The sequence below is a fragment of the Ceratotherium simum genome, chromosome 4 (assembly GCF_057802395.1).
Source record: "Ceratotherium simum simum isolate JZ-2026a chromosome 4, ASM5780239v1, whole genome shotgun sequence".
Taxonomy (NCBI): Eukaryota; Metazoa; Chordata; class Mammalia; order Perissodactyla; family Rhinocerotidae; genus Ceratotherium; species Ceratotherium simum.
Window position 1 is genome coordinate 27,658,189 of NC_141903.1, and position 72,089 is coordinate 27,730,277.

Genomic DNA, 72,089 nt, shown 5'->3' on the forward strand with positions numbered 1-72,089 from the left:
TGCCAATCTTCCTCTACTTTGTATGCGGGTCACCGCCACAACATGGCCACTGACAAATGGTGTAGGTCTGGCCCCAGGCACCGAACCCAGGCCACCGAGGGGAGCATGCTGAACTTAACCACTGGGCCATCTGGGCTGGCTCAATCTTTAGAATCTTGAAGCCATATGGCTCAAAATCACAAATAAGTTGAAAGGAAGAAATTGAAATAAATTTACGTAAGAAATGTTTGCAGGATGTTTCAAGTGTGTTTAAAGTTGCTCTCATAGATGCAGCAATCCACTTTCACAAAACTTCCTGAACAGTGCAGGGGGAGAGAACAGGAATTGAGACAAGAAAGGGACATAGAAATTGCTGTCACTGTCAAGGATGGGAAAACAGACTGAATGGATTATCACTCTGACCCAACAGGACATTTCTGTGTTCTCAAGTTTTCAATCACTCCGCTAATTCATGCACAAGGCTGTGTGACAGTTAAACAACACCTGAGACGGTGTTTGACATATTCTAAGGCACTCCATTTTCCTGCTTATTTGTACCAAACAACTCTAGAGATGGGCGGGCCACTCTTGTGTTTTTATTTTCCTCTTGACAGCATCCATCTATAATTCCTGTGCTTGTCCTTATCATTTTACTCAAAACACACTCTGGTTACCAGTGACATTTCCTTGGGTACACACTGTGGCTTTAAAGAAATGTTTTCAATTCATCTTGACCTCTCTATGAACACAGAAGTAATCACTGAGGCATGATTGTCCCAATTTGCCTTCTACTCTTTCCTTTTTCTCTTTCTTTTAGTTAGAGGTTGGGGTTCTAGTTCCTTCTTTGCCACTAAGATCTGTATGATCTTGGGCAAGCCACTTTGTCCTAGTAGGGTACAAGTGACATGTGTGAAAGCACTCTGTAAATTGCAAAGCATTAAAAAATATAATTATTGAACTAGATGATCTCTAATTGTCCCTCAAGATCTAAATTACTTATTCTAACCTTTTGGTTATATTTTTAGTGAATTCATCTGATTTACGAGTCAGGAATTGCATTCTGGCACATTTTAGAAGACTCCTTCCATTACACCAAAAGCTGCTACTGATTCAAAAGTACAGAATCATTTATAACTAAAATAGCAGCACCCAAAACAGGTAATCCTTCAATTGCTGAGGCTGAAAGTTACCACAGATGATACATGATTTTAAGGAGACAGCTGAGTCATAGCCAACACCTAAAAACTTCATTTTCTATGGTAAAAAAAAAAAACTTTTGCTCTTCTTAAATCTGACAAATTTAAATCTTAAGACGGAATCAATTGAAATCACACTTGAAAAGGCTATGACCACTCACATGGCATTTTACTGCATTTTGCTGGATATTATCAGTGCTGGAATAGTGACTACAGCAGGCATGAAACAAATGAGGAAACACACCAAAGATATACACAAAATCATAGACTCTCAGAGTTGGAAAGTCTTCTAAAAGTCACTTAGACTAGTGGGTCCCAGGATGTAGGATTTCAAAACCTTATAAAAGTTAAAAAAAAAAAAAAAAAGGAGAGCAGACATAAATCGTCAACTTTTAATTTTGCCAACTAAGGATATTTACAAAACAACAAAACAACTGTCTACCATCAGCACCATTTTATAAAAGGGCACATTAATGACACATAGGTAGGAAGATAAAACCTCAGAGTAAAGTGCAATTTGAAATTAGATAAATGAAAGAAAAAATGCATTCTACTGCTCTCATTTTCTAATATCTCTATGGAAAACATTGTTAGCCTTGTCCCTGCCCATACACCTTTGGGAATCCTTAATCTAGTCCACTTCCTTTAAATGTACACCCCACCCCTTATGGGGAACTCCCCAAGCTGGGGAATTCATTAAATTTTGGAGGGCTGTGATAGAAAATCAGCAGAATAGTAGCTCTCTCTGGAAACTTCAAGATGCTTAAACCAGGCTTTTTTTTTTAAGACCGGAATCTAACAATCTAACAGCAGAGAATTTTAAGTAGGCCAAACATGCTTTAGAGTCACCAAAGGAGACTGTCGAACCCTGCTGATTTGGAAGACAGGCAGCCTGGATTTTGGTAACACCTCGAAACTTCGTGCTAAACCTTAGGGGAAATCTCTTCCTCTCTATTTTCAAATTCAAGACATTTAGACTAGAACTTTATGAATACAAATATTTAAGTCAGAATTAGAGTAACATGGAGGAATTTTAGTTAACATATCTTCCAGGATGAACCCCATTACCAATTACTTGATCAGCTTTTAAAGTTGCAGTTAAGTCTACATTTTTTTCCATTTCCAATTTAACAAAATTACTTTGTTTGGGATAGGTTTTTCTGCTTAAATTTTTTTACAACTCAGGTTTGACTCATGCATTCATCAGTTGATTCATATTACAGACGATACCATCAACCAAGCAGCTTTCTATTGTGATCATCATTATTACCAAGCACAATTTTCCCAGATCAAATTTTGTAAACCAAAATGTGGTCAAGATTTGATTCTTTTATTAATTTTTAGTAAAAAAATCTTGCTGTGTGAAGTTTTAAACGCCGTGAATTTTATTTTGTATAGTTATTTCTACCCTGTGTATTTTGGGTCAACGCCACCAAGATATGATTTTTCTGGGGTTTTGGGGTGGGGGGGCGGATAACAACTTTCATTATGTGCAGTTTTTTCAAGGTTGTAAATTTTATGTTGACCATATCTGCCACTAAAATTATGACTCAGTTATTGCGTTTTTTCCTCGGGGATCAAATGTATCAGTGGAGAAACAACACAAAGATATAGGGCAGCAGGGTAATTCCTCCTTTCTCTCTTTTCCCCTCCCGTAAAAAAAGGGTCTCCAACAGTCCGTAAAGCGCAGGATTATAAATTATTAAGACTAATCAGCTAGACTCTGCTAAAACAAGGAGCCTTGAACAAACTCAGCCCGCCCAGGGCTGCTTTTCTCTTCCTCTCCACCAGAGGCGACAGCCTCCTTCAAAACAGAAACTCGGCTGGAATAGGCCGGTCCGGGGGAGTGGCCCTAGGAAAGATCACAGGTTAAAAACAGCCTCAAACAAAGAGCAAAGGTCAACAGTCAACTCCCAAAGAGACCTGAAGCTTCCATCTTCCACGAAAAAGGAAGGTGATTCCTCCCTAACATGCTCTTGAGGCCTGGGGCCCCGCGGCCTGCCAGACACCGGGCGGCTCCGAGGTGACTAACCAACAGGTAACAAGATTGGACCAGCCAACGACCGGAAGTAGAAGTAAGCCCCGGGGCGGGGGTGAGGAGAAGCCATGACACGCCTGCGCAGTCAGCAGGGTTGCAGTACGCATGAGCAGTTGGGCGGGACGACGGGACGCTCGGAGCGTGGGCCGAGACTCTCACGGATCCGGTTCCGCCCTCCCTCTCGCGGCCGTCCCTCCGGGGCGAGCGCCCGAGATCCCTTTCCCAGAGTGCTCTGCGCCGTGAAGAAGCGGCTCCCGGGGACTGGGGGCATTTTGTGTTGGCTGGAGCCGGAGTAACAAGATGGCGTCGTCGGCGGAGTGACAAGGGTCCCCCCGGGCGGGAGCCGGTGGCAGTGGGATCGTCGCCCTAACACACCGCGCTCCTCTTCCAGCCCGCGACGGCGCCGCGGAAGCGAGGCAGCGTCGGCCGGCCAGAAACAAGTGGCGCGGCCTGGTAACCGCGAGAACCTCCTCAGAAACTGCGGCCTGGTCAAAGAAACCTGACTGAGGGCGGTGATCGGGCTCCCCTTGGCCGACTCTGGGCCCTGTAAAGCCGAGAGAGCCGACGTTTTCCGTTTCCTGCCGCCCTCCTCCGCAGCCTTGCTCGGTGGACGAGCCCCAGAGGCCTCCGTCCTCCCCTCAGAGGTGTCGGGGCTTGGCCCCAGCCTCCGTCTTCGTCTTTCAGGATGGCGAGCAGCACCGGCTCCAAGGCCGAATTCATTGTTGGAGGGAAATATAAACTGGTCCGGAAGATCGGGTCCGGCTCCTTCGGGGACATTTATCTGGCGATCAACATCACCAACGGCGAGGTAATCACCTGGGGTGGGGTTCACGACAGCGCTGCGCCCGTCCTCACCCCCTTCCCAACCCCCAAGCCGCTGGGGCCTTTTCCCCCCCGCACGCACGCACTGGGGAGTCCATTGGGAGCCAGGTTTCCTGGCTTTGGAACCTCCCCCGCTCTCTTTCCCTAAAAGGGAAAGAACCCGATGGAAGGGTTGGGTGAGCTAGGAAGTTTCCCAGCTTGTTAAAAATGTACCTTAGTCGAACTTTTTTACATCTCCGTTTAAGGTGAGAACGGCAAAATCTGTGATTCCCATGCCGTTCTCTCTCTCTATTTAATCCTGCTGGGGTTCTCGTTCCAATTAGGACAATTTCCGATCTCTTGGTTCCTTCATAACCTCTCATTACGTTTTCTGGGGGAATCGTTTTCCTGCACTTTAGAGGACGAGCGGATTTCGTCACTACCCCCTGAAGAGGCGTTTGAGGCTAGTTGCCTCGTTTTATAATTACAAAGAGAGCTTCTCTTCCCAGCCTCTCACTTCCACCTTCTGGTCGCGAGTCGGAGCTTTGCTAATGTCTCCCCTCCTTTTCCCAAGTGACATTGAATCCATAGGGATGTTGATGCCATCACCCTCTCTTTCCCCTGCAGGAAGTGGCAGTGAAGCTAGAATCTCAGAAGGCCAGGCATCCCCAGTTGCTGTACGAGAGCAAACTCTATAAGATTCTTCAAGGTGGGGTTGGCATCCCGCACATACGGTAAGAACCCATAAGCACAGGCGATTCTCCGAGGGAAAGTACGGAATGGGGGAAGTGGGCAGAGGCAGGTAATAGGCCCAGCTGAATCCGGGTCTTGGTATTGGTGTTATCTGCGTTTCCTATAGCCGGTTGGTTTCCGTGATCTGTAAGTCACCAAAATCACTGAGTAAATTTTAGTTTGCCACCTTAAGTGTAGAATTTCAGTGTGTTAACACTGTGCTCCACTTGGCTTCCGACATTCTTCCCGAGGCTTTCATTTGCAGTTAAGTGTGCGGGTCTTCTCTGATCCCCAGCGGAAGGGTTGCTGCTGCTTTCTTTACGTCGGCACCTCTGGTGTTTTTAGGTCTGTCCAGTGAAATGGATTTGAAGGTGCCGAAGTGACCGGGCTCGGCCAGTTCGGGTTGCTATTGGAGCTGGCTTGGGAAATGGCTGCTCTTTTGTTGTGTTTTTGTTCCAACATGTCTTCCTCCTCCGCTTAGAAAATGGCGGAACGACGTGACTCAACCGCATATTCCTGCCCTTTCCTCTGCCTGGGTTCACAAGTTATGCTTCCTTGATTCCTCCTTTAGCAGTCCTGAGTGGATTAACCTTTGAAAAGCCAAGAATAAAGCTGCAGGCGGCGGTGGGGTTCAAGAAGGGAGATGGCATTATGACAGACTGTTTGTGATCTCCGAAGCGGATGCGACGTGAAATTGTTAAATTATACTATGTAAAATCCTTCATAGTCCTTTTAAGGGTGTTAATTACTCTTTCACGAATGGTGATGTTTGCTGCATTTAAGTCTGCGTACTAAATTTTTAAGGATAATGACAGAGGCACTTAGCACTGTGTTGAAATTTACTCAAATCAGTTGTATTCCGAGAAAGCTTAATCAGGTAACCACAGTTTGATAAGTAACTTTAACCTGTTGAGTTGCTTGGTCAGTAACTCATCACATCAGGGAAATTGTGGCCTTTTCTTCAGGTAGGATATTATTGAAGGCAAATAGTAAGAATGATCAGGGTAAAAGATGACCAGATAAAGACATTGGATTCTTTTAAGTGGTTGACTTGAAAGGGTTTTAGAGTATTTTGACTTGTAGATTAAAGAGCCTCTTCCTAGACTAGAGACTAAAATAGAGTTTAAAACCCAGCCATTTGCCAAAAATTACTCAATTGTAAAAAGATCCAGAAATAGTTGAGAATTAAGTGGAATGGTATTGGCTGTAGCCTCTTTTTCTATTATAGTTTCTATTTTCACGTCTTGATTTAAGGATTGCATTACCTACATTAATTCTGATGTGGAAACAAACCAAGTAACATTATCCTTTAAAAAATCTCCAATGCTGATAGACATTTTTAATGGATAAATTGAATGATAAAATGTTCTATTGGTTGGAAATGATAAAGTAAATTATTTGAAAGAAAATTCCAAGTTTATCTTATGAGCTAAAGATTAGTGTGAAATCTGAGGTGATCCAGATTTGAGATTTTAAATGATACCGTCCCTAAAAAAAAACCCTGATGTGTGGGAAAATGTTATTGTGGAAGAATGAAAATCTTGATTAAAATATCTAGTTTTTTCCTATTCAAAATAAAAAATATCAGTTGGACTAGCCTAAAAATTTAAAACTCCTTCCCTTTTGCGTTTAATCCTGTCTCTCCACCCCAGGCCCCCACTGATTTGCTTTGCATCACTGTAGTTTTTCCTAGAATTTTATGTAAATACAGTCATACAGTATGAGGTCATTTGTGTCTGGCTTCTCTCACTTAGCATAATGCTTTTGAGATTCATCTATGTTGGGAGGTTTTACAAATTTCACAAATGAGGTTGAATTTAATGTATTTGAAATCGTTTTCAAAAAAGGTTAGGCATCTGGCATTTTCAGTGGTAAACTCAAATATATGTCCTTTTATCTCGTTGCTTTTATCAGTGTACAGCACTGATACAGACCAACAAGGGCAATAGTTAATATACTGAGTAAGCACATGAATAAATGAAATTAACCTGTGAGCAAAATAATAGGCATCTATTATAAGATGTTGAATGCAGAGAGAGTTGTGGTAGTGATACACACTCTGTGGGTAGAGCTAAAGTGAGATTTACCTGGCTTTAAAGTTAAGGCTTCCTGGGAGAGGAGATGGGATTTCAGGATCTGACTCTAAGGAAGAAAGCTTGGTGAACTGGTGGGGGAGGGTATCCAAGAATAGAGTGGCTTCTGGGAGTAGTCTTTAAGGCAAAATGTAGTAATTGGATGAGAGTGGGGAAAGAGTAAATTTGTTTTAGGAGTGGTAGAGTCTGGTACTTAGAAACAAAAGTAGTTCATTGAAGTTCATTGGTTTTAAGGTAAAGTGTGAGAGAACGGTTTTTCCACTGAAGCAGAAAGGATAAGAAAGATTTATATAAGCATTCTTTATTTGGGCGGCAATATCTTCCCATCCCCTCAGATTGTTCCCCACTATTTCCACATCACCTATATATATAGTATACATTCAATAAATATTTACTTGGTAAATATTGAATTAAATTGACTGTTTAGTTAGGTTAAATAAGGCAGTCTTTGTGTTATCCATTGTTTTAGAAGTGTTGGCACTAATTTTAAAAATTTAGATTTTGTCGCATTTACACTTCACTTGTCTCTCTCCCTCCTCCCCCCACACAACCCCATTTTCTTAAAGTTACTTTGGGATATCCTAAAACAAGGTCTGAAGATTACCTGGCCTACTTAGCAGACCTTCCTAATCAGGTCCTTGCTATGTAAATATGTAAGGACCTTACTAAGGGATCTGTTGTTGCGCAGAAGGATAGCATCCACTGTAAAGACCAAGAATGAGAGGATGACATTCAGTCTTTTGATGTTTTTAAGAGACTAAAATCCTTGGACCTTGTGAATTGACCTCTGGGAGTTCATTTAAAATTACTGTATTTCTGTTACCACCTTCCCTTTCTTTGTGCCACTTGGAATTAACGTGTTCTCTAAAGAAGCAATTATGATATAATGAAGCTCTAGATCAGCCGTGTGGCACCTAACGAGTGGTCTGGGGTCAGTCCTTTAACCTCTTTGGGCCTATCAGTTTTCTCATCTATGAAATAAAAAGGATTTTACCAAGTTAGTAATTTTCTAATTTTGTTGGAGTAGGGAAGGAGAGTGCTGGACAGAAAGGTTTAGGGTTTCCTACTCTTCTGGAAAAACAGTTCTGCCTACTGAGCTTTTCGGTAGGGTTTTGTTTGAACAAGGTTCCCTACTTTTGTCACTGGCCTAGTTATCTCAGAACTTTCAGCTCTGAAATTTTAAGACTTGTTTTCAGATGATAGTAGCTAGAAAGCGTTTCATCACAGTTTGATGTTATGTCTAGATCTTAACCTTTGAATGTTACTGTAGTAATGAGACATCATTCAAGACTCTTAAAAATGCTATCTGCATCAGGTAAACCATAGGTTACCATTTAGAAGGAAGTAAATTAATGGAATATACTTTTATAGGGAAATAATAAAGAAGATGGGAGGAGTATGGGAGAATTGTTGCCTTGTTTTTTTAACCACTTTTTTTTGTTGCCCTCTCTGAATATTGAGTATTCTAGAAGATATTTATAAAGTACTAGTTAATCCTTACTCTTCAGTGTTCAAAGCAGCTTAAATTTTAATCTTAGCTTTTTGGCACGGAGCATATATCCTGTAAATAAGTTCAGATGCTGTTATCAGAGAACAAAGATGACATCTGCAGTGGGTCTGTCTTTATTAGAGAGATACACATCACTGGATGCATGAGAAATGTGATTTTAACTCAGAGTAACTGAGTCTATAAAGCACTAAAGGTGCTTTATATTGACTTATAATGGATTTCTTATTATGGAATAATGTAATGATGCGTAGGTAGGATTTTTGAGCTGGATGAAACCTGAGAGATACCTGCCCAAACATCTCATAATACAGATTAGACTGTTGAATCTCAGAGGAGTTACTAGAGTCTCCTAACTCCCAATTTTCCTGTGAGCATTGTTCACCTTTATGTCAAGGTCAAATCATGCCTGCTCACGTACCCCACACCTTTTCATTTGATGCTGCAGAGCAGTACTTTGCCTCCTTCACTTTAGGGCATTTGGCCTCATACAGAGAAACTGAAAAGTCCTTCTATAAATGTAAGTAACCTATTTGTATTATTATTTAACTAGATGCTTATAATCCTTATTCTCCCTTTTGAATCCATGGGTTGCAGGATGAGAACTTTTGTTGGACATTATTAATTAGTATCTTAAATTGGACTTTGGCTTTAGTGGTTTTTAGAACTAGATCATTTTGTTTCAAAGTATATTTAATCTGTACCTAAAGTATCATTCAGTAAGGTTTTCTTATGATCTGTCAATGTTTAGTAAGTAACTTTAATGTCAAGAAGTCTATAAAGAGAGAAAACTAGAGTTTGAAACAAATGTTATAAACTTAATCTTTTCATTTAATCTTTCTGTTACAGTCTTAAAATCAGTCCTTGAGTTTAACAGAAGTTTTTCTGAGGTTAAATGGGTACCTTAATAGCTTTCATAATATAAATGAATACCTAGTTTAAATGATGCTTTATGTTACTGTTTTTGTTTCCAATACAGTCTCAGGTGGCTCTGGAAATATTGAATGACCAGTAATCACATAACATGTACTAATACTTGTCTTAAGGAGATTTTAAAAAAATGAGTTCTGATTTACATACAGTGAAATGCACAGATCTTAATGCGCCATTGAATCAGTTTTGACAAATAAATACACTGGTGTAACCCACAACTCCTGTTGAGATAAAGAATATTTGATTTTTTGTGTGTGTGTGTGTGAGCAAGATCAGCCCTGAGCTAACATCCGATGCCAGTCCTCCTCTTTTTTTGCTGAAGAAGACTGGCCCTGGGCTAACACCCGTGCGTATCTTCCTCTACTTTATATGGGACACCGCCACAGCATGGCTAGACAAGTGGTGGTGGTGTGTGCCCCAGATCTGAACCTGCAAACCCCAGGGCCGCTGAAGCAGAGCGCATAGTTAACTGCTGCGCCACTGGGCCGGCCCCTTGCTTTTTTTTTAATAACTACTAATCCTTGGTAAGATAGATTCTGTGACAACATAGGTTTTATTTATTATTTATGTGGTCTTTTGTATCTGAGTTACGTATTTTTTCTGGACTTTATGTTGATTTGTCCATATGCAAGGCTACAGGTTAGCAATGTGTTTATCACCATGAAGTACACTTAATAGACTTACCTCATAAAATAATCAGGTGGGGGTTGTGACTACTCACTGGTAATTGAGGTCTTTACCTTATTCTCTTCCTTTGAAGAACTAGAATACTGTAAGTCATCAGTGGGGTGTGTTGTTTTAATAGGGACTTTGGAAGTGCTGTACAAAAAGGTTTAATTGGAGAGTACATTCTGACCCTCAATATAGAGACAAATGGAAAGAGTGTTATGTTGCGAGTTGAGACTTAGGGTTCTGTGATGTCATTTAGATTTGAACCTAGAATGAATTCTGTAATTTGTAATGTCAGCTTTCATTTATAAAAGGGATTTTTGTAAGACTGACTAGGTCTTAAGAGTTTTTTTAACGCATTATATGAATTATTGGGATCAGTAGGCTAAATGATGCCTCTTTTATTCTCTGATGCAATAATGATTTGTTCCAACTTTAATGTGTAGTTGCCTTTTATTCATAACATTGATATGTACTATTGACATAAGTGGGTGGTTGGTTGAATTCAGTGTGGCTAAACATTCTTTTTTCCATCTATGTGCAAGAAAAAATATAAGAGTAGACTTATCCAGGTATTGCGCATGGTCTCGTTTAATTATTACAACAATCCTGTATTGGGGTTTCTTATAAAGTGTGTGAGTCAGAGTGATTAATTTGCTTAAAGTCACACAGCTAATGTGTTATTTGAATAGATGTTATTGCATCTTTTAACCAATGGTTCCCAAACTTTGCTGCACGTTGGAATCGTGTGGAAAACTAAAAAATATTGACACGGCTCCTAACCTCAGGTATTTTGATTTAATTGGTTTGGGGTATGACTTAGGCATCGCTAGTTATAAAAGCTCTTCAGGTGATTCTGATGTGCCACAAAGGTCAGGAACCACTGTACTGTACCATATTTCAGAGGTTAATAATAGTGTTTCCTGCCCACACCCACCAACCCCCATCTTTTCCTAGAACTACAACTTGAGACGGCTGGGTTCTTATTCACCATCTCCTATGATTTAGGAGGTTAATTCGGGAAATCTTATACCAGGAAACGTAGTACTGGAAAGTGCACTGTAATCCCATACAATCAAATGCTTTGATTTCTGAAAAGTATCTAAAACCAATATGTAAAATCATTTTCCTGTTCACATGTCTCAGATGCATTCCTACAGGAAAGCATTCTAGAAACTCCATTCTAGAAACTCCTTGAGGGAAAGAACCAGGTGTTGGCTGATGGAAATATCTTTTATGTTTCTTAGCATAGTGCTGGGTAAAAAGAAGGCACCAATGATTCATAATAAGGAAATCTGCTTTTATTTTATCTATGTTCATTTACTTTTTTAATGGAACCCTGTAGAAAGTTGTGGCTCCTACACATTTATAGAATTGCGTGCATGCATAGTTCCTCAGTTCCTAATGGGAATATTCGTCATCTCTGTAGTGCTTAGTATTTCTTAACTATTCAGCTGAACTCACCAGCTCGCAGCCACTTTACAAATGGAAATATGGCTGTACTAGTTCATTTAGCTTTTAAATGCTGGTGTAAAGATACTACCATGTCATTAAATGCTAATGTCCATTAATTTCACAGTAAAGGCTTGCTATTGTGGATGTTCCTCAGCTTAAGTATCTATTAGCATCTCTTAGTGGTGTTGCCTTTTGAATGTCTTGGTTCTAGTTCAGCAGCATCAGGAAGTTGCAACTTTTGTACTGGAGGATTTTTTTTTTTTTTACGAGAACAGATGGTGACAGTGGCTAAGCATACATAGTATACATCATCCGTATGTTTCATTTGTGCCGTCATTAAGCATGCAGTGGAGAAGTTTGCAAATTAACCTTCTGAAATTGAGGTTGTTTTGTATTTCAGCTTATCTGGAAGCTGCTCTAAGTACTTATCTGTTTCATTTCCCTAGACTACCAGACAGGTCTGTCCCTAAAGTGGCTTTATTGAAAGGGGAGTGTGAGATCTGGTTTAGAGCTGCTTTGTTTGTTGGAAAGTAGTAGCATGAAATTTTTGTAAGCTTTGTTTTAAGTTCCAGATTCTCCAACTCTTTTAGTTATATTAGAAGTGTCTAATACATTGTCCTTGGTAACAGTTGAGATAATGAAATTCTTCTAATCAGACTGGAGTTTATACCTGTACATAAACACCATTCTTTCCCTTTTCCATTCCTTTACTATGCTATTCACTATATATTCGGGTTACGTTGTTTTGTTTTTGGCTGTTCTAGCTTGATTGAAATTATTCTTACCACCAGGATCCACTTACTGAAATACTAGTGTTCTCTTTTTTGAACCTCCATAATATTAATACTTTGGATCCCTCTTAAAGGAGGGAGCACTGTTAGCTTCTGCTCTTCACGTGAAAGCTCTGATGTTCAAGAGTGTCTTGGTCAACTTAATGTACTTTACAACACCTTGTACAGTACCTTCTAGAGAATAAGCAAGCGTTTCTTTCATTCAGTCAACAAATATGTATAGGAGTGCCCACTGTGTGTCAGGTACAGTTTAAGATACTGGGCACATTTCATTGAACAGACAAAAATTTTGTGAGGCTTACATTCTTTTTGAGCATATACCATGTACTTGGCAAATAGTTGTGAATTTGTCTCTTGCTGAAAATTAGGAGGAAAGATGTCTAAATCTCAAACTGTGTGAGGACATGAATGTTTCTTTAACATCAGAGGGATAGTGTACTGAGTATGAGCCCCAAACAGTACCCTGAACCATCCAGAGGTTGCCTTGATTGGTCAGGTCAGCGAGAGACCGTTAAGGCTCCCTGGGGATCCTGCTTAGTCAGCATTTCTCAAACATTTAACCATGCATAGTAATTACCTGCAGAGCTTGTTAAAAATTCAAGTTTTACTCCCTTACCCGAAGATTTCTGTTTGACAAGTTCTGGAGTGGGGCCCAAGAGTCTGTATTTTTTTATTTTTTATTTTTTTTGTGAGGAAGATCAGCTCTGAGCTAACATCCGTACTAATCCTCCTCTCTTTTTTGCTGAGGAAGACTGGCTCTGAGCTAACATCTATTGCCAGTCCTCCTCCTTTCTTTTCCCCAAAGCCCCAGTAGATAGTTGTTATGTCATAGTTGCACATCCTTCTAGTTCCTGTATGTGGGACGCGGCCTCAGCATGGCCGGAGAAGCGGTGCGTCCGTGCACGCCCGGGATCTGAACCCAGGCCGCCAGTAGCAGAGTGCGAGCACTTAACCGCTAAGCCACGGGGCCAGCCCAAGTGTCTGTATTTGTAACACGTACCCCCAAATAATTTCTGCTAAAGACCAGAGGACCACACTTCAAGAAGTACTGTGCTGAGGTTTTGACACTCCATTGTATTGAGCTGTTGGGGCATAGTAACTATTTTGCTGAGAGAGCTGTGACTTGTAGGAAATGCTATTGTCTTGGTTGTTGCCATTTCATAATTGTTGGGCAACTGCTTTTTGTAGTAAAGGTAATCTTTATATTTGTGTAATGCTTTTCAATTTACAAATTTTACAGTCTCATTATTACAACACTTCTTGATAGGTAGATAAGCTATATTAAGAATGTTTGACCGGTGAGGGAAAATGGTTTATATGGATTCAGAGAGCAAGAAAATGGCAAAGCCAGGACTAAAACCTGTGTTTCAGCTGCTGGTCCAATATTCTTTGCACTATATTACATATATTGTGAACTTAGCTAGCTTCCCATTCTTAAATACACCTGCTGGTTTACTGGATTACTTTTTTTTTTTTGTGGCGGGGGCGGGGGGGGTGAGGAAGATTGGCCCTGAGCCAGTCGGTGCCCATCTTCCTCCATTTTGTGTATGGAATGCTGCCACAGCATGTCTTGATGAGCAGTGCATAGGTCCGTGTCCAGGATCCGAACCTGCGAACCCTGGGCTGCCAAAACAGAGCACATGAACTTCACCACTACGCCATTGGGCCAGCCCCTGGATCTCTTTTTAATTGTGTAGTTACTGAAGGGCATATTTTTATGAGTTATTACATAGTTCTGTATTATTAGGTCAGGTTTGCACAGAATTTAAATTTATGAATAGCTATTCATGTGTTTATTCATTGTTTTTTTTTCTTTCAGGTTGTATCTTTGCTTTCTAGTAGCTTGTGTTGCTGCTTCCATTTTCCCCTTTCCTGTATTTTATGTAACATTTCAAGCCCAGACCTCGTGTTCTTTCTTCTATTCTACTAAAAAAAATTATATCAGACTTTAGAGTCGTTCATTGTTTTTTTTTTTTGTTTGTGTGTTCATTTTCTTTGCTAATAGAATTTGAGTTAATTTTGTCGTTCTGTAACCTTTTCAGGTAGTTTTTTTTTAACTTAGAATACTTTGCTAAGCAGATTAACTACTGCAGAGTGTGGGAAAAAATGTTCCATACATCCAAAATTATTTGTTCTTTTAGGTCTTTATACATAAAACTATAACATAAGTGATCTTATATAGTCGTGCACTGCATAACGATGTTTTGGCTAATGATGGACTACATATATGACAGTGGTCCCAGAAGATTATAATGGAGCTGAAAAATTCCTATTGCCTAGTGACATTGTAGCCATCTTGACATTGTAAGTGCAACACATTACTTATGTGGTTTTGGTGTTGCTGATGTAAACAAACCTGTCATGCCAGTTGTGTAAAAGTATAGCACATACAATTATGTACAGTATGTAATACTTGATAATGTTAATAGATGACTGTTACTGATTTATGTATTTGCTATACTATTTATCATTTTAGAGTGTACTCTTTCCACTTATTAAAAAAACTTTACTGTAAAACAGTTATGCTATGTTACCACTGGCAGCAGCCTCATACATCTATCTCATGCTTACTGCATCTCTTGATTGCGTGTGTCATTTTCTCTTGTGCTTGTTTTGTTCATTGTGGCCCCTGAGCATATAAAATCCACTGCTAATGTTGCTGGGAAGAGGCCATGTTGAGTAATTGACCTGGAAATCAAATTAAAAGTGATTAAGGACTACGAAGGTGGAAAATCAGTGATGGTTATTGCTTGCCAGTCAGGCATGTCCCATTCCATCATAGCTACGATCTTGAAGAACAAGAAGGCAGTGATAGAAGCTGCTTGATTGAAGGCAACGAGACTAACAAAAATTTGAGAAGGGTCTATATCAGACATGGAGAAACTTCTAGTGACCTGGATTGAAGACCGGTCACAGAAGTGTATCCCTCTCAGTGCCATGACGATCACGGCCAAAGCAAAAAGTTTGTTTGCAATGTTGAAAGAAAAGGCTGGACCTGACTACGATGTTGAATTTACTGCCAGGTCTGGGTGGCTTAAATGATTCAAGAATTGTTTTTCATTATATAATGTGAAAGTGAGTGGTGAATCTGTGAGTCCTAATGTGAAGGCAGCTGAAGAATTTTTGGAAACTCTAGATAAGCTGATTGTTGAGGAAAATTACTTGCCAGAGCAAATATTCGATATAGGTGAAACCTTCCTATTCTGGAAACGGATGCCTGAAAAGACTTTCATCTGTAAGGAGGCCAAGTCAATGCCAGGTTTGAAGGCTTTTAAGGACAGGATAACAGTTGCTTGGGGGCAGTGTCACAGGCTACAAATTGAAATCCTTTGTGATCTGGCACAGTAAGAACCCCAGGACCTTTAAGCATATCAGTAAGCACACACTGCCAGTGTACTACAAGGAGCAGTAGAAAGTCATGGATGAACAGTTCCTTTTCCAAGATACCCTCCTGAATTGCTATGTACCAAATGGAGACATACTGTTGGGAGAAGAACATACCATACCTGTCAAGATTTTGCTTATTGTTGATAATGTTCCAGGTGATTTCTTTTGGTGATTTTCATCACAGTGTCAAAGAGGTGTTTCTCCCTCCAAACACTATCTCTTTGATTTGATCAACTAGTTACAGGCTGTTGCAACTGAGGGAGACACTGATGCCGTTCTGGAAGCATTACATCTATGACTGTATCAAGAACCTTGCCTGGAGGGCTGGCCCGGTGGTGCAGCGGTTAAGTGCGCGCACTCCTCTTTGGCGGCCAGGGGTTTGCAGGTTTGGATCCCGGGCATACACCGATGCACGGCTTGTCAAGCTGTGCTGTGGCAGCATCCCATATAAAGTAGAGGAAGATGGGCACAGATGTTAGCCCAGGGCCAATCTTCCTCGGAAAAAAGAGGAGGATTGGCATCAGATGTTAGCTCAGGGCTAATCTTGCTCACAAAAAAAAAAAAAAAAATAAGAACCTTGCTAGGGCTTGGGGTGATGTCACCAAGGAGTGTATGAATGGTGTCTGGAAGAAGAGTCTCAGGAGGTTCGTCCATGACTTCAAAGGATTTGCCAAGGATGGAGAGGTTGCAAAAATCAACAAGGCTGTGATTGAGATGGCAAACAACTTAAAACTGGATGTGGATGAGGATGACGTTGAAGAGCCCCCGAAGGTGGTTCCTGAAGAATTGACAGTGAGGAGTTGTTGGATCTGGAACAGGAATGCATAGCTGAAGAAGAGGCAAGAGAAAAGGAAACTGCAGAAGAAAAAGAAGAACCCAGAAGAAAATTCACTGAAGGGTTTAGCAGAAGTTTTTGCAGACCTCAACAAGCTTAAAAAGAAAACATGGACCCCAACACCTAAAGGTTTTCATAATTAGAGAGGAATGTTCATGGTGTATTATCTGGTTATAAACAAATCTATGATGAAAAAAGAAACCAAGCTAACCACCATGGACATATTTCTGAAAAGAGTGACACCTCCTCAAGATGAGCCTCTGGCAGGTCCTTCAGGTGTTCCAGAAGAAGGCATTATTGTAGGAGATGACAGCTCCAAGCATGTTATTGCTTGGAGACCATCCAGTGGTATGAGATGTGGAAGTGGAAGACAATGATGTTGATGATCCTGACGCTGTGTAGGCCTAGGCTAATGTGTGTGTGTTCGTGTCTTAGTTTTTAATAAAAAGTTAAAAAAAAAAAACCAATTTCAAAAACAGAAAAAAGCTTATGGAATAAGGGTATCAAGAAAGAAAATATCTTTCTACAGCTGTACAGTGTGTTTGTGTTTTAAGCTGTTATTATAGGAGAGTCAAAAAGTTAAAAAAAATTAAGGTTATAAAGTAAAAAAGTTACAATAAGCTGAAGTTAATTTATTATTGAAGAAAAAAATATTTTTTAATAAATTTAGTGTAGCCTAAGTGTGTAGTGTTATTAGTTTATGGTAGTGTACAATGATGTCCTAGGCCTTCACATTCACTCACCACTCACTCACTGACTCACCCAGAGCAACTTTCAGTCCTGCAAATTCTGTTCATGGTAAGTACCCTATACAGGTATACCATTTTTTATCTTTTATATGTATTTTTCATGGTACTTTTTCTGTGTTTAGATACACAAAAACTTACCATTGTGTTATAGTTACATACAGTATTCAGTACAGTCATGTGCTGCGCAGGTTTGTAGCCTAGGAGCAAGCAGTAGACTATTCTAGGTGTGTAGTAGGCTATACCATCTAGGTTTGGGTAAGTACACTCTATGAAGTTCACACAATGACAAAATCGCCTAGTGACACATTTTTCAGAATCTATTCCTGTCGTTAAGTGATGCATGCCTATAGTGCAAAAATTACCCTAAAGGAAACCATTTGATCTCTGAATGGTGTAGTAAGGGATATTTTGTAAGAAGTGTGTTTGATTTCCGTTATTTTCTTGTTCTAACGTTTTAATGTATGTGCCATATTTTCTTTTTAAGGAGTGAAGGTAAGCCACTTGAGAATTTGAAATTTAAGTCAGGAAGTCAGAAAGGGGGGCCTAATTTTGACGTTTTGGAAGTAGAGTAGGTGGCTGTAGCTTTGGACATGTTGAATTTAAGGTGAGAGGGTATCCCCAGCTTAGCTCTTGTATAGTTAAGTTAATGGAAAATAACAGAACTAAACCTAGGCCGGGGAATTAGGGCTGAGGTTAGAAGTGAGCAAGATCAGCATAGAAGTGATAGTGGAGAAAGTAAATTGAGAAGTGAGGACTAAACCGCTTGGTGGAAATTCATAGTTAGCAAGAGGACAGTTGGGATAATGAGCTGTTGAAGTTAAAGGAAGTCAGTTTTTAGGAGTAAGGTAATGTACATCCAAGAGATAGACAAGAAATGAGACTTTTAAAGAATTGGGGGTTTGGCTGGAATAGAGCCCAGTATACAGTGATGCTTAGTAAAGAATTGTTAACTCAATGATATGGTCTGAGGGCAGTCTGGTGAGGTGAATAAGTAAAATTAAAGGATAAGCAGAGGCTAGATTTCGTAGTTCCTCCTATATATAAAACTTTTGCTTTTATTTGGTAGGTGATGGGGGAGGGACATTGGTTTTCCTAGCAGAGAGATGGCGCAATGGTTTTCCTAGCAGAGAGATGGCGCAATGAAACCATAGAGGAGCAACTGGAATTAGGAATATTTAGGAAGCTGATGTAGTAATCCAGGCATCTTTCAAAATTTAGCCCAGATGCTGAATTTTCTAGGAAATCTTTCCTTTTATCTTTGAATAAATTGCTCCCTCCTCTATATTTTGTATTTATTGTTGCTTTTATTTATTTATTTTTTGTTTTTTTTTTTGTTTGGTGAGATCAGCCCTGTGCTAACATCTGCCAGTCCTCCTCTTTTTTTGCTGAGGAAGACTGGCCCTGGGCTAACATCTGTGCCCATCCTCCTCCACTTTGTATGGGACGCCGCCACAGCATGGCTCGACAAGCAGTGCGTTGGTGCGCACCCGGGATCCGAACTCAGGAACCCCGGGCTGCCGCCGCGGAGCATGCGTGCTTAACTGCTTGCATCAGCAGGCTGGCCCCTGTTTGTTTGTTTGTTTCTTAAGAGAAATAAGGTGAGTTTTACTTGAGCCAGAGTGAGGGTTATAACTTGGGAAGGCCTCAGAAAGTGTTCCAGAGAATCATCATTTTCGGTAGTCTTATATCTTTTTAGAACAAAGATACGTTAAACACACCCAGGATACATTTTCATCAAAGTTTCAAAGAGGCATTTAGTTGCAAATTAGCAGGTCAACATGACTCTGATGTCAGGAAAGGGACTAATCCTGGCATTGCCGGTAGGGTGTTAACCAATAGGGTGTAGGAGGGGAAGTATGCATTCTTATCTTAAGAGAGTACATTCTTTAACGGTTAAAGCAGGTGTACAATGTATGTTTGATAGGCCATAAGTCAGGCTTTAGTTCAAGCCAAATCAGTTTTGAATGCAAGTAGTTACCCCATATACCTCAACATGTGAAAATCTCTTGCCATTTTCCCCTTTTGGTCAATAATCTTTCGAGAGAAAGCATTGATGATCAAAACGTCCCTCGGTACCGGGTGGTTGCTGCCTGCCCTGGGTCCATCGTGTCCCCTGGTACTAGGCTTTTATTTCATTTATTTGCCCAATTAACCACGTTGGGGGAAGTAGTCAGATATAGTGGACAACCATGGAGGTGTATGTTAACAGGGGACGATGTGTTTCATCAATTATGTAGTTTGTCAGTTATTTTTAGATTAAATATTGTACAGGTGCTTTTACATGACTTCCTGTAGTTACGTTGTTTATAATACTGTTGCTTTTAAGTTGCGCTGGTCACATACCTGTTCTTCTACACCTTAAGACGTCTATAGCACTTATCTGCAGTATCAGACACGTGGTAGATACTTAGTAAGTGTTGAATCCGAGACTGGAGGGGCAGATTTTGTAAAAACTTTTTAACAGTTTTATTGAGATAATTTACATAAATAAAACCTCACCCATTTAAAGTGTACAATTCATTGGTTTTTAGTCTTTGTACAGAGTTCTGCAGCCATCACAATAATCCTATTTTAGAATATTTTCATCATCCCAAAAAGAAACCTGGAACCTATTAGCAGTCATTCTCCTTATCCCGCCAACCCGAGACAACTGCTAATCTACTTTCTGTCTCTATATATTTGCCTATTAGAAAAGATTCGATGAAGGCTTTATAATTGGTATTGTGAAAACTATAGGTATACTGTCCACTTCCCAGTGGAAAAGTACATTTTAATGCTTGTATCGCCCTAGAGCTTCCAGTTTTCCACATGCTGTCTTCCAGTATCACCACTACCAGTACTAGAGCAGTGACGACAAGGACTGACAAAAAGCAGATCATTTGTGATCTTTGAAATATAATTTTGAGTAGAATGATAACCATTTTACTGGGAACCAAGAGAAAAATGAGAGTAAGATGGCAGATATAACCTGGGTTTTCAACAAGTGTACTTGGTGCACAAGAAAATAAGGTCGTCTTGTCTCACTATGTACCAACCACGTTGGCTATTTTGTTTCTCATGAATATCAACCTTCAGGCACATGCCTAACCCCCATCCACCCCTTCACCCAGCCGTCATCTGCTGTGCTTCAAGAATCAACCATACTTGATCAGAGTAGCTTTCCCTAATGCCTCCCTCTAAAAGCTACATTGGGTCCCCATCATTTGTATCCTCTCAGCCCTGGTCTCACTGTCATCACATTTGTTATTTATTTATTTGCCTATACACACTGGGCTGTAAGCTATGAGAGCAGGAATTATTTGGTTTTGTCTTGTTAGCCACCATAAATATTGAACGCATAGATGAGTAGTAGCTTTAGTAATGGATAGTGATAAGTATCAAAGCACTTTTTTTTGTTGTTGTTGAGGAAGATTAGGCCTGAGCTAAGATCTGTTGCCAGTCCTCCTCTTTTTTTGCTAAGGAAGATTGGCCCTGGGGTGACATCCGGTGCCCATCTTCCTCTACTTTGTATGTGGGATGCCTGCCACAGCATGGCTTGATAAGTGGTGCATATGTCTGTGCCTGGGATCCAGACCTGCGAACTCCGGGCCCCCGAAGCAGAGCACACAAACTTAACCACTGCGCCACTGGACTGGCCCCTCAAAGCACATTTTTTTTGTTTTATGTTTTTATGACTTTTCAGGTTAAGGAGCATTTATGCATCTTTAAAGGCAAAGGGCAAGGAACAAGGAGACTGAAAAATATGAAAATGTTACAGCATAATTCATGGGTATAGGGATAATATTGTGAGCAAAGGATTAGTAGTAGCAGTTAGGAGAGGGGTTAGGATGAAGAAGGAAAACATCATCTTAGTTGACAGTGTTATTGCTGAGTAAAACATACACATGATGCCCAAGTTTTAGATCTTATTCTGCAGTCTTTTTACCTTAAAAATTGGTTTAGAGCAGTAGTTCTTTTTTTTTCTTTCTTTTTTTTTTTTTTTGTCAGCCCTGAGCTAACATCCGTGCCAATCCTCCTCTTTTTTTTGTTGAGGAAGACTGGCCCTGATCTAACATCCGTTAGAGCAGTAGTTCTTAACCTGGTTTAGGGGTATCCCCCACCTCTACCCTCCAAGAGGATGGTGAATTTGGATAGGGAAAAAATTAACATATTTTCATGAACCTCAAACTGGATCTAGCTAGCATTTCTTTCTATTATAAATGTAGGCAAGAGCCTCCCCACTAATTTTAGCAGTACCTATGGCTTTGTCACCAAGAGAAATCACAGATATTTTCATATCACATTGTTGTTGCAGGTATCTCAAAATATTGTTTACACTACAAAATTATAGTACTAATTAGACCTGCCCCTATATCTTATTATTTAATGCATTAATAAAGAGCATGTACATTACTATATCAAAATTGATTTTTTAAGTAATTTTATGGTAGCTGAATTTCTCTATAATTGGTTTCCTTTATAATGCTATGCATTATTTTATGCATTTAAAACATTCGGAGAGTGGGTCTATTGACTTCATCAGACTACTAAAGTGGCAGGGGTGGGGAGGGGAGGGAATCCATGGCACCAAAAAGATTTAGAACTCTTGGTGTAGAATGAGTTACTCCAACCACCCCCACACCCCACACTCCACTGCCCCTCTCCCCCCACCCCACCCCAAGTTGTTTGGACAAGTTCTTGGTCATTGTGGCTAAATACATTGGTGCAGGATTGCTCTTTTAGTTGGTAGATTTCCAATAGTTACTTCCTTTTCCCTTCGTATTGTTTTTCAATTTTACATTACTTCCATGCTTGTTAATGCCCTCCCCAGGAGTGTGATATATATATATTTTTTTAAATTTTATTTTAATTTTATTTTCCCCCCCCCAAACCCCAGTAGATAGTTGTATGTCATAGCTGCACATCCTTCTAGTTGCTGTATCTGGGACACGGCCTCAGCATGGCCGGAGACGCGGTGCGTCGGTGCGCGCCCGGGATCCGAACCTGGGCCGCCAGCAGCGGAGCGCACGCACTTAACTGCTAAGCCATGAGGCCGGCCCAAGGAGTGTGATATATTAGATATGTAATTAATATCTAAAAAATGTTGAAATCATCACATTATCAGAATTATTACTTTGATGCCCATACCCACAGCTAAAAACTGTGGTTCTTTTCTCAGTTACTTCATGTCTAAATCATTTGTCAGTGTGGAGAAATCAATCTAATCTGTATTTGTGTTTATGGTTCTAGTTGCTTGTATTCTACAGTATTTGTTTTCTTTATTAAACCTGATTCTCCAGTGTCCTGCAGTAGCCAGGTAGCAGCACTGAGTGTCTTTCTGTAGTGATAATGCTCCGGGTCCCAAACTGTTGCAAAGGTATTTCTGCAAGTTGTAAATCCAAAGCATTAAGGATAAAAATTATGTATTACCTTTTAAAATCTGATTGTATTTTAAATGTGAAATTACAAGAGAAGGATAGATTGATGCTCTTACATTTTTGTTGGCAGGAGAAATCAAGTTTAGATCATTAAATTCTAGATCCTTGTATTCAGAGTAAAATGAAGCCCACAAAATCTAAGGAGCAAATGTGAACGGGGAAGCTTAAGGAGAATGATAGTTACATGGCAATCTTGTTTACCAAGAATTAATACAAAACCAGGAGGTAACTCACATTTACTCTAGTATCTAGTTCTCCTTCAGAAGGACTGAGGAGTTACCATGAATCAAAATGTAGTCAAACCTGTCTTGCCTTATTGGTTCTGTTTTCATAGTAAGATGGAGCTTAGTGTAAGTACTGACAGTTTTAGGTTAAAGTGTCTAAGACTCAAGTTCATAGATGCCTGCATCTTCCAGAAGTAATCAACAAATGAATGTGGTACCAGAAGGATTGGTGACTTAGGACACTCAGGAATTTAAATTGAGAATAGAGGGGTTGTATTGTGGTTGAGAGTGCCCTACTGTTAGAATCTGATAATTGGAGGAGAGGGGGAGAAGGAAGTGCCTTTCTTAACTGCCATAAATGAATTATTAACCCCAACACACACAGAGACACCAAAAACAAACACAACAAAAAAGGGAAAAGAAGCCAACACGGGATGATTTACAATGAGAAGCAGGAAGGAAAAGGGTATAGGAAGAGATAAACAAGAGTTGCCTGTAGGTAATTTCTTCAGTCCATGGTAGTTTGGGCGCTGTTTAAGGAGTATCTATAATTTTAAGAATATATCTTCTATTATGAATGGCAAAATTATACTGTTAAGAATGGTACACATAAATATTAATGTATAGAAACATTGAAAGGAATTTGGACAAAAGAGAGCAGGGTGGCTGGAACTATTAGCAGTAGCAGCCTAAAGGGGGGAATCTGAGTTAATTCTTAGAGTTTAGCCAGATTTTACTAGACCAGGTCCTTATTTTCACTCTCATAAAAAGGAATATAAAGGTTGGATGATGATGTCTTACAAGAGTCTAAGTTTGATAGACAGTGTCTTGAGAATGTAGGTGCTATGAAAATGGGTATATTATAGCACTGATTCAGTGCTTATACTTTATAGTTATTCAGTGAAGACTCTGACATTAATAGCCTACAGATGGGAAGATAAATGGCATAGGAAAAGATATTTGCTTGTTAAAACTATTGCTTTTAAACTTTTATAATTATTTGGCTTATTTGAATCAAAGATGAGTAGATGCTTCTTGATGACTTTATACTTTCAAAAGTGCAGGGAGTGTTTTTGTATTCCTTGTTTTGTTTTCCTCATCTGCCAAATCAAGCACTCTCTACCCTGTTATAGTCTCTAATATGGCTTTTCATTCTTTAATTCAGCAAATGGTACTGAGCATTTCTTGCATGTAAGGCATTGTGCTGGATGCTGGAAATAGAGTTGTGAACAAGACACACACAATGGCTACCCCTATTATATTGGTCAGGATTTTCCAGAAAAACAGAACCAATGGAATGTACACACACATATAGACAGAGAGAAAGAGATTTATTATAGAGACTGGCTCACATAATTATGGAGGCTAAGTCCCACCATCTGTGGTCTGCAAGCTGGAGGCCCAGGAAAACCAGTGGTGTAGTTTTAGTCCAAGCCTAAAGGCCTAAGAACCGAAGGAGCCAGTCGTTTAAGTTCTAGTCTGAGTCCCAAGGCCTGAGAACCAGGAGCATGGATGTCCCAGCTCTAGCAGAGTTAATTCTCCCTTCCTCTGCATTTTTGTTCTATTCAGGCCCTCCAGCTTGGAGAAGTTGATCTTCTTTACTTAGTCTGTCATTCAGATGCCAATCTTTTTGATTCAAATGCTAATCTCAAGCGACACCTTCATAGACACACCCCAAAGTAATGTTTTACCCGCCCTCCCAGCATCTCTTAGCCCAGTCAGGTTGATGCACAAAATTAAACATCGCACCTGTCAAGCTGATAGTCTGAAGGGGAGGACATACAATAAACAAATATCTATTTTTCTGTTGTTGTTGTTATCCTAGTCATAGGGATGGAACATATTTGGGTGCTTTAATCAGAACTGCATACTTATGATAATTATACTGATTTATTGTTCTTAGAAGTCCTTAGGCCTTATAGTGTTACCACCCAATGTGGGGCCTTCTGCTCGCCACAAGACATGCCAATAGTTAAGAGGCAAGGTGGTAGGAGAAAAAGGACGTTTTTGTTACAGCTAACTAGCAAGAGGGAAGATGGCTGACTCATGTCCAAAAGAACCACCTTAAGGGGGCACGAAATCTTACAGCGGTTATATAGGCCATTGGGTTATTGGGGAGGGGGTTAGGAATGTTGACCTTCTGGTGTTACAGACTGGGAGTGCCACACCAGACCTTTCAGTTTTCACTGATGATGGCTATCAGCACAGATTCTCTGTTGGGGGGGGGGGGTCATCACATTCCTGAGGAACTCAGAAAAACAAAGTTATCATCTTATCGCAGCTGGGAGGTACATGCACAAGCAGGGGTTGTAAAAATCTACAGAGCAGTCAGATCTCCTGGAGGGTGCATATCCAGCTGGGTTAGTTTGTCAGAGGTCATTCAAAGTTACAATAGAGTTTTTCTTTTCTACAGTATGGCTTCCCTTATGTCAGTCTTGTCTTGAGCCGGTATCAATAGCAATACTTAAAATATTTCATTTCAGTCATTTTATTTCTTTTCTAAGATATTTCCATTTTCATAAAGAGATTTCTCAGAGAAAAGAAACCGCTACTTCACATCTCCACCTATAACACCTCTAATTGGTCCCCATGTCATTGTCAATCTTTCCCCTACTCCCCGATTTCCATATTGCATACCGATGCCAAGGCTGATCCTAAAACGTTGATTTAATGACATTGTGTCCTAGCCACACACTACTGATAGTTCCCCCAGTTATTTATTTATTTATTTATTTATTTATTTTTTAATTATTTATTTATTTATTTTTCCCCTAAAGCCCCAGGCGATAGTTGTATGTCATAGTTGCACATTCTTCTAGTTGCTGTATGTGGGACGCGGCCTCAGCATGGCCGGAGAAGCAGTGCGTCTGTGCATGCCCGGGATCCGAACCCGGGCAGCCTGCATCGGAGCGCACGCACTTAACCGCTAAGCCACGGGGCCGGCCCCCCCCCCAGTTATTTATATAATTTAAAACTCTTTAGCCAGGCATTCAAGAGTCTAATATAGCCCCAAACTATCAACCAAACTTGACTCTCCCCTCTATAGGAGACCGTGGTCTGTTCTTGAGCCTGCCTAGCACTTTTCCTATCAAAATATCCCTGACTGGTAACAGCATTTTCACAAGGCTTTGGGCAGATTTAGTTCCTATTGATCTTTTGGTTTTCTGAATTCTGTCAGCTTTTTTTGTCAGCCTCAATGACTTGTGCGTGTATCATCTTACATTTCTACTTTTTATGAGTGTTTTAATTTTTTAGCTAGATTTAGTTTGGATATGGGTTTACAGGAAAGGAGATGAGAGCAAAGAGATGGACCTTGCCTTCTCTTAGCATCTTCAGACCTTAAGGTACTTTTTTTTATGCTTTAAGTAAGTAATGATGGTTTTATAAATTGGGAACTCATTCTTCAGCCCACTTCCTGATTGGTCAGGCAAGACTAAGTTTAAAAGCATTGATTTGAAACAAATGGAAAATGAAACCCCTGCACTTGTTTTTTTTTTTTTTTTTCACTTCCATCCATTAAGTTACTTGATTCTTCTGCATGTTTTCAAACTGTTAGGAAGAATAAGGTCCCGGTCAAACCAGAGTTCTTTTCTTAATCTCATAGATATTCAAGTACCTACATTGTACACATCTATTTACCACAGTGTACTTAGTAGCAATACCTCTTGTACTCACATAAAAAATGTCTGAAGATAAGACCTGAGTTTCTAGGCTGAAGGCATCTAGAAAGTGGAGAATAGAAGTGAGTTTGTTTGTTTGTTTGTTTGTTTATTTATTTATTTATTTATTTATTTATGAGGAAGATCAGCCCTGAGCTAACATCCATGCCAGTCCTCCTCTTTTTGCTGAGGAAGACTGGCTCTGAGCTAACATCTATTGCCAATCCTCCTCCTTTTTTTTTTCCCCCAAAGCCCTAGTAGATAGTTGTATGTCATAGTTGCACATCCTTCTGGTTGCTGTATGTGGGACGCCGCCTCAGCATGGCTGGACAAGTGGTGCATTGGTGCGCGCCCAGGATCTGAATCCGCGCCGCCAGCGGCAGAGCGCGTGCACTTAACCGCTAAGCCACGGGGCTGGCCCCCCTCATTGCCTTTTGATCTTTCACTCTCAACATAAAATTCTAGGGAGCATATTCATTGTATCTAAATGTGGGACCACACCTATGTAGTTAACTTTGCATTTTCTAGAAAAATATAATTATTAAAATATTAAATCCTCATACTTTTCAAATATGGTAAATTTTGATATCAGTTCTTGTTGGAGTTAACAAAGAAGCTGCAGTCTGGCTTTTAAAATAGCTTGTGCTTTTTGTTTGTTTTGTTAACATTTTAAATGTTGGCCAATTTTCATTTTAAGCAGAATTCGTAATCTAGGTAAGTTTGAAATAAAAATGGTAGTGTTTATTTCTAGGAAAGTCCCTTACCAGAATTATAGGCATATAGAAACTTGAAATCATTTATTGCAGTGATTCCCAGTCCTTGGAGTCTGAAATTAGCAGTAGATATTTCTTGAGTTATTGGGGACAAATTGTATATTTATCCATGGTAACACAGCACTGGATAATTAAAACATGATTCCAATCAAAAGTAAATGTCATCTTTGTGGTAATACTGGTTATTTTCTGTAATCTGAAACTAAGCAAAAATGTGACTCCTTTTTTAAAAAAGGACAAGGAGTTATTGATTAGCTACAACTTGGTAGGAAATGGGACAGGAGTTTAATAAAAGGGATCTTTGCCTTCTGAAACATTTTAGAATGACTGATATAGTTTCTTTCATTTCTTCAATAGGAAATAAAACCAGTTGAGATTAAGAAACTTGCCCAAAGTCACAGGAATCAGTGGCGGATACGGTATAGAATTCAACTGCCCTAGAAAGAGAACTGTTAAGACTGCCATGCAAGTTCCTTCTCAATAGGACAATGGGGTCACTTGACAGGAAAAAAAAAAGTCTCCTTACACTTATTTTGTGTTGGGCAATGTAGTTAGTCAGTGGGTTCATCATCTGAATAGAGGGAAAACTATCTTATGCTTAGGGTTTAAGAATTTTTAAAATTTGGCAATATTAAGTGATAATTAACTTTTCATAATGCCCTCCCTTCTACTTTTCCCCTTTCGTTAGGTGGTATGGTCAGGAAAAAGACTACAATGTGCTAGTCATGGATCTTCTCGGACCCAGCCTAGAAGACCTCTTCAATTTCTGTTCGAGAAGGTTCACAATGAAAACTGTACTTATGTTAGCTGACCAGGTACGTGAAATTTTAATGAAAATAAAAACTGAGAATACTACTGTTCACCACTATTTAACAGTAATTTAAATATTTATAAACCAGAGTATTATAATCCTATTTGTTACTATTTAACCTTAGGATTAGCAAAAAAAGAAAAAAAGATGATAGTATGGTATACTCATTCAAGTGTAGTACTATAATATGACTTACAGATGTTTTCCTATGGATATGGGACAAAACGGATTATCTTGGTTTATTACTCACCTGTAGACTAGTAGTTTTCAAGCTGCTCATCAGATGGAGTGTATTTGTTTTAGTGTTGAATATAGCAGGTTTCTTTATAAGATTTTGTTTGAAGAAAGGGTTCAGTGTATATAAGTATAGATAAATATATACAGTCATGTGCCACATAACGTTTCTGTCAACAAGGGACTGCATATACTGGTCCCATGAGATTAGCACCATATAGCCTGGGTGTGTAGTAGGCTATACCGTCTAGGTTTGTGTGAATACACTCCATGATGATTGCATAAGGATAAAATTGCCTAACGACACATTTCTCAGAACGTATCTCCATCATTAAGTGATATTTGACTGTATATTGGAATTTTGGTTAAATTAAGCAAATTGAATGCTATATATTATGTGTGAGACCCTAATGAAAGCTATATTTTTGAGGAAAATAAGGTACTGAAATAGTTTAAGGAAGAATTTTTGACCAAATAAATGCTTCTTGTGAAGCAATAGATTCTCAGCCGTTGGTAGTATTTAAGCAAAACTAGGGAAATTTTGGAGATGTCATGAATTAGATTCATGCATTGGCTGGAGGTTAGATTACAGTGTTTTAAAGCCAGAGCTTAGATTTTTCGATCTTAAGAAAATAAGAAAGAAAATTAGTTTTAAAGAATTTTAAGATGGGGGAATGGGGTCAGGAACAAGCCTTGAGGAAACAGATAATACGGTAAAAGGTAATAGGTAAATGTCAAGGAATTTATAATTTTAAATTTTGGTCAAGGTACCTTTAAGGGCAGGTATATGTTGGAAATGCTTCAAGGCAAACTCAGTGTCTTTCTAAAAATGCTATGGAAGAGAATGACATTTTACAACTTAGATTGGATGTCATAATAAAGTAAAATGAGGTGATATACAGAACTGGCATTTAAGGTAGAAATTTAGAAAGTATAAATTCAAGTGATTAGAAAATAGTGCTCATTTTCTGTAATCAACACCATGTATTAAGCTTAACATAATACCGCTGAGTGGCTCAAGCAAATATTATTAGCAAATGATGGTGTTCTATTTGTGGCACGTTACGAACTCGGGTATTAAAAGGTTAAAAACCATTTAGTGTCTTTTAACTAACATGTGAGTGAATTCTAGTAAAAGTTTGTATTCTGTAGGCCTAGTAACACATAGGCATTCTTACAGTGAGCATTTATTCGGGACCTACCACTGTACTTACTTAGCACTGGGGGTGCAAGGAAGAATAGGAATTAGTTCCTTCTCTCTAGAAACGTAGAGTTGAGTAGAGAAAAATGGAAAAATACAGTGTTTAAGATTCTGTGATAGAAGTTTATATTGGGTGCACTGGTAACATAGGAGAAAGAATGTACTTCAGGAAAGAGTGTTGCAAGAATGCGTTTGTTTAAGGAGGTAACAGCTAAGTCTTGCTCTGTAGATGATAGGCAACACTTGAAGTAGTTTGTGCCGTTAACTATCTTTTGCCTGACCTTTTCCCAGTGAGTTAATAATCACAGTTTAATGATGGGTATTCCTTACCTAGGATAAATACATACATTAAGTGAGCCAAATGTTTTAATTCCTTTAATGTACAAGGTGCTGCTGTACTTAAAGGTGGTATTTGGACATTATATACATCTACTTCCTTGTAAGTAGAAATAGTTTAAGCCAGGGATTACAGATTTAACTTCAAAAGAACATTTGTCAGCGCCAGCCTGGTGGTGTAACGGTTAAGTTCCCATGCTCCTGCTTCAGCAGCCCAGGGTTTGCAGGTTAAGATCCTGGGCGCGGACCAACAGATGCACTGCTTGTCAAGCCATGCTGTGGCGGCATCCCATATAAAGTAGAGGAAGATGGGCACGCATATTAGCTCAGGGCTAGCTAATCTTCCTCACACACACATACACAAAAAGACATTTGTCAAGGTAGAGGAGTAAGATTTAGAATCTGTATATCCATGGTAATAAAAGCTCTGGGGAAAATGGGGACAAACAAAAAATAGAATCTTGGCACATACTACTGAAAGAGCAAGAACATATGGGTAAAAAGATCACGTCGGCAGTCTTTGGATGTGCAAAACATTTTCAAATACAACTTCTAAGTATTTTACAGAAAAGGTAGACATTTGATAATTTGAAAATTAAAACTTACAGAAGAGGTGCCATATATAGTTGACACATTTTTAAAAATTTAAATCTTTACACAACTGACAAAAGATTGTCTATTGTATGCAATGGAATTCTTAAAAATTGATGAGAAAAGGACAAGCCGAAAGAATAATGGACAAAGAGTATAGATTGACAGTTCATAGAATAATAAATCTTATATGGTCAGTAAAAATGAGCAGATTTCCAAGCTAAGCATTAAGACCAAGTACAAGTGAGGTCGATACCTGTCAAATTGGCAAAATATAACTTTGCTAGCGGGAAAAAGAATACTCTCAAATACTGTTGGAAAAATGAGTTGTTATAGCCTATTTTGAAAGGCAGTCTGATGGCACCTATCAAAATGAAATACGTACATACCCTTCAACCCAGGAACTCTCCCTGTAATTGTATGGGATGTATTGCCCATAGAAATAAAAGCACTAGAAGATAAGGATATGTTTAAGTATATTAGTAGCATTATTGTTTACAATGGGAAAATACTGGAAACAATGAGAATACTGTGAGTTGGGAGATGATTGGGAAAAACTTAAATCTATGCCACAGACTATTTGTAGCCATTGAAAAGAGGACCAAGACCTATGCTATTTGACTTGGCAGAATTTCCAAGAAATTGAGAGCCGCTTGTTAGAAAGACATGTTTACTATTCAGTTTTTGAATATGATTATATAATATAAATGTGGAGAAAAAACATGGGCGAGTCCAAAAAGCATGCCATAAAGGAAACCCAGCATGTGTATGTTCCCATTTACATAAGAGTTATATGCTTATGGTGCTAACAATTTCCAGGAATGTTTGGGATATGTTTAGTTAAACAAGCATACAAGAATAAAGTGAATAGAATGCTTCTTTTTCAATTTAAAACAATAACAATGACTTATAGCTATGTCTGTCAATTGGTCATAATTCCCTATTCCCAAGTATATGTGTGTGTCTGACTTTATGCAGTGTGTATTTAAGAGCATGGAAATAGATCTGGGTGGTGCCAGGTTGTTTTAACACAGGTTACCTCAGGGGACATAGAATTGGGTGATGATTTAGCTTTTACTTTATATAATTTATTACAACAACTGAAACAATTCTAAATTTATTACTTTTGTAATTTAAAAATTGCAGACAGCAATTCTTCCTGTCACGTTAGATGCTGTCATGTTTATAATCATTAACACTGGAAGAGCAAGCCAAAGGATGCTACAGGTTTGTGCTTAGATATCCATCAATTTAGAGAGAAAAGATATGCATCAGTCTAGGGATAAATGGAGAACCTGCTTGCCCTTTCCGTTTGATTTTGTCTACCACTGTCTTTGTGAATTCTATTAATAAAGTTATTAAAATATACTGTGATCTTAAAAAATAATTGAGAAATAATGTGTTGCTTTCTTTCATTACTTAATTCAAATGACTTAATTATTTCTCCCCTTTTTTTTTTTCTAGATGATCAGTAGAATTGAATATGTGCATACAAAGAATTTTATACACAGAGACATTAAACCAGATAACTTCCTAATGGGTATTGGGCGTCACTGTAATAAGGTTAGTCAAATGTTCTTTGCATGAAAGAACAAAGAGTAAAAACTCCAAGAATTGCTTTGGTAAACTTGCAATCTTTAAAAAGTCATAGTAAATTGAATTTGCTGTTGATAATTGCTTTAGAAGATTGTGCTAGAAGGATAATTGGCTAACTCGATTAACTTAGTAACTTGAAAGAAATTCTCTCCAACTTACCCACCAAGGTTATCTATATGGAAATATAAAATTCCCAGGAGCTTTAAAATGAAATGTAATATCTATGTTAACTATTCAACAGTTGTATCTGTTTTTCATTCATTCAAATAGTGAAAAACCCCATATACTTTTCTTCCTGAATACTAAAAATCAGATTTTAACCTTTGTCTCTGAAATGTGGGTTTTTGCAATATATGTGCTTGTGCCAGCGTGGGAACCACTGACCCATCTGTCACCATGGCGATAACATTTGCTGAATGAGCTAGTTGATAATGAGAATTCTTCAGTCCTTGGATTTGTTTATTCAAAAGGATAACTTCTGGGCCTTCTTCAAAAGTAGTTGACAGTTTCTTACTTGGGTGCCAAGTTGGGTGGATTCTCCACCCCTCTTCCCCCTTTCAAAGGAAAATACAGACAAGTGAAATGAACATTTATACAACAAAATTAGTATTCTTTGAGTTCTCAGAATGGTTGAACTAATGGGGCAATTGGGTTTTAGCTAGTGATGCATGATTGCAGTTAGAAACTAATTGTGTTGAAATTTTTTCTGCAATGATTAGTTTTATTGAGTGAATTGCTTTATTTATCGATTCAATGTTGAGCTCGGGCAGACAGGCAGCATTGGCAATGCACTAAGCATGTTATGATCTGATGACCTAATAGAAATTCTCAACTTCAGGACAACTTGGGGGCTTTTTTGTTTTTTGTGTTTTTTTGTTTTGTTTTTGCAAGGAAGATTCCCATTTGTTTAATTAAACCATTAGTGAATGTTTGGTGTTTTTAGGTCTAGCTATAAATGTTTACCTTTGTTTGCCTGTATGAATGCCAACTTGGAGCCATTACCATTAGAACTGGTGTTGTTAATACATGAGACATTAATGTTGGTCTGACCAAGTTTTAGGAAATTAAAATTTTTGTTGAAAGCTGAGCTTTAAATAATGAAAGGTGTTTAAATCTACATATAACTTACCTTGCCATTCCCAAATTACATCTTTTTTTTTTTTTTTTTTTTTAATATTATGTAGGTTCTCTCTTTGAAACGTCCAGGTTCCTAATTGTTATTGCAAAACCTGGTAATTGAATTGAAAAAAAATTACTGGTGTTAATTTTTTGGGCAGTTTTGTCAGTTTGACCCTAATCTTTTGACTGTTTCCTAGCCCTCTCCTTCCCATTTTCTTCCCACTAAAGACCCATTATCCTGCTGTGATCCGTGTTCTGCATGTTGACATTGCAGTACATGGTTTTTGCCTTAAAATTAAATGCTGACCTAGATAATACCTCTTTGCTTCCCCCCTCCCCTTTAAAAATAGCTTGTTAATCACATGGTTGTGTTAGGAAATCCAAATTGCCCAGTGATGAAAACCTTTTTAGGATCTTGTGTCCTCTTCAGAGATATTAAAAAGAAGATTGTGGAGCTGCTTGCTGTTATACAGATTCAGAGAGACTCAGGGGTAGAAGCGCAGTGTTTTACTTAACTAAGATTCAAATTCTAAATGTTGTTGAACATTTTAGATTAGTGTTTTGTTTATGTAGTTGGTTTTTAGTGTTTTCTGTATTATAGTTTGAAAAATGCCAGTTATATGAAACTGGATTCCTTGGTCAGCTTGTTCCAGTAGTTTTCTATTCTTGGGGAAAAAAAAGTTTTGGGGGGCTTGTGAGGTTGATTTTTAAAGTCAAATTTCTTATTTGGAAAATTGTTCTGAATTTGATATTTAGGAGTAGCAACTCCAATCTTTGCTCATCTCGTCCAGTAATCAGCCCTGCATGCTTATGAAAATAAATTTTAAGGTGACTAAATGCCTTCTACCTCTTCCTTACTGAAGATTTTTTTCCCCTGTACAATCTTTTGGGGGAAGGGCAGATTGTGGTACTAAAGATTGCAGATCCAAATTCCCTGTTTTTAATTAAAATTAAAGAGCCAAATGTCACCATTGCTCTCCCTGTTTCAGGCAGTGACACAATATAGTGGCATTAAAAACCTGAGTATTTTCCAGAATTTAAATGTTCTTGAGCATGTGATTCTTATTTGGAAAACTGAGAAGCTACAGTGCTTGGTGGAAGAAGGATGGCATTTGGCTACCCTGTTCTTTCTCTAATGCCTCGGTGTTGCCTGTCTGCGCCGGCCATTGTTGCAATGTGAGCAATACTGTTTGATGCACTGCCACCCTCTATTGTCTGTTTAGTGTTTAGAATCTCCAGTGGGGAAGAGGAAAAGAAGCATGACTGTTAGTACTTCTCAGGACCCATCTTTCTCAGGATTAAACCAGGTCTGAAACTGTCTCCTATTCCAACCTCAATCCCAAATTCATGTGCTTTTCTTTTTTATTGTTTTATTTTGATTATTTTTGTTTTGTTTTAATTCTGGAGAATATAGATCTTGCTCTAGCACCTCTTACGTTGGCATTATTCAGACATACTTGGCAAACATAACATTACTAAGGTTTCTTTGTGGCTTTTGCTTAAAGCTTGTAAAGTTCAGAGAAAACATAAATGAAAACAGGATTATGTTTATATGTCTAATATCCACATGAGGAAATAATATGCTGGTCTAGTATTGAAATTCTTTACCTAATGGTAAATTTGAGATAGACTATTTAGTTTTTAAAAATGTATTTGGAGTTGCAGAACTTAATGCATGAAATACATCTAAATTCAGTTGCATCAGTGCTGTATGATGACTATATTCTGCCTCAACTCTCTTCCCCTTCCCTAATGAACTTCAGATAAGTGTAGATCAGATTTCAGATCTAGTGTTTCTAGAATTGATTTACCTCAATCAGTGAATTCTTTCAGTTTCAACCAATGGCATAAAATGCTTAAAGAGCACTATGTGCTCTGAAGCTATAAGACATTTCATTCTAACGATATAGCAGTAACATAACTGAAGCACTTATCAAACAATTACTATTAGTAACACATAAGATCAGTTAAATGAATGCATAACCTGATGATTTAGTGTTTGGCAGGCTAGATAAACACCCAAATAATTTTCTAAATATTTTTTAAATGTAAGCAGAATTCTTCATATTTTCTTTTACTTTTGTAGAAGTTAGCTTTCTTGCTGTATGACTTTTCAGACAAACAAGGGAAAATGATGTTTTCTTTTAATCAGAAAATTTAGCTACATAAATTTTGAAGTTCCTGGACAAATGAATCTTTATCGTTCAATTTAGTATACACTGAGAAGGAAGTATTGGCATGAGTAATCAAAAAGGGAAAAAAGTTGTATTTGATATGTGAGCATACTTTGTAGTTCCTTAATTACCATATGCATCATCTGGGTAATCATTTAATCCTTTCTCATACTGCCCAGCGTTATTCCAGGGACCACCTTCTCCTGTTGTTAAAAAAGTTTCAGAGATTCAAATTTCTTTTTATTCATAAAAAAATACCAACTGGTGACTAGATCTTGGTTAAGGGGGGTAATTAGACACATTATAAGGCAACTTTAGTGCCCTGTTTTTACTTATCCATCCATTCACACATTTTACTTATGTTTTGTAGCATAATCATTTAATAATTTCCATAAAATTCTACTGAATAGTTTATATTCTGTACATACAGGTTAGCTGGGTTGAGAGGAAAAGTGATCTTGTGAATTTTTTGGAAGGGCAGGGGAATGTGACCCCTGATTCAGAGAAAAATTGCTACAAATACTAAACTAAAATTGGTAATAGTGTTTCTGAAGAAAATGCACCTCTGCTGGATGGAGTTATCCCAGTATATCCAACATTAACTCGTTTCCACATGCCTTTGGAAGGCTGCATTCTTTCAAACAGGCACAAATTTTACTTAGAACATGCAATTAAAATCCACAGAAAAGTAGCTTGACCCTCTCAAAGAGATTAGACCTCTTTGCATATGCAAACCTATAAAAATAAGTTATCTTACAACTTACTGAATCTTGTCTTTTCCTCATTGGGTTCTGCCTTTACGTAGTTGCGGCTGTTTGGTTAAGTATCCTTGGTATCACGTGGTTTCATGTAAACACTTCCATCATGTGTTTATATTTGTTTATTTATTTATTTATTTATTTTATTTTTTTGTGAGGAAGATCGGGCCCTGAGCCAACATCCGCCAATCCTCCTCTTTTTGCTGAGGAAGACTGGCCCTGGGCTAACATCCATGCCCATCTTCCTCCACTTTATATGGGACGCCGCCACAGCATGGCCTGACAAGCGGTGCGTCAGTGCGCGCCTGGGATCCGAACCAGCAAACCTCGGGCTGCCGTAGCGGAGCGCAAGCACTTAACTGCTTGCGCCACTGGGCCGGCCCCTATATTCATTTTTAAATTCAAAGCATAGAGAGCTACTTAAAGAACCTTGATAGATACCAAAGATAATGAACTACCAAGAGATTTTAAAAAATTTTGTTTTAAATAGTTTTTCTTTCAGTTGTTTGCCCTTAAAATAGAATACCTTTGTTTAGCAGTGACATTACTCTTCCTGGCTTATTTTCAGTTTTCAAGAGAAAAGTTTAAATTGATTTATTTGCTTTGTAGTTTTTGTTTTGATTAAAGATTGAGATATTTAAGAAGATAGTGTTTGTGTTATTTTTAATTTTCTTGACTTAGATTTCATCCTTTAGAGTTGTAGAAGGAAAGAACTCTCTAGTGAACACTGAGTTTTTATAAAGCAATCTTTTACTTGTGAACAAGTGTCTGGTTATTGAGTTACAAATTGAGCTACTGAAGGTAGATTGAGATGTGAATGAAACTATCCACACATAATCATGTCCGAGTTGTTCCTATTTTCTCCTTCATTTTGAAGTACTAAAGGAAGCTGTCCTAGAAAGCATCCCTTAGAGGAGAGTCTGTCCTAATCAGTTTTTATTCAAAACCCACATAATTTTTAGGGATATTTTTAAAATACCATGAAGCTAGATGTCCTTTTGTGTTTATTTTTCCCTTGTTTTCTTTCCATGTGAATCTGCAGAACCTAAGGAACAATTTTTTTGTTTTGCTTAATAGAAGTGTATTTTGCACATTTTACTATTTGTGTACTGATTTTTGAAACTTAAGAGTATGAGCTTTCTCTTAGTGTTTTATAATGCTAACTTTCTCATATTCCTGTGATAACTCGATTGCTTAGGGAGTGAGTTTAATCAGAGAACTTTCATTATCCACTTACATTTTACTAAAAATTTAATCTTGATTTTAATAGTAGACTAGGTGAAAATAAGTATCTCTGTTAAAATGGTTATAAAAGCTCAAACCTCAGTGCCTTTGTCCTTCATCATATAACTAAGAGAGGCGCTTGGTCACATCTTTTTCACCTAAATTAATAACTTGGTTTATTTATATTTTAACACAAACCCTAACAGGTTAGGTGATTGGGTTTTCCAGCTCATCACAGGATATAAACTGGCAGAAGGGACCCAGTGTCAGCCTAATGGAAAGAAGTACAGAATTTAGGCATAACTAGAAAAAAATAATCTAGGGCTATATATTGTAAGGGCATATAAACTTACCTTGCTCAATAGTCTTTGTAGACATAACTTTTAATAAGTGATTTTTGTGATAAAGGCTAAAATTTTAAGTGAAGATTATTTTGCTTTAGAAGGTAGGTAAATATTAATATATTGGTTTTTTTTGGTCAGAAAATAGTTTCATTTGTTTTTTTTTTCTTTTAAAGGTTTTAATCGTGGAGAGTAAACCTGAATTACTTGAAAAAATTAGCTGCATTATAAACGAGATCTTATTCCCTGTGTACCATATAAATAAGATGGCACAAAACATTATTTTGTTCTAAGACACTAGTTTGGTTTTTAGTTAGCTTATTTAAACTGCTAATTGTAAGCCACCTTGATTTAAATAAGTACTAAATGCCTTTTTAAGATTTTAGATAAACTTGTTATATTTTCTAGAAGCTTAACCTGATCACATGCATAAATGTCAATGGGAAGTATTATTATATAATGCATGCTTGTTTTAAAAATGCTTATTTTTTGTTAATTAAAAAATCTTGATTTTGTTGTCAGTATCAACCTTTCAGAGTTGTCTTATTTTAGGTAATGAGCATTCTGTTGGCATACTGAAGAGTGGCCTTTGTAGAATGGAAGAGTTCCAGATAGCTTATGTCTAGTTTTTGAAACCTCGTGCTTGTTTACCAGTAGTAGCAGGACGTCAGATTTCATTATGGCTCACAGCACACTTGTCAACTCTGCTCTCAAGCATGTATACATTTATCCACTATTATTTTAAAGACAGGCTTCCAAGTGTTTAATGAACTGGGCCTGTGAAATTTGTTCAGCTGACAAGGATCAACCACTTTATTTAACTGTATTTTTTAACTTGATTTATTGATGAGGGCTAGTAAAAGCTTATTGGAGTGTTAAGTTTATTCATTTCTGTTCTGCTTATAAAACTTTATATAGTTGAACAAAATAGAATAAATGCCGTTTAATGAACAAGAAACAGTTTAATTGAACAAGGTTGGAAACCTAATGTCTCTTTATTTTCTTTTAAAGTTATTCCTTATTGATTTTGGTTTGGCCAAAAAGTACAGAGACAACAGGACAAGGCAACACATACCATACAGAGAAGATAAAAATCTCACTGGCACTGCCCGATATGCTAGCATCAATGCACATCTTGGTATTGAACAGAGGTGAGTTTGAAAATTGAATGTGTTTGTGAAATCCATAGCAAAAGCCATTAATGGGTTTTTGAAATATTTTAAGTAGTTTCTTACAGTATCTAAAGATGTCTCTTGGCTGAGGATTTGAAGGATGCTTATTAATCCTGTTACCTGCTGCTTTAGCCAAGTACAGAGGAGCTAATTAAATGAGGCCTTTTGGTTTTCTTTGTTGCAAGTTGCCTCTTGGGGAGAAAAGATTGCATGATGGAAAGTTAGAAGTATAAATACAATTTTGTCTCAATGTTTATTGTCGTAGCTGAAGACAGTACTGATTTTCTTCATGCTGATCTTGGCCTTTTTATATTTTAATGATGCAAGTTGAGTTTTGGGGAAGAATATATTGGTTATTTTTATAAGGAAAAGGTTATCTGAGTTCTGATGAACCAAAAGGGGTGTTGGTGGACCATCTCCTGTTCTACTCTTCCACTCCTACATAAACAAATAGGATCTGGTTTGAAGTAAACATTGTCATGATCTCTACACTCTATTTCTTGACTTGAGTTTTAATTTTTCATATTCCTTTCATCTTTTATCGGTCATTGTTTGCTCCTTAAAACAAGCATAGAAATGACAAATGATAGGCTTCCAGGTTAGGGAACCTTATGAGAAGAATTTTAAGTTGAGGAATATCCATGAATATCTGAATACCCTGGGTTAAACTGTAATTTTGCATTTCCTGTAGGCCAAAGTATTATCAGTCCTTAAATACATGTATCTATCTGGATATATTTGTATATGTGTGTATATGTATTCATATTCATATAGATGTTTAATTAGCTTTAAAATGTCCATTTATTTCAGCATCCCTGAAGTTATTTTTTGTGAACTTCTGCAAAACTTAGATGTGTGCTGCTACTTGCTTCTTCCATTCTCATTAACTTCATTTGGAAAGTTGTTTAGCTAAATCCTTTTGCTCTTCTTTAAAAATTAAATTGCAAGACGGTGTTGGATTTTATAATTTTGCACTCTTTGAGAAGATTTTGTTTAGAAGTAACTCATGAACTTTTTTATTACCTTTATGTACCTTCTTGCACAAGATACCAAATTGCTCCCTCTCCTACTTGGGAAAATTTCTTTTTGTTACCTGGCTTTCTTTCATATGGTTTCCATAATAATTCCAGCTCATAAATTTACGTTTTCTTTTCTAGTCGCCGAGATGACATGGAATCATTAGGATATGTTTTGATGTATTTTAATAGAACCAGCCTGCCATGGCAAGGACTAAAGGTAAACCAGACTAACATTATCAGTTTTTTGTTTTGTTTTAAGAATAAAAATAAGTATTGAAGATGACCTTTAAGTTTCTTTTCAAATATGAGATTTTCTGAGAGTGAATTAACTTTATTTTTACCTTTTATTGGGAAAATAAAATCTGATTGTTTCAGTAAGAATTAAGTTAATAGACTCCCGCAGTCACACCTGAAAAACAGTTTCCTTTGGGACAGTAAGCAGGTACCCATTGGTAACCAGTAGCTTTATCTGGATGGAAGTTGACATGGGCTAAAAAAGATGGAGACTTTTCTCGTTTTGATATGTTGCCATTATGTTGAAAATGTACACTTTTATGTACAGTAAAACTAGTTTATCCAGTAATACTAGCTATCTTATTTAATTATCCTAAAATTTTGTTTCTGTTAACTAGGAGTTTCACCGTTTTCTGACTGTTTGTGTGTTAATGAGTCACTACGCCCTAGAATTTAATGGCTGTTTTGATATTCATTGGTCCTTTAAAGGAAAATGGTCCCTGTGTGTATTGAGCGTCTGTCAGCTAGACAGATTGCTAAGTGCTTGTGTGGGTAGTTTTATTGAATGTAAATGTTTTTACATGGATAAATATTTTGGCTTAACATCAGTTAAGTTAATGTCACTAAATGATGGGCACATTTTTTGGTATTGATCTGCCTATATCTTTGCCTTTGTGTTGAATATGGGTTAAGAAAACTCATTTCAAATTAGACTTCACTCATTTTTACTTAAATCATAATCTTGATATTCCTGTTAGACTCACCCTTTCCCAATACATTTAAGAACATTTAAAAATGTTCTTAAAGTAGAAACTCATATAAAAAGTTAACAGTTTAGGAAAAAATTTTTTAGGTATATGGTACTTGGACTTCTTGATAATTCTAGGTTATGATTTCTCTTGAATCTCAAGTTTACGTTTATGTATAATGTATTAAACTAATAAGGTTCTTCTCAGCAGTACTGAGTATGTCTATGTGATTTAATTCTTATTTTCCTCAGGCTGCAACAAAGAAACAAAAATATGAAAAGATTAGTGAAAAGAAGATGTCCACTCCTGTTGAAGTTTTATGTAAGGTAAGTGTGCATAATGAGTGTGTGTTTTTTAATATAAATAATCCAAGAACAAAAAGGAACATTTTACTTGCCAGCCCTTAAACATCCTCTTAGGTAGCAAGCTATTTACCATTTTAAATTCAGTTTCTGATGATTTTAAGTATCTTTAAGAATGGCTTGGAGTGGGGCCGGCCCCGTGCCTTAGCGGTTAAGTGCTGGAGCTCGGCTACTGGCGGCCCGGGTTCAGATCCCGGGCACGCACCGACGCACTGCTTCTCTGACCATGCTGAGGCTGTGTCCCACATACAGCAACTGGAAGGATGTGCAACTATGACATACAACTATCTACTGGGGCTTTGGGGGAAAAAAGGAGGAGGATTGGCAATAGATGTTAGCTCACAGCCAGTCTTCCTCAGCAAAAAGAGGAGGATTAGCATGGATGTTAGCTCAGGGCTGATCTTCCTCACAAAAATAAAAATAAAAATAAAAAATAAATAAAAAGAAGGACTTGGAGCCAGCCCTGATGGCCTAATGATTAAAGTTGGTGTGCTCCACATCTGTGGCCCAGGTTTGGTTTCCGGCCGTGGAACCACACCACTTGTCTGTCAGTAGCCATTCCGTGGCGGTGGCTACATAGAAGAACTAGAATGACTTACAACTAGAATATACAACTGTATACTGCAACTTTGGGGAGGGAAAAAAAAAGAGAGGAAGATTGGCAACAGATGTTAGCTCACGCAAATCATTCCCAGCAAAAAAAAAATGGCTTGAACATATGAGTCATTTAAAATAAGTGTTTGTTTTATGTTTCTGGTTTGTTTGGGCCCTATAATCTGTTTACAATGGGAGGGAAAATAAGAGGGCAGGTAAACTTTACTAGTAGAACCTCACCAGTTTGTGAGGAAAATTACATTAAGAAATAGTCTCCTTATCCCTAAACTGGTGTTAGAAAGGAAAGGATATCAGCAATTGGCACATCAAGGAATAGGGAGACAAAGGTAGGCAAATCAGAATAATCCAAAATAGCGAATGTCCGACAACATAGATGACAGTTTGAATCAGACTCATTTCTCTGAAATCTCAAACTTCGTGGAAGGGCACATGAGTTGGGAATGGAGAGATGTTTGTGTCATGATGGATGACCGTGGTTTCTTCTTTAGAAAGAAGATCACGTGTTCATCTTTGAGACAACAATTGCATACCTGAAATAATTAGAAAACAGTACATAATTATATAGTTGGGTGATAGAAGGGAGAAATCGGCATGAGTTGAAATAGTACTTTATGGAAGGGGGAAAATGGTGAGATCTTTGTGTGTCTCCCCATCCACAAATTTGCTTTTCCCTTTTGTACATCTCTACAATAAAGGAGGGGATGGGGTGGGAGCCTATGATCTTTCCTGAGACTCTTTGGGATTTTTTCTTTCTTTCTTTTTTTGTAAGGAAGATTAGCCCTGAGCTAACATCCACTGCCAATCCTCTTTTTGCTAAGGAAATTGCCCCTGGGCTAACATCCATGCCCAACTTGCTCTACTTTATTTGTGGGATGCCTGCCACAGCATGGCTTGATAAGTGTTGTGTAGGTCTGCGCCAGAATACGAACCTGCAAACTCCAGGCCACCGAATCGGAGCGCGCGAAGTTAACCACTATGCCACCAGGCTGGCCCCTCTTTGGGATTTTTTTAAATTGTGAAATACATCTTAGGTTAACGAATAAAATGTTCATATGTGTTATAGTCCACCCAAATAACTTTAAAATCTGTATACTTCAGGAAGCAAAGCATATTTTCTGTACACTACTATTTCCATGCAATGGAAAAGTTCATTTCGTTTATTGGAAAAGTCAGCCATTTTTATAGGAAGAGAATGGGAGGGTTTAGTACATTCTCTGCTTGTGGTCTATGTCTTAATGTTGATCTAGAAATTGTGAACTATGTCTTTCTGGATTAACCACGTATAATTGATTCAGGGTACCATTAATGCAGAAGTATTAGATATTCCTAGAAAAGTAGTGAGATTGTTTTCAGTCTGATGGTTCATTGGTACTTCTTATTTCACATCTGTAATGCTTATGATATTGGTAGTTTTATTTTGTTAAGGTTTTGCCTGTTTTCATAAGGTGGTAATACATGAGGTATACTATTTGACCTTTGGTTGTGGTAAACTCAATTCATAATACATGTAAAAGCAAGTTCATTTGGTAAATGCTGCTTACCATTAACACAGACCATGAATGTATATTACAAATTAAAAAGTCCTGTTAAGAGTTTAAAAAAACAAAAATGTACAATATATTCATTGCTTTAGTTTTAGGCTGTCCGCCCAAAAAATGAAATAGCATAAAAGTATTTTGTAAAAATTAAATGTTTATATCAGTGTAATCAATAAAAATAAATGTTGCAAGTGTATCCATTCTATCCTCTCTTGACCTCCTGAGTGTGAAAAATTTCTCAAAATCATAAGGTTTGGGGAGAAGTCTGCCTTTTAACTTACCTCTCTTCACATTCACATTTACTCAAGAGGAGGAGATGTAGGAATTTTTCTTGTTTTAATACTTTGCATTTCTACATTTCTGATGGCAAATCCTTTTGGTGAATAAAATCTACAGCCTTAAAAATGTTTATATATATCTTTGAGAATCTTTCCTAAGAAACTGAACCTGGAAAAGTTTATGCCCACACATGTACTTACTGGTACTGTTTATAGTAGAGAAAAATTGGAATCTCCTACATGTCTAATCACAGAGAAGTTAATTCTGATGTATTCGCTAGGTCGAATATTATGCAGCCATTCAGTAATTTATGAAGAGGTTGGAAGTAACATAGAAGGCTGCTTGCAATATAATGTTAATGGAAAAAAACAGCGTATTATGTATGCGACATGATAATGGTTACGGAGAAAAGACAAGACAAACCCAGTCTCTTCGTAGGATGAAGCATTGGATTGAACTGTAATCACAACAGTGGTTGCTTTGTATGATGACTCTCTTGGTGATTTTACTTTTTTGTTTTTACAGGTATATACTAGTGTTATAAAAAAGAAAGTAATTTCAGAGTAGGGAGAAAGTACTGTTCATTGTCCTGTTCTGACAAGAGCATTACTGAACTCTATTTTGCCATTTATTCATTGGTGCCTTCAAATTATTAGACAATGATAAAATAATAAATTAACAAGTGGAATATCTAAATTATTTAAGAACATAATACTGTAGGAAAAGGGTACATATTTCATCTACCAATATTAAAAGATATCGTACATAGTAAGGTGGTCAGGATGATGGAATTTTATTAAATTTATGAGGATACCAAGTCATATTATAGTTATTTTAGTTCTTAAGAAGATCTTCTGGCAAAGTAGTAAAATACCCTCCTCAAATACATTTTTTGCTTGTATTTAAATACATTTATTTTTCTATCTTAAAATAAGTTTTTTGTTTTTTTACGTTGTGTTTTAACTCTTAAACTTTAGGGGTTTCCTGCAGAATTTGCCATGTACTTAAACTATTGTCGTGGGCTGCGCTTTGAGGAAGCCCCGGATTACATGTATCTGAGGCAGCTATTCCGCATTCTTTTCAGGTCAGTTTTTAAGGTGTTTTTAAGACTGTAAACTCCATTGAAGGAAATTAGTTAAATCCATCAAACATATCTGTTCTGACAAGTACCAAATTAAAGTGGATCTAACCAATATGAATAAAATTTTAAGAAACTGTGAGTTTGTCATTTTTCCGTTTGTGCAGTGTGCAAATGTGCTTGAAATTATCTTAGTTTGGGAGTTTGGGATAGAGAATCAGTTGAATCAAACTTAAAGTGGAGTCTCACTTTTTCACCATAATTGCAATTCACGGTAGATACAAGTGACTGTTGATGGCCCTTGGAACTCTCTAAGTTTGGTACAGAGCCCAATTCACTACCAAAATGAAAAGCAGTTAAAATATCAAACAGTTATGGAGTCTGTGATGGTGTGGAGGCAGGCCCCAAGTCTAGGTGCAACCCAGAATTGGTTTTGAAGAAAGGGGAAAAATAGAGTAGTATGGCTCGAAATCTTAGTTGGCAGAGAATATGAATTGGGAGTGATCCTCTAACCCCAGAAAAGTCTTCCCAAGCCACCAGCATAGACTTCTCCCTCACAAACGTACAGTCCCATACCTGCTCTGATTTGTTTTTAGGAGTACCTCGTATTATGAATATCTCCCTAGGTAATTGACAGACACCTTGACTCGGTATTTTTGCAGTTCATGCTGCCTTCCATTCCCATTCTCCTGCCTCTTTAAAGAAAGTTTAAAGGCAGCTTCTTTTTGAAAAGGGAGAGGATTTAATCTTATTGAATACAGCAAACCAAAGTGGTAACATTTTCCTCCAGTAGTGACATGTAAAAAGTGGAATTTATTTTAACTGAACAGTTAAAATAATAAAGCATCAAGCCAGCCCTGATAGCCTAGTGGTTCAAGTTCGGTGCTTGACTGCTTCAGCGGCCCGGATTCATTTCCCGGTCGCAGAACCACACCACCTGTCAGTTGCCATGCTGTGGTGGCGGCTCACATAGAAGAACTAGAACAACTTACAAATAGGATATACAGCTATGCGCTGGGGCTTTGAGGAATGGGGGAAAAAAGAGGAAGATTGGGAACAGATGTTAGCTCAGGGCGAATCTTTCCCTGCCAAAAAAAAAAATATCCTAGAAAAAAATAAATTGTCAATAGGAAAAGAAATCTTTTAGAAACTACCACACTTAAGAGAAGATATTCTTTTTCTTAAAAAAAAAGGCCCTCACTGTCTTGAAAGTTCAGTAGAGTATTTAACTGGACTCTTATTAAAGGGTTAATATATGAACTTTATGTTTTCTAGGACCTTGAACCACCAATATGACTACACATTTGACTGGACAATGTTAAAGCAGAAAGCAGCACAGCAGGCAGCCTCTTCAAGTGGGCAGGGTCAGCAGGCCCAAACCCCCACAGGCAAGCAAACTGACAAAACCAAGAGTAACATGAAAGGTTAGTAGCCAAGAACCAAGTGACGTTACAGGGAAAAAAATTGAATACAAAATTGGGTAATTCATTCATTTCTAACAGTGTTAGATCGAGGAGGTGGTTTTAAAATACATAAAAATTTGGCTCTATGTTTTTAAAAAAAGACGTCCTTGGAAAATTTGACTACTAACTTTAAACCCAAATGTCCTTGTTCATATATATATGTATATGTATTTGTATATACATATATGTGTGTATATATTATATCATTTCTCTTGGGATTTTGGGTCATTTTTAACAGCTGCATCTTTTTTACTCATTCATTAACCCTTTCCAAAATAAACATTTGGTGTTGGGAATATGGTATAATCAATCAATCCAAAATCCTAGACCTAACACTTGTTGATTTTTAATAATGAGTCTGGTTAGCCATGGTATTTTGACTTTCTTTCAGACTAACAGTGTTAAGAATTTTTTCTGCATGTTATTATTGCTTTAGCATTTAAAATGGAAAATTGTGAACATTATCTAATTTCAAGAGGTGAGTCTGGCATTGCCCCCAAAGTGTCTATCTTCTCAGTTGCGGAGTATCTCATTTACTCTCTTAAATGCTCAAATAACTGAAAAGCTCGACACATCTTTGCTAGTCAAAAAAATTAATCTCTCCTTTAGTTGCTATTTAACTATGTATGTTCTTAATTTCAAAATGATTCTTTTGTTTTTGGCTTTATTTTTTAAAATCTTGCAAATATTCAGGGTCTGGGGGTTCATTGTGGAATTGAATTCTGTAGGTAGGCCTTGAATATTGAAAAAAACTGGGGCAAATGCCATTGAACTGCTAGTCTATTTCCTTTCTGTCTTTCTCTGGCACTCTTAGTGCTACTAAGGAGTAGAACTGTTAGGGCACAGCTCCATTTCTTATCGCTGTTGCCATACAGTTCAACTCCTGTATTTGTTTCATGTTTTTTGTTTGTTTTTCTTTTCCCCTTTCTGGGGCTTACCTCCTGGTACCTGCCTACTTTGTGGACGTGGTGGGCAGGTAAGGTTTGGTTTTTGGTTTCTGATGATTTAATTTCTGAATGACTGCTCTAGTCTGAACTTGTTCTTCTTTGATCCATATTTTTAGTGTTGTATTTAAACAATTTTGTAATCTAAAAATAGACTAATCTGAGGATACATTTCAAGAAGTGTAATTAACTGATGTCATCCTCATCCCAGCAGCTCATCTATTATGAGTCAAGTTGAGATGCTTCTCTTCCATGTTTCTGTATTTGGGAAGGATTCACAGTTGGAAGTCTAGTGTAGTTGGGTTCTTCGATGAAATTTCGGCTCCGGATAGCAAACACTAATGCTTGCCCACTGCTCTGCCTCTGCATCTCAGTTGGGACTTAATTGCCCCTTTTGAGTGTTTTAATCATTGTATAACTAATCATAGTGCCAAGAAGTTCTTAATGAGATAGGTAGCTAGTGTTGCTGAGGAATAGTCCTAAGACCACGTAGTCTCTAAACTGAGGACTTGTTAACACCTGACAACTATAGTGTATTTACTTTTTCTCACAAAGTGAAACCAATTTTTGCCTAAAGCTAGCTGGGATAATAGGATCATCACGAGTTGCAGTTTCTAGAACTAAAATTAGATTGAAATCTCATCTGACCTAGAACATTTTACTTCAGGCATTCAGCAGCCTTCAGAAAGAATTACCTTATTTTGAGCAAGTTCCATTGTTAGTTTACTGTGTGTTTCTTACTCAATAAACAAGCAGAATTTTTGTCCTGCCTTATCCAGGTCTTAAAGATGAGAAGTTGGACCCACTGAGTTAGTACGTTTCCTTGGGAAAAAATTGTGATTAAACTTGTTTAATCCTTATTTTGTATTGTAGCTATTTTTCATAAAAGCAACTTAAAATCATAAAAATTTCACAGCATTATTACACACAGAGGTTATACAAATTATTACATAAACACAGACTTGCAAAATTTTGAAAAATTGGACTTTTCATAAAACATAGTACATATCATTCACTGATGAACTTTCACAGATGCATTTCCAGGCAGTATATTTTGACTCCAAGCAAAATACTGCTTGCTACTAAAATGTACCGTTCCATAGAATACAAACAACAAAATTTCTTTTTGATCTTTGACTTCTTGAAAACATTTGTTTTATTTTAGATATAAAACTTAGTGGCTGCAAACAAATATCACATGAAACCCCCTATATATATATAAAGCCATGAAAGTATAGCAGGTTTGAGGGTGGCATGAAATAAGTACAGGGAGCCTATTCACCTAACCTCTACCCCAGCTTCATTATCTGGGTAATCCATTAAGAAATCTCCTATGAAGTCTGAAGTTTGAAAACAGTTGCTCTAGGTTACTTACTCTTGGTTCCAAACTCTAAGTAATAAGGGTGTTTAACAGCATACGTAGGGTCCACTACAATAGTTTTCTTTCAGGGAAGAGCTCGTGCAGCTCAATGATTCATTGATTCCAAGAAATCCTTTCAGTGATAATGAAAACACCATATTACATTTTCCTAGTTAAAATTTTAGAAGATGCTTTTTTAATACGTCATATCATTTGTCATTCACAGACTTATATTTCCAGAGGTTTTCACATCAGAGAATTTAGTTTCTTAAGTGAATCTTCAGCAAGTAGATCTCTGTATTACAGGAATATCCATTCCTGGAAAAATCCCCCAGGCAGTGGCATTCACTAAAATATTTTATATGATTCTCTTTATTTTTGAAAAATTTATATCTAATGTTTCTTCCATGGAAAGCTATAATAAGTTGTTTTAGTAGTTCACTAAGAATGTCTAAGTTTCTTTAAAGCCTGACTTAGCTAAGACAGCCTTTATTAGATGTAACAGACTTCTATCCTAATTACTTTTCTAAAGAAAAGGTCTGTTGAAATAATCTATTCCAAGGCCCATCAAAAGACTAAGAAACAAGGCATTTCTCCTACTGCCCGCTATGATCTGTACTAGTTTTCAGTGCACAAGTACCACAAAATTATAATTATTGTTTTCATACATGTTAAGGAGAAACATAAAAGATTCACATCCAATAAACATATATGTGATTATCAGGAAAGTACTTTTCAAGATATTTAAGAAGTAGTACAGGAAAAGGGAATATTTTTAGGACATTCAGAATTCAATTAAGTTCATCATTTCTTTAGTTGAGGGCAAAGATGGGGAGAATTTCAGAAGGTAGTGAAACCAAAGGTGGATCCTCACATAATTCTACTATTCTCATCATCTTTAACCCATCTGTTCACTACTCCAGCCATCGATACTAAGCATAGTTTTATCATCATGATATTTATGGATGTCAAATTGTTGACGTTTAAGAGATTAGAAATATTTTTCCATCACATTATGCTACCATGTCCATGGTCTTCCTTGAATTACCTTCCAGTATTTACTGGGCTTCGCCTACCATTTATGTCTAGCTTAACTTTTTCTGGCTTCACCAATTGCTGCTAGGAACGTGGCTGGTCACTCAGCAACGTAACCCAAATCACAGGGGAAGACCTTGAAATATCTGACAAGACTGATCTGCTCTGAATACACTCAATCCAAAGAAGTGCCAGGGAGCTGCATCTGCTTGCTGAAATTTTTGTCAGCTTTTTTCACTATGGACAATAAAGCTGGAGAGGAAAGAACTGAAGAACCCAACAGGAAATGAAGATGAGCATACAAGAGTCAGTTTGTGGTGATCTGAAGCCTGTCTCGAAGACTGGCTGGACCTATCAAACTTTATAACTTGTCAGAGTGTCTGGATGATACCACAACAGTCAGAAGACCTAGAAGAATACAGTGTTGCTGTGACTTGGTGGTGTACAATGCGGACCATCTACCAGCTGGGGAAGGAATCAGTTGTAACAGGTATTTTAAAATTCAGTAACCTCAGAAATTGGTATCAGAATGAATTCTGTAATAGGGGAGACAAAAGAAATCAGATCATCAGTCTGTTTTTTTAATGCACTTTAGGGATGATGTGTACCTGCTATACTTAAGTTGTCATTTATCTTATTTGTAGTGATAAAGTCCATTTCCTTTATCTTTCCCAACTTAATACTTTTTTAGTTTCTTTGGAGGAGGAAGAATTATTGTAGTATTTTTTGTTTTTCTGTAACTTGTATACTGCCAATCTGATTCTGTGCGACCAAAAACACACAAATGTGTTATAGGAAAAGTTAATTAATATAAATGGCATTGCATAGTGAATATGAATATTATATTCAAAATTACTTTTAAAAAGTTATATCTCATACTATGAAAGGATCCTAAATTTCAAAAGCCCATCACAAACTTCCAAGCCTTACTATTACATAGGTATCCCTTTGAACTAGTTTGTGCTTCTATTGAAAAATTGAAAGATATCTGAAGTTAATTCACAAGTAGGAGCAGATGCATGCTTTTCAGATTGAGGGTTAGAATCTCCTGGTTAGTTATATAAAAATAAACATTTTTTTTTTCCTTTTGCAGATTTGAAAAGAAAGTTAAATGTAGCTATTAACTCCTAAATCGTCACATTAATCCTCCAACTCTATTTTAACTTTTTTTTTCCCCTCCCTCTTTTTTAGGAACAAAGGCATTCATTCCTTATTTTAACTGTTGCAGTGAAGATGGGTTTATGGACTTTTAGAAGCCAGGAGATGCCACCTAAACTACAAGATGAAAACCAAGGACTAATGCATGCTGGGGAAAAGAATGCTTAGTACTTGAAGATTGAATGTTGAATACCTGCTGAATGCTCCTGTTGAGATTTTTCCTAAACAAACTTCAGTAACATCTTAGGACTTGAGAAACATTGATCCCTGGGTGGAGTATCCTACCGTTGGCCAATCTGAAGAGTTAAATCTGGATTTGACTGCTCTATTCTACCAAGAATATTGTTAGCCTAGCCTTTAACCAATCCCTAAACCATTGTAGTCGTCAGTTGACCCAGCAGTTCCTCATATATCAGATTAAAAGATGAACAGCTATAATTCTTATCCCTATTAAAGACACAAGAGTTTTCTGATGTTTTTGACTGACAATGTAACTAATGTTTCCTTTTTAGTGTGTTAGTGACAGTGGTTTCTGTTTTAAAGCTGCTTGGATATTCAGCGTAGTAATGAAATTATCCAATAGAATGTAATTGCGTAAGCAAGCTATGATAAAAGAAAACCCAACAATTTTAGTAGTTGTAAAAACTTTTTTCTTTTTATCATATTTAAGAATACTTGCAGGATTTGAAACCCAATGTTCATCAGGGTAAAGGTCACTTCTGTTTAGCTTATCCATAGTTTTAGTTTGCTTTAAAATATTCTGTATTTTAAAATTGGAATTAGGTTACAGAATTTGGTCAGATTTTTAGTTTAATTAAGGTTTGATTTGACAGCCTTCTTTTTTTGATGCTTACCTAGCAAATCCTATATAATAATTTATATCAAATAGGTAATATTCCTTGTGGTAAAGTACATTTTCACAAAGTTTCATTATCTGTCATTCTTGGCATTTGCTGTATGAAATTAGTACTTAAACAGGCCGCAAAGGTCTATGTTGCATCTCCTCTGTTACGCACTATGGAGAGACAAAGATGTACAGCACTTACATCTTTGTTCTCAGGCTTAGCACAATATATTTATTAAATGAATGAAGATGACTTTCTGCCCTCAAATGAAAAAACTCCTAGTTAACAAGTGAGAATATTTACCAAGAAATGATATGTAAATGTTTGTTATTATCTTTGAAAAAACAAAGGCATACATGCATGAAAAGTAAATTAAAGAAGTATTTTATTTATCCCACTAAAGCCCATTGGAGATGGTCCAACAAATGTTTGAGAAGTACAAAAAAAGGAGAGGTTTATGATTGACGAAAACATAGTTTGTACTAAAGAAGCGAGAGATCCGAGTGGGCTAGAATGAGCTGTAATTAGGTCGGCTGTAAGCGGTTGGAAGAGGGTCGGCCAAGGGGCATTGATGTCTTAAAGGAGGGCTGTAGGTGAAAGCAGAAGGTGCTGATGGGGTTTTTCTGTTGTTGCTGAGAGGCATATTTCCTCTCTGCCCTTAAGCTGAGATAAAACATGCAGGTCTATTACCTGAAGCCTTCTGTTCAAGCCTGCCTTTATGTGGAAGCCCTAGAGTCTGATTGTGGGGGAGGAGGGGAGAGTATGTGGGGTGGGAAGGCTTGAGAAGTAAATAAAGCCCAAAAGCATCACTTGTTTACATTTTCAAATCAGTAACAAAACCTAACCTTTTTCATATAACTAATGGAAGTAAAGAATTTTTAAAGGCCTAAGATTTCTGTATAAAAATTATATATTTGGCCGGCCCAGTGGCACAGCGGTTAAGTGCGTGAGCTCTGCTTTGGCAGCCCAAGCAGGGTTCGCAGGTTCAGATCCTGGGCGTGCACCGACACACCGCTTGTCAAACCATGCTGTGGCGGCATCCCATATAAAGTAGAGGAAGATGGGCATGGATGTCCGCCCAGGGCCAATCTTCCTCGGCAAAAAGAGGAGGATTGACATTGGATGTTAGCTCAGGGCTAATCTTCCTCACAAAAACAAAAAATTATATACTTAATAGGTTTGTGTTCAGTGGAGTAACTCAGATAATTATGCCTTGAATACATTTATTATTAAAGTTTATTCCTTATTTGTATCAGAAATAATGTGCAGAAAAGTTTCTGCTCATAGTATGATTAAAACTACTTTCTAGTTGTTAAAGCAATCTGTTTTTCTTTCATTTCACAAATATTCGAACACATAATGTGTTCTAGGTACTAGAAATACAGAAGTAAACAATACAGGTTCATTGGAAGTAGCAGTAGTTCTCTAGCTTGAGAATTGTGTGGTGACTGGGAGATTTTAATTCACTGTACATCACTCCTACCTAGAGGCATCCAGAACAGGAAAGTTTCATGTTTTTCTCTCTCAAAAAATTGAGCTAGTGATTTTCAAATAGATGAAAACAACATGAGTCACCATGCTAAAGTAATTATTGGCCCAGTTCCACCCAATTTCCCTATTTTGGGTGCAGTTAAATTTTTTTTAACTTGGAATTTTAATGTTATTTTTTCTGTTTTGATTTTTTAAACAGGTTTCTAAGCATGAATCGAGGAACAGAAGAAGCAGTGCAGATGATTGGAGCAGCATTTGTTTCTCCCCAAATCTAGAAATTTTAGTTCATATGTACACTAGCCAGTGGTTGTGGACAACCATTTACTTGGTGTAAAGAACTTAATTTCAGTATAAACTGACTCTGGACAGCATTGGTGATGCTATGTCCCGAGTTGTAGCCGCTGTAATTGTGAATATTAACTGAGATAGTGAAATATGGTGTCCAGTTTTCTATTGCATTTTTTCAAGTGGAAAAGTTAACTAAATGGTTGACACGCAAATTGGTGGAGAAATTGTGCATATGCCAATTTTTTGTTAAAATCTTTTATTTTGAACTATACTGCTTTGAGATCTCATTTCAGAAGAACGGCATGAACAGTCTTCAGCCACAGTTGTGATGGTTGTAAATGCTCACAATTGTGCATTCTTAGGGTTTATCCATCCCTGGGGTTTGCAAGTTGTTCACTTAAAACATTCTTAAAATGGTTGGCTTCTTGTTTGCAAGCCAGCTGATATGGTAGCAACCAAAGATTCCAGTGTTTTGAGCATATGAAAGACTCTGCCTGCTTACCTGTGCTAGAAATAACAGCATCTAAAGTGAAGACTTAAGAAAAACTTAGTGACTACTAGATTATCCTTAGGACTCTGCATTAACTCTATAATGTTCTTGGTATTAAAAAAAAAAAAGCATATTTGTCACAGAAATTTAGTTAACATCTTACAACTGAACATGTATGTATGTTGCTTAGATAAATGTAATCACTGTAAACATCTATATGATCTGGGATTTTGTTTTTATTTTGAAATGGGAGCTTTTTTGTTTACAAGTTCATTAAAAACTAAAAACTGTTTCTGTAAGGAAATGAGATTTTTTTTAAACAAAAAAATGCCTTGCTGACTCACTATGAAATCAAAATCTCCCCAATTTTTTAATAGACTACTTCAAGCCATTTGTTACATAATATTCCTTTCCAAATCATTTTAGATTTAGTGTTAATAACTTTTCCTAAAATGTTTTAATTTAATTTTTTTTTTTCTTTTTTGGTCTGAAGGGGAAAGGCATTCTTTCGCTTTTCTTTTTTTAATGACTTGCAGGCACAATACCTAGTGCTGCAGCTGCCAGGACTTGGTATTGTAACTCCTGCAGCCTCAGACTAACAGCTGGACTGATTTTGAATAAGAATGAAAGTGTTAAAGGGTTTAACTATAAAATGAAGTTTTTCTTTAAATTCCTTGTTAATTGGCTTTGACCAGATTGACTCTTAACCTTAGAGAGCATCACACCATGTGAGGTTCAAGTGATCGCTGACCCTCCCCAGCCCCCACCCAACTCTATAAGTTATTGGCGCTTCCTCTCTCAATCTTATATGAGGATATTGTCTCATTCTGACCCAAGAGAAAGAAAAACTATTGACAATAATTGTTTAAATAATGTAATTTATTCATTTATGGCATGTCAGGATAAATTAAAAGAACTTTTGTCTGAAAATGCTGCCAGGAACCTGTTGTTAATTGTAGGTATTTTGTAAAATAACTTTGACACATGTTTGGTCAGATTGTGTCAAGCTTAATTTGTTTTCCTTCCTTTTCTCATTTGAAAACTACTTTAGCAATAATTAATTCCATGATTACCACATCCTGCCATTAAAGAATATATTAGCAGCATCATACTGCAGAAATCTTAATGAGTATGAACTTTTGGGGTAGGCAGCTTCTTTGTTTCTTTTCTATCCACTCATGTCAGTTAAGGTATTTGTTTCTTGACTAATAAACCCTTTGATATTTTTAGCCAGAAATCAGTCTCATAAAGCTATTTTTGAGTATAGTTTGTGTAAAATAAAAATGTTTAGCTTTGGTAATAACTTTTCCAAGCTGAACTCCCTCTTCTAGCAAGATATTTTTCAGTGCTTTTATTTACTATGCACTTAGACTATGCACTTTTTCTGAAATATTTTTGTAACACTTAACTTTTTTGTATTTTTGCCATTTGAAAAGGTTGTGGTGTAGTTGGTCTGTAATTAAGTTGCAGATTTAAAACTGCTGTTAGCTTTGTAAATCAAAATATAGGTGTTTTTGTCCTGGTATATCGTCATTCCATCTGCAGCTGGAGTTGGAATCCCATTGATCTTCTAGCTACCATTCATTTTCTTCACAGTTCACAAAAGAAGAACGTGAAATTCAGTGAATGCTGTTACTAATCCTGTCGGGAGATGAATCTCATTTCACCAAAATTAATTATGTTTTTCCTCTAAAATGATGATACAAGTTGAAGACACATCACTCTGAAATTGGAAGACCTCACCACTTAAGGCTCCGCAGTGGCTTACTCAGCTGAACTCTAGGTTACTACTCTTTACTTTGTTCACCCATTGGGGGGTGCAGTTTTTTTAAATGTTGGGAGATGGCCATTCTAACTACTGTTGAATGTCTCTGTTTTGGGAAGGTATAACAAGAAAATAAAAAAATATATATGAAGGGAGAGACTGGTTATCTCCTCCCATATGGTTGTGCTCATGCTCCTATGGCCTACAAATGGGATTTTGGAGGTTTGCTTTTACTATTTCCCATCAACAAATATTAAGAGATTTTCCTATTTCTACTAGTCTTTGCAATATTATTATGTTTCAAGCAGAGTATACTGTAATAATTATAAATTTAATTCCATCATAATAAAAATACCAAACAAAGGGATTTTAGAACCCAAGTCAATGAGCTAGTTTTCCCTAATGTTTGCTGAAATGTCAAGAATGGGTTCTTGTAACTTGACTTGAATGAACCATGAATGAATTCTGAGAAGAGGTGGTCTAGACATTCAGCTCAGCTCCTGAATATTCAGCAGTAGTCTGTGAGATAGTTGACTGTTTCTGAGCCAAACTGATATGTAGCAATATTTTAGGTTTTCTCTTTGTCAGTTTTTAACAGTGATAACCATGTGACCCAGATGTTAGTAGGACTGCGTGAGGTATAGTAAAGTATTAGAAACAGATAAAAGAGTTTGTCTCTCAGATGTGCTGTCCCCTTTAAAGTGAGATTTTGTGAGACTTCTTTTTATTCACATTACCATTGCTCACAACACTTTAGGAATTTCCCCCTCCACCCCAAAAAAATTCCCCTCCTTCTCTGGAATATATTTAATAATGGTAAAGGTTTTGAGTATACTTCTCGTTTTTTGAATCAGCTAGAGGTGGTGAAGAATCAAGTAGAAGTTGATCTAATCAAGTGATGCATTCTGTATTTAATCATCAAACATATTGTTGGAGTAAAATGATATGTTTTCTGAAATGACTTGTCAGGCCAGTTTTGAGGACATAATGCAAAAGTATAATGAAGATGTTGAGCAGTATCAGCTATTAGAGCTTAATGTCCAAGACATGTTTCAAATTGTTGGTCAGATGCATTATCTGTTGGTTGAAGTTTGTAGAGTCGCAACGGCTAGAATTCTACAATGGGAGTGCAGACTCAGCAAGTTTGAGAGACCTCCTGAGAATTCACACAATTCTTGTTTGGTCTCTGCTCCTTTTCAGCCTGGTGGGGTGACTTGGTTCATTCTACCTTTTACTTTTACCAAACCAGATGCCTTGAAGAGGTTTTTTTGAGGAACTCCTACTATTGCCTGCCATGTACATCTATCTGGATCAAAATTAAGAAGAAATATTTGTAATATCGTTTTAAGTACTGGAAGCTGCGTTGAGGTAATTGGTGTCAGTCCACCCAAGACCTGAGTCAAAGCACCTGAATTAGGCCATTTTTGCATAAGTAGAAGAATAAAGTGAAGTTGGAGAAAGTCTTTAAAGAGACTGATAGATGGAAGTCTTTCATAGTGAGGAGTCCAACTAGAGTGTATAATTTAAATATCGCCTGATATTTAAATTCAGGATTTTGTTTTACCTGGCGATTTATCACTTCAGTTGTGCACATTTTTCATATGTACATATTTGTATGCTGAAGAGTTTGAAGAAATGAGCTGTTTTGGCATCAGTGCACATTCCGAATTGATTTTAGACTGTCAGGACCTATGCCAGCTACAGGGAATTCAGAAGTGACCAAGACAATCCCCCTCCCTTTTTTTTTTTTGTGAGGAAGATCAGCCCTGAGCTAACATCCATGCTAATCCTCTTTTTGCTGAGGAAGACCGGCTCTGAGCTAACACCTATTGCCAATCTTCCTCCTTTTTTTCCCCCCAAAGCCCCAGTAGATAGTTGTATGTCACAGCTGCACATCCTTCTAGTTGCTGTATGTGGGACGCGGCCTCAGCATGGCCGGAGAACCCGTGGGTCGGTGCGCGCGCACACTTAACCACTAAGCCACGGGGCGGGCCCTGACAATCCCCTTTTAACAGCTTACAGTGTAGTAAAGGAGGTAGCAGTTTTATTATACCAAAATGTAACTATTGGTGAAGAATAAACATTTGGGTGTTATGGGAGCACCTAGCAGGGACATCTGACTCTTGGAATTGTTCAGGTCTTTTGGGAAGAGTAAGTTAGAAATGTAAACAAATGTGGGAGCAGATATTTTAGATGGGGAGCAGCAAAAGAAAAATTTGAAATAAAGATGGGGCTGAATACAGCAGGTAGAGAATAAAATAACTGCAGAGCCATTAAAGGGATGGACAAAATTGGAAGTGCCCTTTGGAAGGATCACAATTTATTGAGGAATAGATCGGAGGCAGGGAATCCAGGATCATTCTGCAAAAGGAAAATGATGGAAAGCCTGTGACTGAATAGGAAGCTGACCTATTCAGAGTTTGAGTAAAGAGACCTTTAGAATTCATTTGAATATAGACAAAAGCTGTGGGAGAGGATTAAATCATCCATTGGTAGTGGAAAGGGAACAGGGTGGAATCTGCAGATTATGCCTTATTCTGTCAAAATCATGAGATACTGAAGCATTTTTGCTCAAGTTGACAAGAATCAGGTTGGATTTAAAGGGATTTGTGTATAGTTCAGTTCTCCAACTTGGTGATTGTGTTTCTCGTTTGGAGGAAGTAGGAGATCATTCCATATTAAGATGAAATTGAACAGTTGTATGAAACTGCTTTCAGTAACTAACCCTCAAAAACTTTACCCTCAAAAACTTTCTTTGCCTATAGCAAAATTTGTGTTTATATCTACCATTTCTTTGATGCCGTTAAAAATCTTGATATTGTTTTAACTGCATTCTCAGAGTTAAGGTAAAAACTTTTTTCCCTTGTCTCATTGATGAAACAACTTGCCCATTTATTTACTAAATAATAAGATCATGGTTCAAACACGACAAGCAAGAGCTTAATACTAGGTCATCTCAGTGACCTGAGTCAATACCCTTAGAAATAACTTGTGTTTAATATAGTCCTTCAGTTTGCAAGGTGCTTTTTAAACTTTCTCTTTTTCTAACTTTTTATTTTGATATTTGAATCAAAAAATAGCAAAGAGTACAGTGAACCCCCTTATGCGCTTTACACAGATTCAGTTTTTAACATTTTGCCCCATTTACCCTTTGCACATTTGCTCTGTAAACATGTACTTTTTAACCGTTGAGAGTAGATGACAGAATCATCCCCGTTTACGCTTAAATATTTTTTTTTTATAAATATTTATTTATTTGTTTTCCCCCCAAAGCCCCAGTAGATAGTTGTATGTCATAGCTGCACATCTTTCTAGTTGCTGTATGTGGGACCAGGCATCAGCATGGCCGGAGAAGCGGTGCGTTGGTGCGCGCCCGGGATCCGAACCCGGGCCGCCAGCAGCGGAGCGCGCACACTTAACCACTAACCCATGGGGCCGGCCCCCTAAATATTTTAATGTAGATATTCCTAAGAACAAAGATATGCTCTTAGTAATGATGGTACAATTATCAAAATCAGAGCATTTTAATATTGACATAATTTTGTGATTAAATCTGTTCAGTTTCATCAGTTATCCCAGTGTCGTACAGAACATTTTTCTCACTCTATCCAGGATCCATCACAAGGATCACTGTGCTTAGTTGTTGTGTCTGTGTAGTGTCTTTTAATTTGGAACAGTTCCTCACCCTTTGTCTTTCATGACTTTACTATTTTGTGTGTGTGTGTGTGTGTGTGTATATGTATATGTAATGTTTTATTTGTTTTTATTTGTTTCCCAGCTGTGTTCACTGGGGCCTATTACAGGGCCTAGAACCTGTAATACTGCAGTAGCAGTGAGCACACCTAGCACCCAGGTCTTGATTTCTAATTACTGAGAAACCATGGCTGCTTGGAGAAATGTCTCACTTCAGGGCTGGGGCAGAGAAAGTACGAGATGAAAATTGTGTCAGAAAGAGGAAATCTCAAAAAATGAGGGGGTACATGTCAAAAGGACACAGGAACCACTAGCCAGATCTGTATCAAATATATTATGAAGATAATGATAGCAACATGAGTCACCGAATGAGAATCCATGATTCCTATATTGATATAAAAAGGGGAGAAGGGAAAGCTCTTCCTTAAAGTAGAATGTCAGGTAGTAAAGGTAAAAGTAATGAGGCATTAGAAGAGCATCATTTTGCTAAAAGCAAGTGCAAGTTTGGTGAGCAGAACATTTACGTTGTTTTAAAAGTATCTCCCTACACATTACTTACTGAGGGACATTCTTTTTTTTTTTTTTAATTTTTATTTATTTATTGTTTTCCCCCAAAGCCCCAGTAGATAGTTGTGTGTCATAGCTGCACAACCTTCTAGTTGCTGTATGTGGGACGCGGCCTTAGCATGGCCGGAGAAGCAGTGCGTAGGTGCGCGCCCGGGATCCGAACCCGGGCCGCCAGCAGCGGAGCGCGCGCACTTAACTGCTAAGCCACGGGGCCGGCCCCTGAGGGACATTCTTAAACATACCTGGCCTGAACACTTGAAAAAATATTCTTGACATTTTTGGATCCTTATTCAATTGGAAAGGTGACATGATTGTCCCCATTTTTCAAGATTGGGATACTAAGTTTCATAGAATTTCTTGCAGAATTAAGGAATTTGAATCCATCAGAACTTTACAGTTTTCAAAATTATTATATACATCGTCTCACTTAATCCTTAAACATGAAACAGTTAATGTTATTCCTGTTGGATAAGTGTGGGACTACCTAAGGCTAGACAAGTTCATAACTTGCAGAGCCAGGACCTACACTTGACCCTGCACTTGTCTACCTTTAGTTTTTTCATACTGTTGAACCATGAGTGTCCCTCCCCTTTTTATTTTTATCACCATTTTGCCCAGAGATTAATAGTATTAACTATCATTTGTTGAGTGCTGTATGCCAGGCGCTTTTCTAAGTGCTTGACATGTATTAATTCGCCTCCCGCTCAGCTTCCCATGAGGTATGACTTGTCTCCATTTTACATTTGAGGATTCACCGAAGCACAGGGTTGGAGGAGGTATTTATGTTCCCTTTCTTACATGAGATCTTAACTTTTCTCCTTTTAAGTTTATAGTATCTATGTATCTTTTCTCTTTCTTTTTTTTGCGAGAAATATCAGCCCTGTGCTAACATCCGATGCTGATCCTCATCTTTTTAGCTGAGGAAGATTGGTCCTGAGCCAGCATCTGTGCCCATCTTCCTCTACTTTATATGGGACGCCGTCATGGCATGGCATGACAAGCAGTGCGTAGGTGCATGCCTGGGATCCAAACTCTCGAACCCTGGGCCGCCAAAGCGGAGTGCACACCCAGCCGCTTGCGCCACCTGGCCAGCCCCATGTCTGTATCTTACACGAGTATCAAATACGATGGCAGCCTACGAGGAGTTATAATCCAAAATGGTGTGATAAGCGAGTTTTTATAAAAAAGTCATCCACAGCACCGTTTGGCTGTTAGAGTCCACATTTAGGACCAAATAGTAGAGCTTGTTTCCTTCAGTCTCTTGGAGATCAGTTGATGGAAGAGAAGCCCAAAAGGATGTACAGATGTGCTCAAGTTCCCACAACCAGGGCTAGAACCCAGGCCAAATAGTACTGTTTACATTTTTAAAATTTTCTTTGTGGCACTCACCATTAAGCCAGAGCAATTTCCTTGTATTTTGCATATGTCAGCCAACCTTTACCTAGTTATCACCAGATACCTCCTCTGTGTGTGTTGATGGCAGAGTGTCAACCAGTTTGGCTACTAAATGGTCATTAAAAATTGAAATTAGTTTTTTAAAATCATCTTAAAACTATTGATTAAAATTAAGTGTTAGTATAGAATAGATACAGATTATCCATATCTAATACTTGAGTGGGATGCATTAATAAAATTTGCATTCTGCTGGATAAAAAACTTGATCAACTTATTTTTGCTTGTGGTTGTGAATATTTCATTTAAACTTTTGGAGCATTTTCATGTAACCCGGTTTATGTAGGTTGTTCTAATATATTAATATATTCACTGAAAGAGTTTTCTGTTCCCCCAGTATTAGTACTTGTATAGCCTGATAATCTCATTTATGGAGTAGAATGTCTTAGGTAGAAAAATAAAGCCTTTTCTCAACATTACCATATTAAGTTACTGATGCTACTGGTTCAGAGAAGTAAAATAGTTTAAATAACCATTGGAAACAATTTGCGTAGGAGATCAGGCAGCCATCCATTGGTTCTTTGCCAGTGGACAGTGGCACAAATCTTACTGGTGATAAAGTGCTGCATTAGATATTTAGGATTGGAAGAAAGGGGGGAAGTGGGTATTTTTAGAAACTGCTCTCAACAGTTGCTAAGTAAATATTTTTTATTAATTGCAAAACTGGTTTGCACTGTGCTAGGATATGTGACTCCATTAGGAGTGTAATGTTTTATTCTAGATTTTAGACAATAAAACTAATAAATTAACCTCTAGATTTTGTGTGTGTGTGTGGCCACCAAAAAACATGAAAGTAAGTCCTTTGAACAATTTTTAACATCCTTGACCACCCTGCCCCCTGCAAAATGGAAGAATGTTTAAGTTATTGCTTTTTTATCTTGAATGTTACATGATGACATGCTTTTTTTTTTTTAGCCTATGTACAAAAGTGCAAGTTCTGCACAAACAGTAATAGAGATTAATTTTATTCACAAATATATTAGCAGTTAAGGAGCATTTACTGAGTTTCTTAAGTGCTAGGCGCCGTGCTACTCCCTGGAAATTCAAGAGTGACAGCTCACGTGAGACTGTATGCAATATGGGATGTTACCAAAATGGATGCGATAGTAGTGGAGCAGATGGAGATCAGAGAAGATAATCTCTGAATTGCATCTTGAAGGATGAGTAAGATTTCACCGGGCAAAGAAGACTGTCCTCACCTTGAGGAAACTAATGTTTTAGGAATGGTAGCAAAACACCATTTGAATAATTGAATCAGGCAGAGTACCTGCTCCTTTAGCATAGAGCCAGATGAGTAGTACAGGCGGTGAGTGCTGGAGGTTCACATCGATTAGATAATGAGATTGCCCTGAGTAATCTGTAAGTCATACATAAATTTTTACAAAAATTTGAAATAATACATATGTAGAGTAAGAGGAAAGTCTCATCCAGGCATGTCCCTATCCAAAGACAGTTTCATTGGTCTGCAAGCCCTTGCATTGCTGTCTAGGAGGAGAGCTGGATGGTAATGAGATAAATGACCTGAAGTGGTAGGGGCTGAGGAGGATGATAAGATGTGAGAAAATGGAAGCAGCAAGCATAAACTCAACTTTAGGAAAATGTGTTGGAGGGGGACAGGTAGTGGTGATAGGATGGTTTTCAGAGCAGACAGCAATCCCAACAAAAGAGTGTCTTCCTCATCCCTTTGCACCAAGTCCAACCTTCTCTACAATAATCCTGTGCATGATACTAACAGTTGCTTCAATAACAGCCTCATAAATTAGTGGTGGTGTGGACTCCTTGGGTTTTATTACATATTGAAGCAAGTCTTTGTTGGATTTTAAGGCTGATAATTTGCCACTATGGGACAAATATATTCTAATGTCTTTTTAAATGCCACTTTACTATCTTCAATTTCTATCTTTAAATGAAAATGTGCTATATTTATAACTGGACATCAGGAAGGAAAATTCCATACATTAGTTTTACTCTGAGTGTGCATTGTCACCTAGGAGAATACTAGGCCTATTAGGGAGATTTTGCTGCTTGCACAATTTGGAGATACCCAACTCTGTGCTTTTTTGTCTCCAGATACTATATATGGAGTGGTAACAGGCTAAGATGGATAAACAATAAAGGAGCAATGCATGGAAAGGAAACAATAAGATCATTGAATCCTGAAGCTTTTATCTTCCTTTGGAATAATATCCTGTTCAAGGTCACAGAGCTGATTAGTGGCAGGGCTGGGAAAGAACCCAGCTGGAGCCCTTTTGCCACTAAACTGCTACTCTAGGCACAGGGCAGTGATTCTCCTAAGTATAGTTCCAGGACCAGCAGCAGCATCTGGGAACTTGCTAGAAATGCAAATTCTCATGCCCTGCTCCAAACCTACTGACTCGAACTCTGGGGATGGAGCCCAGCAATCTGTGTTTTAAGAAGACCCCTCAACTGATTGTCATGCATACTATAGTTTGAGAAACACTGGCAAAAGAGGTTGAGACCAAGTGAGTGGCAGAGTGAACTGGGAAGGGACCTGGATGTAAGACCTATGATTTGTCTCAGTTTCCTAATCTATAAAAAGGAAATAATCAGTAGATTGTCACCCTGCTGGTGGTTGTATGGAATGAAGTGAGAAACACCATCTAGATAGATTTGCCCCAGACAATGGAAAGCTAAAGCATTAGCTCACAAAAATTGTGCGCGTCTCTTCCCATCTCCGCATTTGGTGATGTGTTGGTAACTCCAAGATTAGCTGCGGTGGGAAATTGGAAAACCCTACATATTAGGGCTTTCCTCGCACCCCCTGTTGGTTTATCAGCACACCACTGGTTCCAGGTTTCAGAGCTCATCGAATTTCTTTATCCTAGTTTGTAACTCTCAGAACTTGAGTTAAAATTTCTTTTTAAATGATTGACTGTAGAATTTCTTTAAGTTGTGAACTTTTTTAAAAAATGTGAATTTAGGTGAGAAATCTGATTTATGCATCTTTATTTTTTTATATTTTTTATTTTTATTTTTTTTTTGGTGAGAAAGAGTGGCCCTGAGCTAACATCTGTTGCCAATCTTCCTCTTTTTGGTTGAGGAAGATTGTCCCTGAGCTATGTCCCTGAGCTAACATCTGTGCCAATCTTCCTCTATTTTGTGTATGGGATGCCGTCGCAGCATGGCTTGAGTGGCGTGTAGGTCCGCACCTGGGATCCGAACCCATGAACCCCAGGCCACCAAAGCAAAGCACGCAAACTTAACCACTACACCAGTGGGCCAGCCCCCATGTTTTTTTTTGCTGAGGAAGATTAGCCTTGGGCTAACATTTGTTGCCAGTCCTCCTCTTTTTGCTTGAGGAAGATTAGCCCTGAGCTAACATCTGTGCCAATCTTCCTCCATTTTGTTTATGGGTTGCTGCCACAGCGTGGCTGATGTGTGGTGTAGGTCCGTGCCTGAGTGATTTATACATCTTAACAGGACTTCGTTTTCTATGAAAACCAGTTATCCATGAATCCTGAGAAGCCCCACATTGTAAATAACTGTAAGGCATGGGATCAGAAATGTCCCAAGCTGGAGATGTGGATTTAGGAGTTGTCACTACAAGGGTGATGGGTGAAACTCCAGCACTAGGTGAGTTTTTCCAGGCTCAGTTTTGATCTGAGTGTGAAGAGGGTTTAAACACAGAACTCTGGAACATACAAGGATAAAGGATGATGAATTACTGAAAAAGAATGGAGGATAGTCACAAAGGAGGACATCCAGAAAGTCAACAGTGCCAAATAGAGAGGTCAAGAAGAAGGCTGTATTGTTTATTAGTCAAGGTACTTCATGCTAATTGTGCAACGGAGATACTAGAATAACAGCTTTTCGCAAAATGTATTTCTCTTTAATGTGAGCCAAGTAGCCTTCCATCTCAGCCTCCCAGGTCGAAACAGCTGGGGAAAGATACTGGAGGCACACCAGCAATGAACTGTCTCAGAGGGAATGACATGTATCGCTTTTTTTTCATAGACCATTGGCCAGAACTAGTCAGGCCTAATCTATCTCTAAAGGCGGCTTACAAATGTAGGGGACAGAATAAGTATTTAGGTACTTCTAATTTTCTTGGTCACAGATTGTTTGCAAGTACTGTTGTAGAGAAAGTTGAGTGTGTCAGGACTGTCTCGGGGGCCAGCCCGGTGGCGCAAGTGGTTAAGTGTGCGCTCCGCTGTGGCGGCCCGGGGTTCGCCGGGTCAGATACCGGGTGCGCACCGACGCACCGCTTGGCAAGCCATGCTGTGGCGGCATCCCATATAAAGTGGAGGAAGATGGGCACAGATGTTAGCCCAGGGCCAGTCTTCCTCGGCAAAAAAAAGAGGAGGATTGGCAGATGTTAGCACAGGGCTGATCTTCCTCACAGAAAAAAAAGAACTGTCTGGCTGCTCGTGCCCTCAGCTATCCGGGCTAGATCTCCAAGGAAGGCAGAGCCTGGAGCCAGTAAACTGATGGCTATCTGGCACAGCTCCTCGCCTCTGTTTCAGGGCTTGTCACATAGGAAAACAAACCATGCAGTCCCTGTTGCTAGGGAATACATAAACACAGCAAGAAATAATCTGCCTATCTGCTGAGGGTTTAGCGTTGCAACTTTCCCATAAATGAACAACAGCTGTTCAACCTTTGAGGGGCTATAGCTCCATGTTGCCGTAGAAATTAGGTAGAAATGACTATGTATCTCCTCTGCTAGAAGAGGAGTTTCTTTTAGGGAAGAAGCCATAACTCTTTTTTACGTTGTATTCATAGAGTCTAGTATAAGAAGGTGACCAGTAAAACTGTTGTTGAATATTAATGCAGACCGGGAAAGTACCTATTTAGCTTTCTTTCAGCAGTAGTATGCTGTTGATTCATTGGATTTGTGGTCAATTAAAATCCTGCATTATCTCTTTTTCAAGATTTGTTGCCAGGCCACGTCTATCTTGGACCTATGTGGGGAAAAAAAAAATTGCCTACGTGCTGAACTTAGATGGCTAAAAGCTTTTAAATGTCCCCAGCGTTAATCAGTACTACTCCCAAAAGAGATCAGCAAAAGCTCCCCAGGTTCAGCTTCTGGAAAATCCTCTCCCTAATTGTAAAAGGAATTTTATCAATATGTGATCCAGGGCTTTTTGTGTGTGTGTGATGCGTTTAAGTTTGTTTTCAAAAGATCAGTGTTGGGCCAGCTCCGTGGCTTAGCGGTTAAGTGCGCGCGCTCTGATGCTGGCGGCCCGGGTTCGGATCCCGGGTGCGCCCCAAGGCACCGCTTCTCCGTCCAGCGCGAGGCTGAGTCCCACGTACAGCAACTAGAAGGATGTGAACCTATGACATACAACTATCTGCTGGGGCTTTGGGGGGAAAAAAGTGAATAAATAAAATCTTTAAAAAAAAAAAAAAAAAGATCAGTGTTGCAAGCCTGCCTAAATCTGACAACTTAAATTGTTTCTCTTCCTCCAAACTGAGCTGACCCTTCAAGCAGATTTTAAAGCTGAAATGCTTTCTTATGCTTGCCTGTTGCTCAAAAACCTGCCATCCTTTTTGCTTCCCAAAAGACTATGGAAGATGACTTGAAAACTTATTTGGATCTGTTTATTAGCTGGCTCCAGAGCCCACACTTAAGGTATCTTGTTACTTCAGTTACGTTGTGTGCCCTAGCGATTTGCCACATATAGTGTGTAATAAACTCTTACCTCTGGCTTTTGTGTAACCTGAGTGCCAAGATCCATGCATTGCAATGGCTAGCTAAGTATCAGGTTGATTCACCATGTCTACAAGTGAACCTACCATTTTGCCTTCCTAAACCTGCTCTTCCTCCTATAATTCTCTCTTGATGGACGGAAACTCTCAAGCAGGACACCTGGGAGCCATCCTTGACTCCTCTATCAAGTCCATCACCTCACTATCCTCACTCATTCTTTCTTAAGTTGGCATTTATCATCTCTCATCTGAACTTTTTTTTTTTTTTTTGTGAGGAAGATCAGCCCTGAGCTAACATCCATGCCAATCCTCCTCTTTTTGCTGAGGAAGACTGACCCTGGGCTCACATCTGTGCCCATCTTCCTTCACTTTATATGGGACGCTGCCACAGCATGGCTTGCCAAGCGGTGCCTTGATGCGCATCTGGGATCCGAACCGGCCCGACAGCAGCGGAGCGCACGCACTTAACTGCTATGCCACCGGGCCGGCCCCTTATCTGAGCTCTTAAAGTAGCCTCTGATCAAGTCTCCTTGGCTTGAGTCTAATCTCTTCAATCCATTCTCTGCATCATTCTTCCAGAATGTGCCACCCTCCCCCAACCTTGCTTTCAGAATAATGACCAAACTCCATGATCTGTCCCCTGCTTACCAATCTGTTCAACCACATCTCTTGGCCTCTATCCCCAGCCCCAGTCTCCATTCCAACACCCTACACTGCAAATACACTCTCAGTTCCCAGGGCTCATTTTACCACCATGACTTTATATACTTCTCTGTCCTAGAAATGCCTTCCACTTCCTCCTCCAATCTGCCTACTTGTTGAATTCAAACATCTCTAGGAAACTTCACCAGAAAGGTTGATCACTCCCCGCTCTGTGCCCTCACTGTAGCACTTTCCATCTGCACTTGCAATTGTATTTCTGTCAGTACTCAGACATGTGTTTCTTCCTCACCAGACTGAGTCCCTCACCAGACTGGGAGCTCCTCAAGGGCTGGAACTCTTATTTCTGTCTGTGCTCTTAATGCTTGAGGAATGGCACATGGGTAATAGGTGCTTAGTGAATATTTCTTTACTGATGGACTCATGAATGACACTAGCTCAGTTAGAGCTAAGATAGGACAGTCTTGGGGGTAGTGGATGAGGGACTTCTAACCAGAAAGAAACTCACAAATCTATAGGACACAGGGTCTCAAACTGAGCATATGTTTTACTCAAAGATGTGTTCACTCCTCTCCAGGAGAGGCATGGGCGGGAGAGGGATAGGGAACACAAGGTTTAAGTATTGAAAAATAGCAAAGAGTCTAAAAACATTATTGCTGGAAGGGACATTCAAGATCATAAACCTTTAGGACAAGACTGTGCTTTTTAAGTGTACATTTAAAAATATGATCCAGTACTCTTTGCAGCTGAGGAAACTGAGGCCCAGAAAGGGAGAACTGACCACACTGAGGCCACAAAGCAAGTTAGTGGCACAGTGGTTTCTTCACTCTTAAGCCTGTTGTTCCCTTTTCACACTATATCACAGTTATCATGGGAAATGGGATTTAGATCAGATAAGGGAGAGACAACGTGATTCTTCTCACTTCTCCCAAGATAAGGGGCTGGAAGTTAGGTAAGAGTTTCTTAAGAAAAGTGAAGTGTGGATGGTTATCTTGTTGGTTGCTACTGCAGGTTTAGATTTTTGTCTTCACACACTCTTTTGCTCAAATGCCCCCAGAAGACATTTGAAAAATGATGGATCCCTATGCACACTTTTAAGTTGACATCTAATTTTTGTAATCAAATAACTTTAGTTGCAAAGGATGTTCTTGGAGAGTTTCTACAGCACTGCACTTTGACTCCTCTTTCCTGAGCACCATCAGGATTCAATTTTGAAATTTCTGTCTTCAGTTATATCCCATGGTGGGTCAGTAAAAGGCACCTACAGCGTGGCTTCCTTTCAAGTGCAGTTATCTTGGACTGGTGGTACCTTTTGAGGAACTAGAGCCCACACTCTTCAGGGGCAGCTCTGCTCATCATCATCCTGTGAAAAAAACACATGGACAAATTCCGGTCAGAACTTTTACATCATTCCTTTCTCCCCTTGAAGTATTTCCATTCCACTTTCCTCACAGGAGTTAATCATGCATGCAGTTCGTGCCTTCCTGTCTTTTAATGATCGCCATATTGTATTTCTTTGAAACCAAAATATGCACTTAGATTCCCATTTTAATTTTTAATTTCTTGTGACCATAAACCTTGAAGTGTTATTTCTTCTGGCTAGAGTTTCCATTACAATTATTAGACCTAATTGATAAAAGCCACGTATGTGCATTACAAAGTTTGATAGCAATTTGAATATGGAGAATTACATTTTATTTATTGAGATGGATTTTTTAAATGCGTGTTCATGTATACATTGCTAAATGTTATTTATTCCTAGATTAAGACAGGAATCACCATCAATACTATCCCTATTTTTCATTTTAATCTGTGTATGAGTTTAGAAGCCTTGTTCACATAATTATATGGAACTGGGAGGAGTTTTGTTATTATAGTGTCACTCAATTCTTTGAATTCTTTCCAAGATATATGCCAAAAATCACTTAGAGATCTTTTATCGAAAGTCAGTGAACTCCATTAGACCTTCCTTTAGTGTCGTACCATGGCAATCTTTTTTCTCTAAGGCTGTTTCCCTGAAGGAGCTTCTAGAACAAGGTGGAGCAGCTTTACAATTTGCCCACTGGTTGCAGGCCCATGAGAGCAGAAGCTTCTCTGAGCTGCCCTCAGACCTCAGGGTTCTAAGCTCGTGGGGGCCACCGACAGTTTTCTTCCAGCTCTTGCCTTATTCCTTTCCCTCTCCAGGTTTGAATCTCTGGATCTGGTGCCTAAAACTGCCTTGAGCTGAAAATCAGGATTGTTTTCTGCCTCTCACTGGAACAACCCCTCTCCTTGTGTTGACTATCTCTGCAGGACAAGGACTCACCCTATATAATCAGCGAATCAGTCCAGGGATCTAAGATGAGAGTGCTGCTCTTAAAAACAACATTAACAGAGATGGCCTCTGAGACAGCCTACCACATTCACCTCCTGGGTTCAAAATGATGTGCTCTTTAAAAGGCAGTTTCACTGAGAGCTTTCAGTGTCAGCTTTTTGAGCCATTTACAGTCAGCTCTTACACAATGTAGGGAACTAGCAGGCTCTACCCGATTCACTAAACCACTCTAGAAAATTGTGTGACGCTGGCCCCAACTCGCCTCCGTTAGCATTTTAGTTCAGGGCATTAACTTTGCTTTTGTACCTGGGCCTACTTGGTTTGCTGCCTCTTTCTGACCACATTCATTATCTCGGGTTCCACCAGGACCCTCTCCTTGGCTCGCTCCCATTTCTAATAAAGGTAAAGTCACAAGATCAAAGCTGTGTACGCTGGTAACTTCGTCTTGCATTAACCTTTGCTCTGAAACAGAAGTAGGATTCCCTTTGCTCCTGAAAGGCAGTTCGATGCCCGGGAAATAACACGGAAGCTGGTGGAGACAGAAGAGCAAAGTTATAGACTTCACACTGTCATGAACAGTGACCCAAGTTAGCTCCTTTCTCCACCCTGAGACTCAATTCCTATGTGTAAACAATTAGATACAAATTTTTGCTCCGTCTTATCCTCCCATCTAGGACCAAGAGAAAGGCAAAAGCTTTGCTATGTTTAGAACAGTGCCACGTTTACACTTAGCTGTTGACGAATGTTAGCGGCTATTATTAATATCCAAGAGGAAGATAGTCCCCAGAATTTGAGGCCCGATTCACAAGGAAATCTTTCTTGTGATCTCAGGGAACATGATGGATTAGGTGGATTTTGATGGAGGAGGATGGAGCTCCAACTGGTGGGCAGACCTAGAAGGTTAAAGCGTTATCTCCTTAAGCCCAACATCCCAGTGGGAAAAGCAAGGGTTGCGTTGCTGAGGCCTGGCTGGCAGGGAAAGTGGGCGGATGGGCTGCTTTGCCAGCTCGGATCCACCCAGCTGGTTTCCACAGCTCTTCTTGGGGCAGGTGGGGTGGTGCCCAGGCTGTGGATGTGTCACGGTAGCTGCATGTCTGGGCGGCAGTTAACCCTACCTGCCTAGTGGAGGAGATGCTGGGGTCACCTAGGGGACCAGTCGTGCCCCAGGTGGCTGCCGGGAAGAGCCTGCTCTCCCAGCACTGAGGTGGACAATGGGATATGCTCCCAGTGGAGCAGGGAGAAAAGCGTGTGCTAGACAACCATGGCCCACACCAGGAAGGCTGAGGAGGCCCAGGCCCCACCCTCAGACAACAGTGGTCCATCCAGAGCCAAGAGACCTGCATGTAGACGGTCGCCAGGAGAAGCAGTGTGAGTGGTGGAGGTCTCAGTGTGGGAGTTGCAGGAGATCTGTGTGTGGCTTCCGGCCCCACCACTTACCAGCTGTGTGACTTTAGGCAAATCACTCAACTTCTCAGCTCCAAAGGAGGGGATGATACCTGTCCCACAGCGTTTTTACAAGAATTTAATAAGGTTTTGTAAAACACAGGTCAATATAAAGGACTGTGCAAATGTCTAGCTGATGGAGTTGAGGGCATTCCAGGCAGAGCTGGGTCAAGGGCTGAGGCTGTAAAGTGATGTCTTTCTGAGAGTTGAGGAGGCTACAGAGGCCAAAGGGCCGAGTGCAGGTGGGAAAGGGGAATGGGGGGCAGGGGGTAGAAGTGCCTTGACTGTGGGGGACCAGATTGTAGAGACAGGCTTTTGCTCCTTGGGTCACAGGGAGCCCGTGAATGTGTCTGCAGGGTGTAGGGGTGACTTCAGGCCCCTGGAAGGCAGTTATACAGTAGTACCCCTTATCCTTGGCTTTGCTTTCCATGGTTTCAGTTACCCGCAATCAACTGTGGTCTGAAAATATTACATGGAAAATTCCAGAAATAAACAATTGATAAGTTTTAAACTGCAAGCAATTCTAAGTAGCATGATGAAATCTCTCACTGTCCTGCTCCGTCCCACCTGGGATGTGAATCCTCCCTTTGTCCAGTGTCTCCATGCTGTATACACTACCTGCTTGTCAGTCACTTAGTAGCCAACTAGATTATCAGATCAATTGTTGTGGTATCGCAGTGCTTGTGTTCAAGTAACTTGTTTTACTTAATAATGGTCCCAAAGCCAATTTTATTATTAGTGTTGTTAATCTCTTATTGTGCCTAATTTATAAATTAAACTTT

At 38.5% G+C, this 72,089-nt stretch overlaps 1 protein-coding gene across 6 annotated transcripts; it reads left to right on the plus strand.

Moving 5' to 3' along the window:
* The first annotated feature begins 3,398 nt into the window (after window positions 1-3,398).
* Window positions 3,399-55,665, plus strand: CSNK1A1 (casein kinase 1 alpha 1). 6 transcript variants are annotated; one of them, XR_001390903.2, is made up of 12 exons: window positions 3,399-4,021; window positions 4,642-4,748; window positions 27,927-28,053; window positions 31,876-31,974; window positions 34,350-34,433; window positions 38,635-38,774; window positions 39,953-40,031; window positions 41,049-41,123; window positions 44,569-44,675; window positions 45,945-46,093; window positions 49,560-49,961; window positions 50,663-51,846. XR_001390903.2 is itself a non-coding variant. In XM_014786185.2 (11 exons), the coding sequence occupies exons 1-11, from the start codon at window positions 3,899-3,901 to the stop codon at window positions 49,610-49,612; spliced, it is 1,143 nt and encodes a 380-aa protein (XP_014641671.1). In that variant the 5' UTR covers window positions 3,399-3,898; the 3' UTR covers window positions 49,613-49,962. The 6 variants fall into 6 exon arrangements, 4 of the variants coding, with proteins under 4 accessions (XP_014641671.1, XP_014641672.1, XP_014641673.1 ...); XM_014786185.2 differs by lacking the exon at window positions 50,663-51,846 and having other exon boundaries at window positions 49,560-49,962; XM_014786186.2 differs by lacking the exons at window positions 49,560-49,961; window positions 50,663-51,846 and adding an exon at window positions 53,165-55,665 and having other exon boundaries at window positions 3,401-4,021.
* The last annotated feature ends 16,424 nt before the right edge of the window (window positions 55,666-72,089 follow it).

What these genes read in the sequence shown, in the direction of transcription:
- CSNK1A1 (XM_014786185.2), top strand. Translation starts at nt 3,899, where the DNA reads ATGGCGAGCAGCACCGGCTCCAAGGCCGAATTCATTGTTGGAGGGAAA. An exon ending in TACTTATGTTAGCTGACCAG is followed by an intron (nt 28,054 to 31,875) that starts GTACGTGAAATT and finishes TTTTTTTTCTAG; the next exon opens with ATGATCAGTAGAATTGAATA. An exon ending in AACCAAGAGTAACATGAAAG is followed by an intron (nt 46,094 to 49,559) that starts GTTAGTAGCCAA and finishes AATTGCTGCTAG; the next exon opens with GAACGTGGCTGGTCACTCAG.